The sequence below is a fragment of the Acomys minous genome (assembly GCF_964271855.1).
Source record: "Acomys minous genome assembly, chromosome: 10".
NCBI classification, from domain to species: domain Eukaryota; kingdom Metazoa; phylum Chordata; class Mammalia; order Rodentia; family Muridae; genus Acomys; species Acomys minous.
In genome coordinates this window covers 119,446,447-119,518,535 of record NC_140491.1, presented here as the reverse complement: position 1 = coordinate 119,518,535, position 72,089 = coordinate 119,446,447, and the positions used below count along the sequence as shown (strand labels likewise).

Genomic DNA, 72,089 nt, shown 5'->3' with positions numbered 1-72,089 from the left:
GTAAATGACTCAGAACATCATAGCAAACGTCAGATTCAACATGATATATACATTACATTTTATATAAAAGAAAAAAGTTAAATCAATGGGATGTGTGATAACAGATAACTGTTAGCAGTTAAATGATAACAAATTGAAAGGGGGTATATTGCACTGGGTTATTCGGACAATACATTTTTAAAAGTCATTTGAGAGAATATTAAAACCTGAGACTATCAATTTTTTATATGTAATGACACAAGGAAGGCAAGCATTCCAACAGCACACAGGAACCATTAGGAATGCACTGAGCACATCCTATTCAAAGACGGCAAGAGTGTAATGGCAAGAGTGGAAAGAAGCATCGGGATTCTGAGCAGAGAGGTGAACAAATCAGGGTCAAGCATAAGCATAGGACCACAGAACCTCTGTCAGAATTGCGAGCATTTCTAAGAATAGGCTGAAGAAAAACTCCAGTATTTAGAAAGAAGGAACACCATGTTAAACTGACATTTACACATGACCACTTGGTATGCCACACTGACTCGAGTCCAGTGAAGACAGAGGTAGGAGACAGCAAGTGGACTTCCACAACAATGCAGCTTAAAAACAAAACAAAAGAGTGACTCTTTGTAGATTAGGCAAATTTTGGAGCAGAGGAAAACTAGGTCCTGGGACCATTTTTTATAAATAATCAGAAATAATATTAAACTAAAGCTCAGTAGAGAATGTGTCTCAATGAATTTTTACAGCAAGGAATAATGTCTCTGCCAAAAGTGCAGGATGAAGAGAGGGGTTATTTAATAATGCACAGAATGCATTTTCACTCAGATTCTCAGAGGACCTCCTATTATGGATAATAAGTAGGCATTTGAACCCAAGTACGTAAAGTCAATGGCAGAAACACAGTCAAGAAATATAGCATTAAAAAAGGGCATCCACATGTGTGGAGCACTTAAAGTCATCAGGATGTACTCACCAAGGACATATGGGGCCGTGGAGAAGAACAGGCACAAGGATTCACTCATGAGGCTTTTCAAAGCTGGCGTAATAATACCGAGAGATGCAGGAAAATAAATATGAAAGGAACACAGGCAACTATGAGAACCAGGTGAGCAGGCAAACCGTTCAGCGTCCAGCAGAACCAAGCAAAAACCATGCCAAATACTATGGAGACCAAGGCAGATCAGACCCAAATTTAATTACATATTTAGCCATGTGGGGCCACTGAATTTGTAGGGAAGAAAGAGTTTGACAACCCCCGTGTTGCACCACATGTCTTTGTATATTTTACGCAGAAAATAAGTCTGGTTATTAAGATTGATATTTAATAATATGGACATAATAATTGAAGGAAAACTGTTTCTCTAGTTTTTAAGATAATGAACATACAGATGGAAAGCATTTGCCAGAAATCTTATTTGGCTACTAAATAAAATTTCTAAATGAACCCTTAGAGTGTTGCATCTGAGATTTCCATGATTACCAGGAGGAATAGTCTGATTTACCCATTTGTTATCTTTTTTTTTTTTAGCTCAGTTGTAAGAAACAATTCTCATTTTTTGTCTTCTAAGGTGAGAACCTTTCCAGCAATGGAGAGGGGCAACCACACAGTGTCTGAGTTCATCCTCTTGGGATTCACCTCACACCCTGTCAAGCAGCTGGTCCTGTTTGTGATGTTTTTCATTATGTACACACTGACTGTGTTAGGAAACAGCACACTCATCGTGTTGATCTGCAATGACTCCAGGCTCCACACACCCATGTATTTCTTCATTGGAAATCTATCGTTTCTGGATCTCTGGTTGTCCACTGTCTACACTCCAAAGATCCTAGTGATATGTATCTCTGAAGACAAGAGCATCTCCTTTGCTGGCTGTGTGGCTCAGTTCTTCTTCTCTGCTGGATTAGACTATAGTGAGTGTTACCTGCTGGCGGCCATGGCTTACGACCGCTATGTGGCCATCTCAAAGCCACTGCTTTATTCTCAGGCCATGTCCACAAAACTATGTGCATTTTTTGTAGCAGCCTCTTACATGGGTGGCTTTATTAACTCTTCCATCATAACCAAGAAAACTTTTACCTTTGACTTCTGTAACGACAACATTATTGATGACTTTTTCTGTGACTTGCTTCCCTTGGTGAAGCTGGCTTGTGGTGGGAAGGAAGGATACCAGGCTCTGATGTACTTCCTCCTGACCTCTAATGTCATGGTACCCATTGCCCTAATCCTGGCCTCTTATCTCTTCATCATCGCCACTATCCTGAGAATTCGATCCACCCAGGGCCGCCTCAAGGCTTTCTCCACCTGCTCCTCCCACCTCATCTCTGTGACCTTGTACTATGGCTCCATCCTTTATACCTATTCTCGGCCCCGCACCAGCTATTCCTTAGATACAGACAAAATTGTCTCCACCTTTTACACAGTGGTTTTCCCCATGTTGAATCCCTTGATCTACAGCCTGAGGAATAAGGATGTGAAAGAGGCTCTGAATAAACTCCTCAAGTGAATCAAGATCATTCCCTTATGAGAAGCATAGAGAACATAAAATTTGTTTGCGTGAGTTTTGGTAATGCTGCTGCCGATCTCTCCCATAACATATGTAAAAAGTATTTCCACCATTTCTGTATGACACTTCAGGAGACCTATTAGAGAAAGTAGGCTAATGCATACGATAATAATTATTTAATATAAGGCTTATGTTGGTGTCACATTATCTTAGATTACAAATAAAGCACCAAGTCAAAAATTCATTACGTAGCAGAGCTTTGAAGAGTCACGGGTCACTATTGGAGCATAAAATCTGGTTGCTTAGTACATGGAGAGAAGCATTTACAGACGTATTTACTCTGAATGAGGAGAATGTGTTGAGTTCATCTTTATTTTTTCCTATGACTAGAAGACAAAGTATACCCATCATATTCCTTTACCTTACTATATGAGTGAAGCTGGAAAATATACCATTGTAGAGGTAAACACCTGGTTCCAAAGCTAAAACTGTAAGAGCAAATATAGTCTTAAAACTTATCTATATCAGAAACACATACCTGCCTCCTGGTTTGGAGTCAACGTTTCTTAGTGCACCATGTACAAAGACTTGATTCCAATCTTTTGAAGGAAAATAAGCAAGTTCGCTTCTCTAAATAAGGATAAAAAATAATCCAGGTATTGTAAGTATGGCTGAGTAAAGTATATGTTCAATTTCTTTATGGAAAAGGAGTCTTGGCTTTAGTATCATCTATAAATTATAATAAATCTAAAAATAGAAAAATATAGGTGTAGTCAAAATGTGATGGGAACTGACATTCTAGAACATTTCTAAGAGTGTGGTAAGCTCCTTCATGCTATGTAGGGACTGTAGATAACCTTGAAGTATTCTATATTATTTTGAAATTTTATTGTGGACTCTCCAGAGAATTTTTTCATATGTCAAAGCTTAATTCTTAATATAACTGGATTTAATAGTTGTATCTTCAGACAAACAAGTTTTAATAATGGAGTATTTTAATTTTATAATTTATTGTTTTCTTTACATTGTTATTGGTATACATTCATTGTATATAGTAGTGGATTTCATAGGCAATTTTTCATGAAAGCCTATAAACAGTTGTTATGACATTTTAAAAACTGTTTATTTCTTGATATTATAATATATTTAAATCATGTTACTACTCCCTTTTTTTCCTCCATAACCTCTCATGCACACCTCCTTGCTCTCTTTCAAATTCATGGTCTCTTTTTTCACTGTTCATAATACATACATATAAATAGGTACTCCTAAATACCTAAATACAACCCTATCACACTGTATTACATATATGTTTTCATGGTTGACCATTGAATATTGGATAACCAATTGGTGTGTTCTTGCCTGAGGAAGACCATGTTTCCTGTTTACAGCATTTCCTAGCTGCCTGTACGTCTTTGTATTGGCTTGAGGCCATATAAGCTTCCTCTCTTCCACTCTGACATTCTCCTGTTATTGCTATCTTTCATTTCATGTTTTATTTGTACAACTTTGTGGGGTTTGTTATAATTAAATTCATTCATGAAATCTTTAATATGGTAAATATTTTTGAAAGGACACAGGACTTTAGGTAGACTCACTATGTGTAAGTCTTTTGAACTTAAACGCTCTACTAAAGAATGATTTGGTTTTACTCATTTGTATTCTTCACACAAACAAAACCCAGATGGCATCTGTGTGGTGCACATGCGCATGTAAGTGTTGTCAATCTTTATCTTCCATGGTGTTAAGCAAGTTGGAGACCTAGAGCGTTTGTGCTGCACAGGGAGTTTACAGCAGGGGCTCACACTGTTCTCCCTCATTTGCACTGTTGGGCATTCCATTTACTGAACATCTCAGTTAAACTTGCCTTTCCAAATACTATTCTCTAAATTATTTCTAAAATTAGGATTGGGAAAGATAATTCATTAGTGTGTGGTAAGAGTCAGTCATTATGCATTGTAGGCACTAGGCTTAGTTACATCCTTCTCTCTCTGAGGGAATATTATTCAATCTATGGTGATATTACTACATACGTTTATAAAATGTACACACATACACATGTGGAGGTTGTGGTGTATGTTCTGTTCTATGTCCTTCCTTCTTTTTTTTTTTTTTTTTTTTTTTGGTTTTTTGAGACAGGGTTTCTCTGTGTAGCCTTGGCTGTCCTGGACTCGCTTTGTAGACCAGGCTGGCCTCAAACTCACAGCGATCCGCCTGCCTCTGCCTCCCGAGTGCTGGGATTAAAGGCGTGCGCCACCACGCCCGGCTTCTATGTCCTTCCTTCTTAATAAGGTCATTTTAGAGAGTCTTATGCATTTGCTTTTTAACTAGTTAATTATCAAACCTCCTGCAAACATCTATGACGTAGTATTTTACCACTGTGTTCAGTACAGGGATTATGGTAGGCCTAAGATACATATACAGCATGGTAGGCCTAAGATACATATACAGTATGGTAGGCCTAAGATACATATACAGTATGGTAGGCCTAAGATACATATACAGCATGGTAGGCCTAAGATACATATACAGTATGGTAGGCCTAAGATACATATACAGTATGGTAGGCCTAAGATACATATACAGTATGGTAGGCCTAAGATACATATACAGCATGGTAGGCCTAAGATACATCATATACAGTATGGTAGGCCTAAGATACATCATATACAGTATGGTAGGCCTAAGATACATCATATACAGTATGGTAGGCCTAAGATACATATACATACATATACATATACATATACAGTAAACAAAACCAACACAGAGACAGTCTTCTTATGGTTTATCATTTTGAATATTTAAAGAACATAAAATGTGCAGCATATGAGTTTTTAAAACATAGTAATGTGACAAAACTACTTACTTTTAAATGGGGCCTAATGGGTTTTGACTTACTCAGTCACCACAAAGACAGATTCTCAGAGATCAGTGGGTGCATCCCAATTTAAATATTTGTTAACTTTACTTTCTCTGCCCATTTATTTAAAACCATGGAACTACCTGAAGGTTCATAGTTTCATCATCATCAATATCCATTCTGTTGTAATTGTTTTGTCAGAGACTAACACCAAAACTACATGAAACTCTGAGTATCCAATACAATAAAATAGCTTCCTAACTGTCAAAGTTGCTGATATAAAGCAGAGAAACAGAATGCACAGTGCTTCCTAGTTATTTTTTAGTAATATATTTTTTTAATTTGTGAGAATAAATACAATAAATACAATAAAATTAGAAACTAGATTTTTAACACACATTACCAAGATTTTAATCTTTCCCTCAGTCTTCCAAATTAAGCATTTGTAAATCTGAGTCTCTAAAAAAAAAAAAAAAAAAGCAGTGAGGTAAAGACATTGCGATTGTGCCAAGAACTTTCTGGCCCTTTGCCCCTCCAATCCAGGCAAAGCCATAAAACTTCATCTTGTCAATAAAGCTCCTGTTACTCCTTTTGAAGATGATTTCTTTGATTTTTGAGATTATATCATTTTTACCTTCCCTTTCCTCCCTCCACACCTCCTAATCACCCCTCCTTCCTTTCCTTCAAATTTGTGTTCTCCTTTCCTTTTAATTTATTCTTAAACAAGTTGTGTATTTTATTACTTGAAATTATTTAATTTATTATTTCTTTTGAAATTGTACTATAATTACACTTATCCCATTCCTTTCCTCCCTTAAAGAAATGCCATCTCAAGATCTTTATCCACTCTTCAGTTGAGGAACAGCTAAGGTGTTTCCAGATCTGGCTATGGTAGGCTTCCTTGAAACCATCCTGTTTTGCTCAGCTACAATGGGCATACCTTGGAGAAACACATCCCCAGGGGTTTCGTCTCCAGGTTGCTTCTTGATGCTGATGTGCCTTCTCATGTTTGTCATTGCTATATTCATATATATATATATATATATATATATATATATATATATATATATATATATATATATATATATAAATAATGGTGTGGTTGGCATGGAAGACCTCACTGCCCATAGTCTGGTGTAATTGCCTCTTGGGAGACAGCCCACTTATTTGGGCAGTTTTCCTGCAGATCAATATGAAGATGAAGGAAAATAATATTGCTTAAATTAATTACTGATTTTATAGAAATTCTGGTTTTGTTTAAATAGTTCTAGAAAGTTAGAATAAGATGTTTTTGTCCATGTCTCTGATGTAGAATACCTTAAGGAACAATTTATAGTTCAGAAAGGTACACTCTTAATAGTTGAGCTAGGGATTTTTTTTGAGGTTAGGGAGCAAAGCAAAAGCCCAAATTACCACTGACTGACATGACTCTCTCTCTCTGAAGAAGGGTTGTTGTACCCGTTTTTGCTCTCAGCTTCCTGTTAAGATTTAATAAAAATTGTTAATGAGCACATATGTACCTTGAATATTTGAAGTAAAAATGGCTAATTTTTTCATAAAAGTTTAGAATTGTGGTTCTTTTAAGATTTTTATAAGATTACTTCTTAAGATTATTGATTCTTTCTTTTTAACCTCAAATTCCAGCCTGCCAATAAAAAGAAACAGACTGAAAATTATCTTGTTTGCTTGCTTACACTTTGTTAATATGTAACAAGTTGCTTAGTTACAAATATGTGTGAGTTCTTGGTAATAATTTGTTTTTCACCCATAATACATAAAGCATTTGATCATGAGAGGGTATTGGGAAACATTTTATTCTTCGTATAATCACTGTAATCGTTCACTTGAAGAAAAATAGAATGAAATGACATTGTGATTTTGCTGGAAAATATAAGCTATGGTAGAAAATAAAATTGTTGGAGCTTACTTGTTTGTATTTGCTTCATCCACCAGATGTGTATATGCATACATGTATATGAGAAATATATGTATATGTTCACATATGTGTATTGTACATATGTATGTACATATTATATGCATATATGTAGATACGAAAAGTGCTTGGCACTCACGCTTTGGAATTTGCTCCATCTGTCCAGTATGTATGTGTGTATATGTGTATACATGAAAAGTTGATTATGACTTTGCTCCATCCACCCAATGTATGAATATGTGTGTATGTATGTATGTATGTGTGTGTGTGTATGTATATATGTATGTATGTGTATGAAATTGTTGAAGCTTGTTGAAACCTGCATATTAGAGTTTGTCTTGCTTCATCCATCATGTGTGTGTGTGTGTGTGTGTGTGTGTGTGTGTGTGTGTGTGTAAGTTTTTTTGTCTTTTTTTTTCCTTTTCTCTAGTCACTGGCTACTATCAGTAGCATTCCCTGCCAGTTACAATCAGTTCTGGCCTAGAGAATCAAGCTTTTTACCAAGAGAAAAGTCTGCTGGGTGATCAGTCACTGACTCAACCTCAGTTTACCCTGTGGTGCTAAAGCTGGTCTTCCATGCCATTGACACTTTAACATCTACCAGAGGAAGCAGCAAAGCCAGCGACTATGAACAGAAGATATTTGTTCAAAGCCCATATGCTTGCTCTATATTGTCTCTATTATGTTTAGGTGTGTCCCTTCTCTCTCCAGACTCTGTAAATAGATACACCGTTGAGTACTGCCTACCTCCCAATGGTCACAACTGCTCACTGCTAATGAAAACTCAAGTAATTGTCAAGTATAAGAAAATATTTATTTATTCCCACTAATTGTAATTTTGTGTTATATTTCTCGAATAAAACTGCTATGCCTGTACTCCAACTTGTCTAAATACAAAATGTGTTCAGTTGTGCCTTATACATTATTGATTTTTAATATCTGCCTTCTGGATAACAGTGAATACAAGAAAAAATGGGACCCTGGTCTCTGTACTAGTTAAGATTTTTATAAGAATAGAATCTCTCTACTTTACCCCAAATGTATTAATACACTTTCTTTGCTTTGTTGTGATATATCACAAAATAAATTTTCAGAAATTTACATGGCATCTGACCTTTCAACTTCAATATTTTAATGTCAATAATCAGAGAGAGGAAACTAAGATAATTCTCCTTCAATCATTATATCTATACTCAGCATGGTTGCTGGAACCAAGTAAAAAGAAATATGCTATAATGGATGCATTCTTCCATTAGAATCAGGGAGCTGTGCATTCAGACAAAACAATCCTCCATATCACCACCATTACCCCTTGATGTGATATATGTAAATGGTGATTTTTCACTTCTAGAGATTAAAGTCAGCTTATCACAAGTTGGGTAATTATTAGTTTATATTTGCCTTCTAGGAAATAGAATACATCAATTAACAAGGGAAATATTTGTTTTATTAAGAAAAATTAAACAATTATAATTTAAATCTCCCCATCTCTCTGTCTCTCTCTGTCTCTGTCTCTGTCTCTGTCTCTGTCTCTGTCTCTGTCTCTGTCTGTCTGTCTGTCTGTCTCTCTCTCTCTCTCCCTCCCTCCCTCCCTCCCTCCCTCCCTCCTTCCCTCCCTCCCTCCTTCTACTCTTCGGTGCCCTGGCCTGGGTAACAGATAGCAGGGTCTGTATAGCAGAAGTGAGTTTGCTAATCAAAGCCACAACCCACACTGTCCACCATACCAAGGAGGCCTGAGGGACACCGAAGCATATTTAGGCTTGAAGTTCTCTCAGCCTGCACCTATCCTGTTTGACCAAACTGGGACATAGAAAACCCAGCTAGAGGCCAGCACAAGAATATAAACAACAAAACGGAGATCCACATGATACCACCAGAAACAAGTGGTCCTACCACAGCAACAGCTAGAAATACTAATATTCCAGAAGAGCAAGAAGATTTTAAATCTGAAGTGATGAAAATTATAGAAGCCATGAAAGAGGAAACATCCTGACGGGTAGATCTGGGCCCAGGGGTTCTGCTCAAACTACTTCACAAACCAAGGACAGAGAGAGAGAGAGAGAGAGAGAGAGAGAGAGAGAGAGAGAGAGAGAGAGAGAGAGAATCTGAGCACCAAGCTGCTCGGGTGTTCCAAGGGTCTCCTCTGATCTTTCTCTGGCTGTGGCCTATATGCATCAGGCCGGTGGGGAATGGATACAGAGATTCAATCTCAAAGCTCCTCGTGTGTCCCACAGACCTCTTAGGGATGACAGGCAATTAGGGTTGTGGCCTCTGCCTAACTCACCTCTGCTGTTCACTCTGTGTCCCAGAAGGGCCAGGGTGGTAAGTAGTATATACAGAGAGAGAGATAGAGCCAAGCCCAAAGCAGCTCAGGTGTCCTACTGTCCTTCTTGGGATTGAAGAATCTATTTTCAATATAAAAAGAAAGCCAAAAAACAAAACAAAAACAAAAAGCAAAAAACAAAAACAAAAACAGAAAACCCTATGAGAGCTGAAACTAGAGAAACTAGCTTTCTGTTATTTTCTACTATTCTGAAAAATTCTACTGATTTTCTAAACGCAAGGCTATCTTGCTAGTGTGGTCTAACTATGAAGATGCTGAAAGAATGCTGATTCCTCATTCACAAATAGATTTTAATTTTCCAGTGAAACCATTGCCCTTGGAGCCTTAAGGTATGTAACATGAAGAGTGTGAAAGTTTGGCAGTGGTAGAGCGGGAAACACATAACGGATCACTTATAAATTCCTATGCACGGATCTTTGCAAATTATTGGTGTAACGATTAAAACTATACTAATATTTCTCAGGTAAGACTCAGAATGTACATAAAAATGGCCTTCAAGTCTCATCTCCCCATCTCAAGTACAGCAGTTACAACCATGGAGACCCCATTTTTCAGTCCATACTATCATGGCTACAGTCCACGTCACAACACTGACTCTTTGCCTTTTTGCCCTAAATTCCATTAGTATTTTAGGTTGTGACATCAGTGGCCATGAGGTAGCACACATCCTGGCTTAAGTGTTCAATTTCTAGGTTCCCTCTTGCTGTCAATTATTGTGTCAGTGAGATTACCTCTTGGAGCAAATGTCCCATTGCAATTGACAACTTAAGGAGGGTTTAAAAATGTACAAAAACATGCAGAGAACATGGTAAGTGGAGGATATATTTGGATAGACTAATTTTTTTGCCATGGGATTTAATTATATCTAGCCTTACATGGGGAGAGGAGAAGAGAGAGAAAGGAGGAAAATGATGAGGATGAGGGAGAGGATGAAATGATGGTGAAAGAGGAGGAGGAGGAGAGAGGGAGAGTGGCATGGGGGGAGAGAGAGGAGAGAGAGAGAGAGAGAGAGAGAGAGAGAGAGAGAGAGAGAGAGAGAGAGAATGAGAATGAGAATGTGACTTTCTATTGATACTGTCGGAGGCACTGAGATAAGAAATCCAATACCAATCCATTATTTTCCACATACTTACCTACTTAATATAATTTTTGTAGATTGATCTCTTTAGGTAGTGAGAAGATATTCATCTAGAGAAAATGAAAACACAGAGAAATATATGTACCACTGTATTTAAAAAAATATTTCAATGCCTACTTTGATTTGTATGGAAGTGGATATAACCATGGACATTTTTGAAGCCAGTAATACCATACAATTTATGGAAAAATGTGACTGAATGCATCCATCAGCTGGGAATCAGTCTCTAAATTAAACTTCCATGAGTTTTACTGAGATTGGTCCAACTTCAATGCAAAGCTTTGCTTAATTGCTTTGTCATTTCCCCAAGCTAATAAACCACAAGGAATTTCATATTTGAGTCTCTTGGGACTAAATATCTGATATAAACGATCCTGGAACTAGTAGGTTGAATTTTGGAGTATTAGAAGCAAGTATTTTCCCTAAATTTGGTAAGTAGCATAGTGCGTATCGTTAGAGTCTTGTAAATTTTATTCTGCTTTCACAACGACTCAACAATTTTGCTTTCTGTTGCCAGAGGAACTGTAAAGCCATATTTTCATATGCCTCCATCATTCTGTAGAACTTTCTAAACTTCATGAGGGAAAAAAAGGCATTTAGTTTCTTCCACATGTCTTGCCATAGATTATTTATGTAAAAGGAGTTAGATAGAATAACGTAACTGACTTTAAGATGATAGGATGACATATTAAGAATCATTTAGCACGGATCTCAGCTGTATAGGTTCTCAAGTGCTTCAGTAAGGCGTAGACTACTATCTCTAAACTAAGATTCAGAGGGAATTATGAAAAGTTTACATTTATTTTATTTTACTTTTGTTCCTCAGAAGGCAGGAAGACATGAATGATTTTGAAAGAATGCAAGAGAAGAGATAACTCTGACTGTCAGGCTTGTTACAGCCTTTCAATAAGTTGAGCCAGAAAAGAGTTCCGTCCTTCTATTCTTCCCTGCTTCCCTTCCTCTCTCCCTTCCTCCATCACTTCCTCTTTCCCTCTCTTTCTTCTTATCTCCTCAACCCAGGTGTCAGGGCTACAGGCACCTAGCCATCAGTGTCTCTTTATATAGAGGGAAATTTCAGCTTATGACCTGGTATAATTAATGAACTCTTAGGAAAACACAATTCAATACTTGAGGTGTTTCATTCCCTATGTTTGTGTTGTGATTTTGAACTTTTTATTGCAAGTATCCAGACTGCTGATATTTTCAAAGCCACTGCCACCTACCATTGTTGATAATTTTGTGTATAAACCAATTAAATATATGGCTGAAATAAGCTATAAAACAAGATGAGGTGAATCATAAGTGTGAATAATATCAGGTCATAATGTGTGGTAGGGCCCTACAAATCTCAGACTGAATAGAGAGAATATTAGCAAAGGTAGATTGAAAAAAATCAATATTGACTCTTGAATACTTTTTAAAATATTAGTTCTATATTAAATTATATGACATGAACCAACATGCTTTCTTTTCAACACATATGATGTATTACACATCTCAAAATTTTAAGTACAATGTGTCTATCAAAAATAGCCATAATTTTACAGGAAAAACACTTATACAGAGAAGTGCTTTATATTACAGATAAGGAAGTTGCTTCTCAGGAGGATTAATTAGGTTTCCAGTGATGTGCAAGGTGTTTAGAGTTATGAACTCTACCTAGGTCTATTTGACCCAAGATGCCTGGATGAGGAGAATGTGCTGCTTCCAAAAATGATATAGCCACCAGTAACAGGCTTTTGGGGTCATACATATCAGTCTATTAAGTATTAATAAGCCTATAAAATAAGTCTTCTTCCATCCCTTTGATAATGTGCAATTCTGCCGTGTTCCTTTCAATATTGTGTGGAGTCCATTTTCCTCTGAATGCCTCCAGCTACTAGAGTGAGAGTGAAGTCCGTGAACCACTGCTTAGATTTGTACCCTCCTGAAATGGGACTCAAAGCACTTTGAATCAGTCACGTCAGGTGTTGTCTATGCCTTTGATTTAGCGACTGCTACTGAATATCTTCCATTTGTTGATTCTGTTAGGAACTAGTCCAGGCTTTTTGTTTGCTTTTAACTTGTTTTTTATTTATTTTTGTTATTTTTAATGTTTCATTTATTCTTTGGTAATTTCAGACATGCTGTATACCAAGCATCTTGATCATGTATACTCCAAACTTACTCCCAATTTTCCCTTTCAAACTCCTATCCATATATTCATTTCCCACCTTCATGCCATTTAAAAAATAACTCACTAAATCCATTTAGTATTGCTTACATATGCACAGGTGTGAGTCCATCCGCTGGAGTATGGATAACCTTACAGGGGCACATTCTTTTTTTTTTTTCCTGTTTTTATCTTTTTAAAACATATTCTTATTGTGTTTCTTTTTAACATATACATTTATATCATTACACATGACTCAAATAAACTACATACAACAGGAAGAACCATGAGACAATCAAGAATTATATAAATGTTGCATTCATAGTCATTTGGCCATTTGTATTTGGGAAAGGTGAAGTAAACATCTTTCTTATCTGGCAGGGGCACATTCTTGAAGCCTTCAGCTACCTCTAGTCCCTTTTCTAGGCTCGTTTAAAAATCTATCAATTGCTTTTGACTGTGTCTTTTATGGTTTTAATGTATTCTTTCATACAAAGTATTTGATTATGTTACCCTATCCAACTCCTCCCCTCAGATCCTCTATATCTCCCTGTTTTATATTGATTCCTTCACCTCAAAACAAAAGAAAATAAATGAAAGCCAAAACAAACTAAAGGCATTAAGACAATATAGTTTATGTTATTTGTCAAAATGTACAACATTTATATGTTGTAGTTGAAATGATCATTTTTAATTTTCAAGTGAAACCACTGAACCGTAAGGGGATTGAACGATGTATATGAGGTTGGCTGAGAGCTGGAAAGAGGAAGTGGAGCTCAGTGCCAGGTCTAATTTTCTCAGTCTCACTGTGACTACCTATAAAGTAGAAAACTAATATCTCCTCTGTCTGAGACCTAGATCCTTCATAAACACACTGTACCTGAAGAAAATTTCTGCCCATAAATTCTGTCATCTGAATTCTGTAGCTACTCTTTGGATTTTCTGGTATCTATTTCTGAAGAAAACATTGAAAGAAAAGGGAAAGGTGACTGAGCATGGAGGCAGGTGTGGAGTTAGAGAGCTGATCATGGGAAACCTTACTGAGAAGGTCACATATTCAGGAGCAGCCAAAATGGGGCAAGTTTCTAAGCAGAATGGGCAGCCAGTTTGACTTTTAAAATTCTTTGAGCCACAGAATCAGCAGGCCTATGTAAACAGGTGTGCCTAAAATCATTTAGTGACTGCAGCTTGCAAAATAAGTTCCCTGAAGACTTCGTGTCAGAGCTGTCCTACTCCTACCTGGATTATAAGGAACTCGGGCAAGAGGATGACGGGCCAGGCTGAAAGCTCTGGAATGCAGGGTTCTTTTCTCATCTCTTCAAGAAGTGAGTGGGAGAGTGGTTGTCATGGCGGAACAGCTTTGGGGTAATTTATCATAGCAGAATGCGCAGAGTGCGTATCCAGAGTCTGTAAAGTTTATTATCTTCAGCTCTGCCCCTGCCTTGACTTGTGACCCCAGGAGTCTCTCAGCTTCTCCAGTAGTGTCTATTTTTGGCATTCATAGTATCCTCGTGGGACTGGGATAATACACAGGAAAACACACTTTTCTAATACTTAGATTTTTAGTATTTTCTGTAGTACTAGGAGAAATTTTCTGCAACAGGAAGCCTGTACAGAAATATAATGGTTGAATTAACTTTTAAGTACAAAACATAGCACTTAGCAACAGTCAGAATTCAAAACATATTGGAAATGCTTTTGGAAGGTGGCTGAAGGTGTCCATTGCTATCACCAGAAGAGGCGGTGATGAGCAGTTGAGCTTTGAAGGATAGGCATGGGATTATGGTTTTTATATATCAAAGAAAGTGCTTTCAATTTGTTTTCCCCTCCTCCTTTTACTCTTCCTCCTCCTCCTCCTCCTCCTTCTCCCCCTCCTCCTCCTCCTCCTCCTCCTTCTCCCCCTCCTCCTCCTCCTCCTCCTCCTCCTCCTCCTTCTTCTTCTTCTTCTTCTTCTTCTTCTTCGCTCAATTCTGTAATGGAGGTACCAAGGACTGGATACAAAGGAGACCTTAACATTCCATATTTGCATGATACAATGTAGATCTTTGCACACTCTTAAGTATAAATTCTATTTATTGGTTGATATCAGTTTAATGTGTTTGACATATTTCTCTATAGTTAAAGAGTGAAGACGATGTTTTCTCGGGGTGCTTAGGTTGCCGTAATATGATGCCATGTAGTGTTTTCTTCAACACTGTACAATTATATTTTCAAAGATTTACAGGTTGAATGAAGTCAAAGATCAGGATGGATAGATAGTTATCTTCCAATGATATCTATTTCATAATTATTGATATCCATTTGAGAGAAAGAAGGAGAGATGGAGGACAGGAAGGAGGGGAATAGAGAGGGCAGGATTTTCTTCTCTTCAAGCCAGTTATCTACGCAGACTAAGGCATCACTTTTGCCTTCTGGAAGTTAATCATTTTTTTAAATGTAGTTACATTTGGTTCATCAAATGAAGGCAGGACACAAATATACATTAAGTATCAACATACTAACATTAATGTGTAGAAATAAGGTGTTTCAAATATCAAAACTGACTTGGGATATACATTTTTTCTGCCCCTTCTCAAACTCTAATCGCTTACTTATAATTATTTTATTTTGGTATGTTTTTGAAAATGTGCATATGGGTGAGGTCTCACTGAGAAAAGAGGTGCAAACACATGTAGAGGTCAGAGGTAACTTTTGGTGTTGTTTCTCATGAGCTTTTTGTTTTGTTTTGTTTTTTGTTTGTTTGTTTTTTGACTCTCTCCCCTGCTATAGAATTTGTCAAGATTTTATAGACTATTCTGGGGCCAGTGAACCAGAAGGATTCTTTTGAGTACTAGAATCAAAATGAGTAGCATAGTGTCTGGCTTATTTATTTATTATTTTAATGAATTAATTAATTTGTTAATTCCCTTTACATTCTGATCATAGCCCCCTCTCTCCTTACCTCCTGGTCCCACCCTCCCCCTGTCTTCCTCCTATAATCCCTTGCCTACTCTTCAGAAAAGGGGACCCTCCCACCACCAACCAAAGCCAGCATATCAAGTAGCATAAGGACTGAATTCATCCTTTTCTCCTGTGGCATGATAAGGAAGACCCACCGGGGGAAATAATAAAAAAGAAAGCAACTGAGTCCATGTCATTGACAGCTTCTGCTCCCCTTACTAGGAGACCCATGAAGAGTGGGCTGCCCATTGGCTACATCTGTGTAGAGGGCCTAGGTCCATACACTGTCCTCGGTTGGTTCTTCAGTCCCTACAGGGCCCCAGGGCCCTGCTTAGTTGGCTCTATTGGTCCTTTTCTGGAGCTCCTGTCCCTTCCTGATCCTTTTATTCTTCTCCCTACTCTTTCACAAGACTCCCTGCTCTCAGCCCAATTTTTGACTGAGTCTCTGTATCTGTTTGGATCCAAACCTGAGTGGAGCCTCTCAGAGAACAGCTATGCTAGGCTTCCATGTGCAAGCACAGCATTATGTTCTTACTAGTGTCAGGGGAGAGCTCTCTCCCATGGGATTGGTCTCATGTTGGGCCAGGCATCATTCCCCTCAAGCTCTGCTTTATCTTTATTGCTGCAGCATCTTGTTGGTAGGATACATTTTGGTTCGGAGTTTTTGTGGGTGGGTTGGTGTTCCCCTCCCTCCACCAGAAGGCCTGTCTGGCTATAGCAGGTGGCCTCTCAGTCTCCATGACTGTTATTAGGTGTCTCAGCTAGAGTCACCCCCACATCCTCCCAGGAGCCTATCCTGCTGTGGGTCTCCTGACTGGGACAGAGATGCACCTGCCAAAGGTTTCTCTTCTCCCTGCGAGCCCTCTGCCCTCTGTCTCCACTCTTCCCAGGCCTGATCTCCACCCTCATTTCTGTCTGAGGTCCTCCTCTGACTCTTTTCTTCTTTTCAACTGTTTTCACTGTCTATTCTATTTCCCTTCTTAGAATTAAGCATCCTCCCTTGGGTCCTCCTTATTACTTATCTTCTTTGGGTCTGTGTATTATGGTATGGTTATCCTGTGCTGGTTTTTTCAAAGTGATTTCTTGCTATCAAACTAAGGTCTTCATGCTTATAAGGCAAGCATTTTAGCAAATAAGCTTTCCTCTAGTATTGTATAGTAACTTTATAATCAGTATATAATCCAAGTATATCCAATAAAAATGTTTGTCATTTAATTGAGTGTCTCAAATATGAGTGAATCCATTATATTTTTTTAAATTTTCTTTTATTGAAAATTTATTTTTAAATAAAATATGTTATGATTACTATGTGCCCTCCCTTAACTCCTCTGAGATCCTCCTCCCCTCCTCTTCCACTAGAATACAAGTATTACCGGTTATTTACTATTTTTGAAATTTTATTTATTGAATGTGTTTTTCATTTATTAAGGATACTGGATCAAGCCAAACTCTAATTTTATGTAGTCTTAGGGGAAATTTCCTAGTGACATGCAACAATATAATAACACAGTGACTGAGTTTATCCTTGTGGGATTCACAACAGACCCTGTCATGCAGCTGGTCCTGTTTGCTATCTTCTTCGCTGTGTATATGTTAACTGTGTTAGGAAACAGCACCCTCATTGTGCTGATCTGCAATGACTCCCGCCTACACACACCCATGTATTTCTTCATTGGAAATCTGTCTTTTCTGGATCTTGGATTGTCCACAGTCTATACTCCAAAAATCTTAGTGACCTGCATCTCTGAAGATAAGAGCATCTCCTTTTCTGGCTGTGTGGCTCAGTTCTTCTTCTCTGCTGGACTAGGGTACACTGAGTGTTACCTTCTGGCTGCCATGGCTTACGACCGTTACATGGCTATCTCAAAGCCACTGCTTTATTCACAAGCCATGTCCTTAAAACTATGTGCATTTTTGGTGGGATCCTCATATATGGGTGGTTTAATTAACTCTTTCATCATCACCAAAGACACATTTGCCTTGACTTTCTGCAATGACAATGTTATTGATGACTTTTTCTGTGATATCCCACCACTCGTGAAGCTGGCCTGTGGCAAGAAGGACAGCTTCCAGTCTGTGTTGTTCTTCCTCTTGGCTTCTAACGTTATCACCCCCATTGTGTTCATCCTGGCCACCTATCTCTTCATCATCGCCACTATCCTGAGGATCCGCTCCACTCAGGGCCGCCTCAAGGCTTTCTCCACCTGCTCTTCCCACCTCATCTCTGTGACCTTGTACTATGGCTCCATTCTTTACATCTATGCTCGTCCCCGGTCCAGCTACTCTTTGGATAGGGACAAAATTGTCTCCACCTTTTACACAGTGGTTTTCCCCATGTTGAATCCTTTGATCTACAGCCTGAGGAATAAGGATGTTAAGGAAGCTTTGAATAAATTATTTAAATAGTCATTACCATGTCCTACAGAGAAGCAAAGATGAGTTTGATTCAAAGACTGTATGTGTAGCAGTGCCTACCCCACTGTCCATTAAACTCATGAATTTTTATTATATTATTTATCCTAAATACACCTTTGAAAGATAGGGAGACCTGGTGGCACTCAGAGGAAGGACAGCAGGCTACCAAGAAGAGACTCGATACCCTATGAGCATATACAGGGGGAGGAAGTCCCCCTTAGTCACAGTCATAGGGGAGGGGAATAAGGGGAAATTGGGAGGGAGGGAAGAATGGGAGGATACAAAGGATGGGATGACCATTGAGATGTAATAAGAATAAATTAATAAAATAAAATTTAAAAATTAAAAAAAGAAAGAAAAAAGATAAAATGATCCAATATTAAAAAGTAGCATAATTCATGAGATAATATTTGAACAAAATGTGTATATTTGAGTTCATTTCTATGTTAGTTTTGACTGAAAAGAAATAACCAAAGACTTATTGTTCCAAAGACTTTTCTACCTTCTTTCCTTGAAGTAAACTTAAGTTGGCTGATCCTAGAATAGAATCACTACATTTTTAGTCTAATCCGCTATAGGTGTTTTCTCCACATGTAGATCCTATGTGTTTGCTGCCATATTGTGCTGTGCTTCAGTTCTCGGCATTTATTCTCTACCATTCATAATCTCTGGAACAGAATCCGGCTAGAGTGATATTTATGTTCCATATTGGGTGTCGTTTTGACATGGAACACATATTATATAGAATAAACAAATTAAACATGTTGAAGATGCATAGAGGACATTCTTAGGTAGTAAAAATATTTTGTAAAATAAAAAGTCTGAGTTAGATATTTTCTTTCAAAAACTGGTTAATTCTGTGTATCTGTTTTTACCTTGTACTCCAAGATAAGAATAAAATATATAAATGAAAAAGTACTTATTACAGCATGTGATATTTTATTAGATTTTAAATTTTGACATTATTATATTTTAATATGTTATTAAATAAATGATGCATGGAAATTTGAAAAGTCTCTGTACTTTTACTAAAATTTGTTGAAATATATATGATATCTACAATTGTATAAACTTTAAGTAAGCAAACAAAATGTTTTGATATAAAATGTGAGTGTATTAGCATGAAGTTGATTTTTTTTCTTCTTAATGCATTTGAAACTGCAAGAGTTACCAGTCTGAGAATAAGTTGTTATTCTTTGGAAAATATGTCATTGACACTTCAATATTGTTAAAGTTGGGCTGTGGGGTTGATGAGGGAAAATTAATGTGAAAGACAGTTTCATTCTCATCCAGCTAGCCTGCTTCATCTTGCTCTGTATGCCACCTGGTCTCCCAATCAAGGGATAGTGATGAAATTGGGGGTTCCAGGGCTCATGTCAGAGGCAGTCCCAGCTCTCCCCATAGCTATGGAGAATGAGCTGTGGTCGTATGGAGAAGGAGGAGGTCCCCTTCTGTCAGAGGCCTAGGGGAAGGGAATAGGGTGAAAGAGGGAGGAAGGGGGGAATGGGAAGATACAAGAGAGAGGATAACAATAGGGATGTAATCTGAATAAAGTATAATAAAAATAAATTTAAAAGAATAGTTTTGTTCTGTCATGATTTATTAATGAGGACTAACCTTACGATTAAGTGGAAGTTAAAACAGGTGTACAGGGACAAAATGGTATGAGCTATGTTTTTGGAACAAGATGCATCTATTCCTGCCTATTGAGTTTTGTATAAATAAGAAAGCATTCTGACTGCCAGTCAGTCAGGCTGCAAAATTCCTTTGATCCTGTGCCTGACTCATTCCTCCCTTACTGCTCTGCATCCACCCTTTCAGGCCCTGCCCCAAGGCTAGACTCCAGGTATCTGGTATTTATTTGCTAAATGCATTTCAAAAAATTTTATCCTGCAAACTTAAAGTATTATTCTATTTTCTCAAGTAATGCCTAGTTCTAGAAACTACCAATACAATCTAGCATTTGTTTTTATGAATTTGGCCCCATACACAGCTGAATTCTGCAGGATGTGCCCTTTTGAACACAAGCAAATTCATATCACCAGTACTATACATATTGTTGAAAATGGCAAATTTTACTGCTTTTTCAAAGCTAGAGAGAGAAAGAGACAGAGAGACAGAGAGAGACAGAGACAGAGAAACAGAGAGAGACAGGGACAGAGTCTTTGTTCTGCCATAAATAAAAGCCTCAGCAGACACAATGATTTTTTTTCTACCTGAGTTCTTCTGATGACTGTGCAATAAATACTGAAATCCAGGAATCTTTTGAGATATAGATTTTGTTTACTCTGAACATATACCCCAAAGTGAGATTGTGAACCATATTGTAGTTTTATTTTAGTGTTTTGAGGAATCGTTACACCTTTTGTCATAATGAGTACAATTTATATTCCCATAATCAGTTTACAGAGGTTCCCTCCAGTTCCTACTCTCATCAACAATTCTTTTCTTTCCTTTAAATTTCAGATATCATAACCTGTATGAAAAATATCTCCCTGAAGTCTTTAAATTTGTGTTAGTTATCATTTTTTTTCATTCTGCACTATGCTAGGGTAGTAACATCTGCTCAGACATTTCCCCCCATTTTTGGCTTCCTCTTTTTCTTTCTTTGACTACAGATGCACTATTTTAAAATGGGACTATAAGAAAGTGAGGAACACATACACGTGTTTTACATTTTCTCTATAGCCTACATCTATAATATTTAAATCCATAAATGAGATTAATATACATGGTTATAGAATCATCATTAGTACCGGATTAAATGACTACAAATTAATGTGTAGGCATGGAATCATGGCCGTGAATCTGGATCATTTAACTCTAAAGACTTTGGCCCAATTAATCTTTGGGAGGGTTAATAAAATATACAATGTAACTTCAGTTCAGTTTTCAGGATGACCTTGCCCTGTCACAGTTCATCACCACAACTCCCTTAACTGTAGATCTCTAGAATAATTATAACCCATGCAGGACATGCAGAGCTCTGAAGAAGGGAGGGGTATCCCACCCTCTTCTAATTGATTTTGAAACTTGCTTGGAATAAACAGTAGAATGTACTTCAGAACTCTAGCCCACTTGGTAATATTAATAGCCCAAGCTACTGGCTCTCAGTGTGACATCTCTGCACATGAGTATGTTGTGCCTTAACTATGTCTAACCCTTCTGGCTCCACTCTCACCTTTTTCTCGGCTTTCTCATCCTTTGTCAGGACAAAACACCATACATTAAGCCTTCATATGGGGGCTGGACAAGGCAACCCAATAGGAGGGAAGGGTCACAAGCACAGACAGAAGAGTCACCGATACATCAGCTCCCACAGTTAGGAGTCCCACAAAACACCAAGCTAAGAGCCATAACATCTATGCAGAGGACCTGGTTTAGACCCACGCAGGCCCATGCTTGTTGGTTCAGGCTCTGTAAGCCCTTGTGAACCCGTCTTATAGATTCCATAGGCCATGTTCCACAGGTGTCTTCCATCCCCTCTGACTCCTACAGTGCTCCTCCCTCCTCTCCTGCCTGGTTCCTAATACCTGGGGAGAGGAACGCATGTGACCTCTACTTTAAAGTCTCCTTCCCCAAACACAATTCTGAGGTTTGATCCTAGCCCTGCAACAAACACGAGCACCTTATTCTCTTTCTCGAGGGATTCATTCTCCATTTTCAGGTTTTTCTTTGCTCTTCCCCTCACTTCCATGCCTCTTTTCTGTTCATTTCCTCGACCTCTCCTCTCTTCCCATTTTCGTTTTTCTCCTTTTCATCAATGGATTGAGTTTTCTTGAAGGAAAAGACAATATATTGTAGCCTGAAGATTGAGAAGAGCATGGGTCAAATAAAATAGTAGATTATAAAATAAATGCAAGACAAGCTTATTACTAATATTTAAGTCTGCTTTCAAACATACTTAATGATTATATTGTGATTTACAGCCAGCATTAACTTTTAAAGTGTGTTGCTGAATTAATCATAATCCAATTAACCCAGTATCCTCAAATTGCAGGTGGACTCTAATTAAGTCTTTGGAGACAGCCGCACATTTCCTAGACTACTATATGGGCAAAGTCTCAAAGGGCTGTTGAGGAAATGTGTATATTGAGTCCAGGGGACACAGGTCAGGAGTCAGAGATCAGGGAAAAGGTTTCATTTCTAGAAATTGGCATTTCTCAGCAAAGGTGAGCATGGATAACCACGCCTAGCAAAGCAGGGAGGCAACTCTGTGGCCTTGGCTGCAGTTAGAATGAGCACAGGTCTGTGTTGGCTTTAAGTGTGTTGTTTCTCTAGACACACAGGCACACCTTCATCACGAGTCTTATTTCATGAGATGTGGTTCCCTGTTTCCAATTTTAAAATCTGTCTGAGTTTATATTATGAATAGTTTCATCTACTCAGGTGAAATTAAAAGGAGAGAATCTAAATATTATTGTAAATTTAGTTATTGTTTTGAAGTTTGCTTCCCAGACATCCAAGGTATGAATTTTATTTCTCAGTAACTATTTTACATTTCTAGGAGGTCACATTATATCAAATGAACTTGAGGGAATCCTATAAAAGGAGTAGGAAGGGATGTTATGGGCTTAGAGATGTCTTAATAAAACTTATGTTTTAAGTATTTCCATATGGGTAACATCTTCATAAGCCAATCTATGTAGAGAAAAAGATATATTTATAAATTTTTTTAGAATTTGAGGTTTTATTGGAATAAGTTTTTGACATTTTTGCCTATTGTTTTGCAAGTAAAATCTTACTGACAATTGACTGAAATTTTCTCTTGGCCTAGAAACCTTGAAAATGAGTCTTCAGTTGCATTTTTATTCTTTTCTCTAGCTATGGAACAGTGCAGTATACTTGGGAGAGTCTATCAGTCCATAGATTTTTTTTTTACCTTGAATAGTGTGAGCTGGAGTAGGAATAAATAAGAACTTTAGGGGATATCTGTAATATAGAATAACAATTGCCCACTTGCTCATTGTAGACATACTTATGATATGCCACATGTTTTTATAAACTATCCTATATATAATACACTAATGCAGCAAATACCATGGCAAAGACTAAAACAGTGCAGAATTGCCCTTTTCATTCAGTTCAAAAGCTGTAGGGAATTGCTCCATTAGTGCTTTTAAAGATTTTGCAGATCCAAGATGGCGGCGAGCAGTGTGGACTGTGTTTGAAAGCTCCAGTGAACAATTCAGGGAATTGCACAGATATCTGAGCCAGGAACACCAAGGTCCCCACACCACGGCAGCAGAAGTGCTCCATGGTTCGCAGGGACCAAGGTGCGGAAGACCTGCTTGCCCCGGCACACGGGAGGAGCGAAGACTTTCTCGGATCAGAGCAGCAGCGGCAGAGACAGCAGTGCCACCAGCAGCACCAGCGGCGGTGGCTGAGGTTTGCAGCTCAGAGCCTTCTAGTGGAGGCAATTGGTGTGGTGGACGGTGGGAGTTGCTGCGGGAGAAGGGATTCTGGACAGGAGTTGGGTCGCGTGGTGCCTTGAGACCCAAACTGTACTCAGCAGACAGTTCAGCCCCAGAGTCCTGGGTTTGCTCAGTGAGCTGTGCCATGGAGAAGCTGGCTCAGCTAAGCAAGCAATTCTGCCCAAGGCACAGTTCCCCTGCTGTGACACAGGCTGGGCGGAGTGCTCACTTCTAAACCTAGGCTCCAGCTCAGCGCAGCCGCAGTTTTCCTGCTGTAACGCAAGCTGGGCAGAGCGCTCACTTCTATACTAGGTGCTTGCTCAGTGCAGTCGCAGTTTCCCTGCTGTGACGCAACCTGGGCAGAGCGCTCACTTCCACCAGGTGCTTGCTCAGTGCAGTTGCAGTTTCCCTGCTGTGATGCAAGCTCGGCAGAGTGCTCACTTCCACCAGGTGCTTGCTCAGCGTGAAGTTTCCCTGCTGTGACACAAGCGGGGCGGAGCGCTCAGTTCCACCCTAGGTGCTTGCTCAGCACAGTCACAGTTTTCCTGCTGTGACACAAGCTGGGCGCAGCGCTCAGTTCCACCTTAGGTGCTTGCTCAGCACAGTCGCAGTTTCCGTGCTGTGACGCAGGCTGGGTGGAGCGCTCACTTCCACCCTAGGCGCTTGCTCAGTGCAGTCGCAGTTCTCCTGCTGTGGCAGATGGTTCAGGCCCTGAGAAACTAGCTGAGCTCGACGCGTGGTTCAGGCCCAGTACCCCTGGCTGGACTTGGCAGGGGACCCAAAAGGTTGTGGATACCTTGGCCTGATCCAACGCTCATTCAGAGACCCAGAATGATTGCAGGACCCACAGCAAAGGGGAGCTGAGGATCACTGGCTGTGAGAGCCCAAAACTACAGGGCTAACCTCCTGCCATCCACACCAGTAAAGTATCAGGGCTTCCAGCCTACAGAAATCGTGAGAAAACAAGTGAATCTATCATCAGACTCCCTCCACCCAACTCTAAAAGTTACCCAACAAAAACAAAGACGGCAAGATGTCTAAAGGACAGCATAAAAGCATACGCAAAACCCCCAAAACAACATGGTGTCTCCAGTTCCCAGCTATCCCAAAGAAAACAACCCAGAGAACTCAAATACAACAGAAACACAAGAAAATGACCTCAAATCCTTGGTAATGAGGATGATAACAGAGGAAACAAATAAAATTCAAAATCAGATGCAGGAAGACGCAGCCAAGCAGGTGTGCGACATAAAAGAAGCACATAGAGTGGAACTGGAAATTTTTCAGGAAAATGTAAACAACCAGATGAAAGAAATAAAAAAATCCGTTCAAGATATGAAGAGGAAAAAGGATGCAATGATAAGCACACAGACAGAAGAAAAACGAGAACATGAGGCCTCAGAGAAGAAGGCAAATGACACAGTTCTGAGCTTTTCTAACAGAATCCAAGAGATGGAAGAATGGATCTCAAGTCTAGAAGATACAATCACAGATCTTGAAGCAACCATTAAAGAAAATGCCAAATCTGGAAAACTCCTGACACAAAACATCCAAGAAATTAAGGACACCATGAAAAGAAGATATCTGAGGATAATAGGCATTGAAGAAAGAGAAAATATCAGACTCCAAGGCCCAGAAACTATTCTCAACAATATCATAGAAGAAAATTTCCCCAATCTAAAGAAAGAGATGCCTATAAACATACAAGAGGCATACAGAACACCAAATAGAATTGACCAGAAAAGAAAAACTGCCCGTCACATAATAATTAAAACACAAAACATACAGAACAAAGAAAAAATATTAAAAGCTGCAAGGAAAAAGGGTCAAATAACATTTAATGGCAAACCTATCAGAATTATACCCGACTTCTCAGCAGAGACCATCAAAGCCAGAAGGGCCTGGACAGAGATCCTGCAAAACCTAAGAGACCACAGATGCCAGGCCAGACTACTTTACCCAGCAAAACTATCAATAACCATTGATGGAGAAAACAAAATATTCCATGACAAAACCAAATTCAAACAGTACCTATCCACAAATCCAGCTTTACAGAAGGTACTAGAAGGAAAACTCCATCCCAAGGGGTCAAGCTACAACCAAAACTACTGAGGAAATAGATAACTATACCATGGCAAAAACACAACTACACAAACGCTTGACAGGAACCAACATCAAAATTAAGACTCTTAATAGTAACTGGTCATTAATATCTCTCAACATCAATGGTCTCAATTCTCCAATAAAAAGACACAGACTAACTGAATGGGTGCATAAACAGGATCCAACATTCTTCTGCATTCAAGAAACACATCTCACCCATAATGATAGGCATTACCTCAGGATAAAAGGTTGGAAAAAATATTCCAAGCAAATGGTCACAAGAAGCAAGCAGGCATAGCCATTTTAATATCGAGCAAAATAAGACTTTCAACCAAGATTAATCAAAAGGGATGAGGATGGACATGTCATACTCATCAAAGGTAAAGTCAACCAAGATGACATCACAATTCTGAACATCTATGCTCCAATACAAGGGCACCCACATTTGTAAAAGATCTGCTAAAAAGGCTTAAACCACACATCGATCCCCACACAATAATAGTGGGAGACTTCAACACCCCACTCTCACTGAAGGACAAGACATTGAAACAGAAACTAAGCCGAGAAATAACATCATTAACCAATGCCATGGGTCAAATGGATCTAACAGATATCTATAGACGCTTTCACCCAAACAAGAAAGAATATACCTTCTTCTCCGCACCCCATGGAACCTTCTCCAAAATTGATCACATCGTAGTTCACAAAGAAAGCCTCAACAGATACAAGAGGATTGAAATAATACCTTGTATCCTATCAGATCATCATGGGCTTAGGCTGCAATTCAACAACAACAGAAATAACAAAAAGCCTACACATATGTGGAAACTAAACAACTCTCTGCTAAATGACACCTGGGTCAGGGAAGAAATAAAGAAAGAAATCAAGGAGTTTCTGAAATTCAATGAAAATGAAGGAACAACATACCCAAATTTGTGGGATACATTGAAAGCAGTGCTAAGAGGAAAATTCATAGCACTAAGTGCCTTTAAAAAGAAATTGGAAGCATCGCACATAAATACCTTAACGACACAACTGGAAGCCCTAGAAAAAAAAGAAGTAGAAACACCCAAAGGAGTAGATGTCTGGAAATAATCAAACTCAGGGGTGAAATTAACAAATTAGAAACTAAGAAAACAGTCCAAAGAATCAACAAAACCAAGAGCTGGTTCTTTGAGAACGTCAACAAGATAGACAGACCATTAGCCAAAGTAACTAAAAGGCAGAGAGACAGTATTGAAATCAACAAAATCAGAAATGAAAAGGGAGACATAACAACAGACACTGAAGAAATACAAAGAATCATAAGATCCTACTTTGAAGGCATATATGCCACAAAATTTGAAAATCTAAGGGAAATGGACGATTTTCTTGATCAAATTCACTTGCCAAAGTTGAGTGAAGAACAGATAAACAAGCTAAATAGTCCCATTTCCCCTACAGAAATTGAAGTAATCATTGATAGTCTCCCAACCAAAAAAAGCCCAGGGCCAGATGGCTTCAGTGCAGAATTCTACCAGACCTTCAAGGGCGAGCTAATACCGATACTCTTCAAGCTACTCCAAAAGATAGAAAGGGATGGAACATTACCAAATTCATTCTATGAGGCCATAGTCTCATTGATATCTAAACCTCACAAAGACTCAACAAAGGAAGAGAATTTCAGACCAATTTCTCTGATGAACATCGATGCAATCATTGATAGTCTCCCAACCAAAAAAAGCCCAGGGCCAGATGGCTTCAGTGCAGAATTCTACCAGACCTTCAAGGGCGAGCTAATACCGATACTCTTCAAGCTACTCCAAAAGATAGAAAGGGATGGAACATTACCAAATTCATTCTATGAGGCCATAGTCTCATTGATACCTAAACCTCACAAAGACTCAACAAAGAAAGAGAATTTCACACCAATTTCTCTGATGAACATCGATGCAAAAATACTAAATAAAATACTTGCAAAACGAATACAAGAGCACATCAAAGATATCATTCATCATGACCAAGTAGGCTTCATTCCAGGCATGCAGGGATGGTTTAATATATGGAAATCCATCAATGTAATCCACCACATAAACAAACTGAAAATAAAAAACCACATGATCATCTCTTTGGATGCAGAGAAAGCATTTGATAAAATCCAACACCCATTCATGTTTAAAGTTTTAGAGAGATCAGGAATACAAGGCACTTTCCTCAACATAATAAAGACTATATATAGGAAGCCAATAGCCAAAATCAAAGTAAATGGTGAGATACTCAAGGAAATTCCTCTAAAATCAGGAACAAGGCAAGGCTGCACACTCTCTCCATATCTCTTCAATATAGTACTCGAAGTTCTAGCCAGAGCAATAAGACAACAAAAGGAGATCAAAGGTATTCAAATGGGAAAGGAGGAAGTCAAATTATCCCTATTTGCAGATGATATGATAGTCTACATAAGTGACCCTCAAAATTCCACCAGAGAACTCCGACAGCTGATAAACACCTTCAGCAAATTGGCTGGATACAAAATTAACTCAAAAAAGTCTGTAGCCTTCCTATACACAAATGACAAGCTTGCAGAGGAAGAAATTAGGAAAACTATACCCTTCACATTAGCCACAAGCAATATAAAGTACTTAGGAGTTACTCTAACTAAGCAAGTGAAGGACTTGTTTGAAAAAAATTTCAAAACTCTAAAGAAAGAGATTGAAGATGACATGAGAAGATGGAATGATCTTCCTTGCTCATGGATTGGGAGAATTAACATAATAAAAATGGCCATCCTACCAAAAGCAATCTACAGATTCAATGCAATCCGTATCAAAATACCTACACAATTTTTTAAAGACATTGAAAGTTCAATTCTGAACTTCATATGGAAAAACAAAAAACTCAGAGTAGCTAAAACAATCTTGTACAATAAAAGGTGCTCCGGAGGAGTCTCCATACCTGATCTCAAACTGTACTATAAAACAATAGTAATTAAAACAGCATGGTACTGGCACAGCAACAGGCTGGTTGATCAGTGGAATCGAATCGAAGACCCAGATATGAATCCACACACATATGGTCATTTGATTTTTGACAACGAAGCCAAATCCATTTGATGGAAAAGGGATAGCATCTTCAACAAATGGTGCTGGTCTAACTGGATGTCTATGTGGAAAAAAATGCAACTGGACCCATATTTGTCACCTTGTCTTAAAACATGGTTAGTAATTAAAGAAATTAATGTTAGTTACAGCGTAGTCTCAGTGAAGAAGACATAGTGATTCTCTTCTGCCAGTGATAATGGCAGTGATAAAACTGGAGCAACATGCATTCCTTCTCATGAAAATAATGTTTTCAAATAATATATTCTGAAAGCTGATCCTCATTCCCTCTTCTCTTCCCAGATCCTCTCCACTTCCTCACCTATAGGATTCCATGCCTTTTTAAAAAGAAAACAACAGGTCCAAAACATATGAGAGAATAGCTAATTAAAATAAAACAAAATTTGATAATTTTACCAAATTAATTTAAAAATCAGAATAGAATAAAGCAAACAGATGAAATAGAAAGAACTACAAATTGCAAGAAACACATACGCATACAGACAAATTCACACACACACACACACACACACACACACACACACACACAACACACCATAAAAACAGAGAATCAGAAACAATAATAGATAAACAAAAGACAATTAATCAGAGCATGTGCAAAGAAAGTCCTAAGAAAAAAATCCCTGGCAGTGTTTTGTGCTGGCCATGTACTGCTGGTCATGGGCCTCCTTTAAGTGTGGTTGTCTTTCCAGTGAGATGCTATTGGAGAAAAACAATTTTCAATTTGCTAGAAGATTAAAAACACACTTTCAAGAAAGGAGATTGTGAGTTACAGTGTGAACTAGGCTGCTCACTAGGTCACAATGACCACTGTGGATTCCACTCCATTTGTGCTCCCCTTGTTCTTAACTGAAGCAGCTGGCTTGTCATATCCCTTATAAAACCAAAGCAAGGGAGGAAGTGATGCAAGATGGGACTCAGAATCAAAACTGGAACATAGTAGTGTATTTTGATCTCTTTGTACGTACAGTTTGGGAGAGTACAGTACAGTGCTGCTCATAACAATGTCACCACAGCTGATCATATAAGATGCTTTCAGCATCTTGTGGGAGGATTATTGAAGTTTTAGTTTTAATAGAAACTGGCTGGTCTTTTAGGCTACAGCGGTATACAAGGCGGAGAAATTAGAGTAATACTCTAAAGAATTTATCAGTTACCTCTCTTTTTTTAATAAATTCAAAAGGTACAATTTGCTTTTTATGTATTTACTTTTTTACTTCAAAATAAATACATTTTATTGAATACTTTCTTTAAACATGCTCACTACCACATAGTTATGTAGCATTATCTTGTATATCCTCTTTACTAAGTCTGACAGGTCGTCAGAAACTCACAAATAACGTTCATGAGCTCCCTGTAATTTTATCTTTTCGATAACGAGTTGACTCTGAATGACACAGTTCAGAAATAAAATTTTGAAAATCTCTAATTTGAACCTTGGGTTATTGCTCTAATTACAGTAGTCTTCCACAGCCATAGCCTGAAAGCCCACGGTTCCTTGATAATCATGTAATTATTTAAGAATAAAGGTCAGCAACCCTTACAGACTTATTGGGGTAGCAGGTTTGATGGATATATTGCTTACTTATTTAGTAGAATGTACTAATCTATATTTTCATCACATCATATTATTCAGGTCCAATAATTGTTGATTGCTTATTTCTCTTAATCTCTCATTGAGATTTTCTCTAAACTGTGTTTCCTGCCTCCTCCTACCCTGGATTTCCCCTCTGTGGACATGGAGGTAGACAATCGCACCATCCTGACTGAATTCATCCTCGTGGGCTTCTCCGCAGACCCCCGCTGGCAGCTGACTCTATTTGGAATATTTCTAACCATCTACTTGATGACCTTGTCAGGAAACATGACCTTGCTTATTTTAATCCGTGTTGATTCCAGGCTACACCCATGTATTTTTTTTATTGGCGCTCTATCGTTTTTGGACTTCTGGTATAATTCTGTGTACATACCTAAAATCTTGGTCAACTGTGTCTCAGAAGATAAGCGTATCTCTTTGGCTGGCTGTGGGGCTCAGTTTTTCTTTTCCTGTGTAGCAGCCTACACTGAGTGCTATCTGCTGGCAGCCATGGCTTATGACCGACATGCTGCAATTTGTAGCCCATTGCTTTATTCGAGCATCATGTCCACTTCTCTCTGGACAATTTTTTTCTTCCTGTTGCAAATTTTTAATGTGTCAAAGCTTAAATGTTATCACTGTAAAGTACTCCATGTATGTGAGAAACTCTAGGTGGCAAGTAAATATTGTGTTATGTAGACATGTATGGCAAAAACCAAGAACTATATTGAAGAGATACGGAGAGAGTGGACACCCTTGCCTCTTACCTGATTATATAGGAATTTTTTTGAGTATCTATTTAATTTGATTTTGGCTATTGGATTGCTGTATATAGCCTTTATTATGTTGACGTATGTCCCTTGTTTCCCTTCTCTCTCCAGACTCTGTAAATAGATAGATCATTGAGTACTGCCTACCTCCCAATGGTCACAACTGCTCACTGCTAATGAAAACTCAAGTAATTGTCAAGTATAAGAAAATTCTTTTTGGCTAGATCTGGGTAGGGGTTTAAAGTTTACTGCTTGTATTGTCCTTGGCTGAGAGTGGGGTATGACTTTCACACGTACTCTGGTGCCTCATATTTGACCATGTCCCCTGGAGGGGGAGACCTGGTGGCACTCAGAGGAAGGATAGCAGGTTACCAAGGAGAGACTTGATACCCTATGAGCATATACAGGGGGAAGTAATCCCCCTCAGGAACAGTCATAGGGGAGGGGAATAAGGGGAAAATGGGAGGGAGGGATGAATGGGAGGATACAAGAGATGGGATAACCATTGAGATGTAACAAGAATAAATTAATAAAAAAATTTTTAAAAAGAATGAAATAAACAATTTACAGAAAAAAAGAAAATTGTAATTTTGTGTTATAATTCCCATGAATAAAATTGCTACCCCTGTACTCCAACTTGTCTAAACACAAAATGTGTTCACCTGTGCCTTATACATTTATTGATTTTTTAAAAATCTGCCTTCTGGATAGCAGTGAATACAAGCTGTAGATGGGAACCTGGTCTCTGCAATAGTTAAATTTTTCATAAGAATAGAATCTCTCTGCTTTACCCCAAAGGTGGTAATACATTTTCTTTACTTTGTTAGTGGTATATCACAAAATAAATTTTCGGAAATTTACATTGCATGTGACCTTTCAACTTCAATAATTTTCATGACAATAATCAGGGAGAGGAAACTAACATAATTATCCTTCAATCATTATTTCTATTCTCAGCATGGTTGCTGGAGCCAAGTAAAAAGAAATATGCTATAATGGATGCATTCTTCCATTAGAATCAGGGAGCTGTGCATTCAGACAAAACAAGCCTCCATGTCACCGCCATTACCCCATTGATGTGATGTATTTAAATAGCGATTTATCACTTCCAGAGATTAATGTCAGCTAACACAAGTTGGATCATTATTAGTTCATATTTGCTTTCTGGGAAATAGAATACATCAATTAACAAGGGAAATATTTATTTTAGTGAGAATATTTAATAAAATAATTATTATTTAGACCTCCCCATCTATTGCATTTAATTAGAGGGCACCATATCCAGGATTTTTGCCACACATATCTGCACAACAAAATATTTACTTGCCACCTAGAGTTTCTAACATACATGAGTGGTAATAACATCTTCTCTCTGACATTTATGCATTGAAATCAGATTGTCACAGCTCTGGAAACCAGTCCCACTGTGATTATCCTATGGCAATGTTTCACAGTGTCTCTCACTTATCCCATGGAGCACTTTACAGTGATAACATTTAAGCCTTGACACTTTCAAAATTTGCAATAGGAAGATATAATTTGTGCAAGAAACTTTAAAAACTCTGTTTTTGAGAATTTCATGAATGTGTACAATCGATATTACCATATCGATCCTGATCTCTCCACTCCGCCCTCCTCACATCCCACTAAGCATGCCCCTCCCCATTCTTGTCAATGTTTTTTAATAATCCATTAAGTCCCATTTGTGTAACTCATATATACAAGGAGGTGAGGCTATTAGCTGAAGCATGGAAAACCTACTAGCAGCCACATCTTTATTTTTAAGGTAATTGTGCATCCCCAACAACTATGCACTGTCAAAAACTCCTCATCGAGGCAAAAGGCCTCGTGATCACCTATCCCATCTATGCCAAGATTATGTATGGCTTGATCTCATGTGCTCTAGTCACTGTGACAGCCACGTAATGCACAGAAGGCTCCTGCCTTCTTCCTGTCTCCTCTTCTGCAATGTTTCCTGAGACTTGGTAGCAGTTTTCAGGGGTAAGGGCAATATAGATAAGCCACAAAGGGATGAACATTTGTCTACTATTCTCCATATTTTAATAAGTTATGCATCTCTCTATAAACATGTACCTATTCCCCCTACCCATAAAAAGCTTCTCTGACCAAGGATGAGAGTATTCAATTTCATCGGTGTAGAAGGAAATTTGGCAGTGTATAATTTGGATTTCTTATATATTTCTGTAAAGTGGCCGTTTGGTTCACATCGAAGAAAAATATAATTTCAATATCTCTGTGACATGAAAAAGTTTACCAAGAGATTTAATATTTCCAACTACAAGAGGAAAAGAGTGCTTAATATTATAGAAAATAATGTGATGAGAAAATATAACAGTCCACATCAAGCAACCATCAGTAATGTTAATTAAAAAACAACAACAACAACAACAACAGATAAACCTTGTTATCTCATATGAGACAGCAGAACCCAGTAGGACAATGAAGTAATGCCTAAATGCTAGGTCTGTGAGGGAAAAACACACATAGGAATATTTACACTTCTTTCAGTTTCATATTTTTAAGTGCCAAAAATGTGTCTTTGATCTTGGATTTACAATATTTTAATTTTTAATATCTATTTTAATTTTTTGAACTTTTATTTATGTATTGTCTGTGTTTGTGTATGTGTATTTGCACTTTTTTAAAAAAGATGCTTACAGAGGCCATAGGAAGCAAACGCCGCGGGAGCTTATGTTATAGGTAGTCATGAGCTACCCAGTGTGGATACTGGGAATGGAACTGTGGTCATCTGCAAGAGAAATATACGTCCTGATCTTTGAGCCATGTCTCCAGCCTTTATTTTCATTTAGCAAAAAATATCCTTTTAAGAACATTTTCATAATATCCTACTGCAGGAAATGAAAGACTTACACAAATATATTTTATATGTATGTTTACTTACACATATCAGAATAGATTTGAGAGACAACTTAACTAAATATTCTAATTTATAAAACCTTTAAATATTTTTAGCAATCTAACCATTTTTTATTATTTCCATATTTGGTACAGTTCATGCACAAATATTGAAATTCAAACTAAGTTGGAGAAAACTGTTCAGTTCTTCTTACTTCATTCTTTTCCCACTAGCATTCCAATCAAAAACAGGGTTTTATATTTTTTAAAAGCTAGTGTTGCAAATAGAGAGGGATATTACATTGTAAAACCCACTATTATGGACTTGGCAATTTTTAAGTAGCAAGAATATATTAATCATACCTAAGGGAAAGGTTGTTAAAGGTTTCATGGTTATCAGTACAGTTTCAACTTTAACTAAAGAGATCAATGCATACAAACATGTCCACAGGTCAGTTTTTAAACAACCATAGTGCATAAAAGGAAACCTTCATGTTTGTTGTCGTATATTCTCTATCAACTTCTTAAGGGCTTCTTTGACATCTTTGTTTCTAAGACTATAGATGAAAGGGTTGAGTAATGGATTGATGATGGTATAGAACATGGCAGCCACTTTGTCTCTCTCCAGGGAGTAGTTGGAACTAGGCCTTGAATACATGAAGAGCAAGGAGCCAAAGAAGAGAGTGACAGAGAGGAGGTGAGAGGCACATGTGGAGAATGCTTTACGTCTCCCTGAGGCTGAACGGATCCTCAAGATAGCCAGAAGGATGTTGAAGTAGGAAACAAGGATGGCAAGGATGCTAGAGAGCACAGTGAAGCCCACCATACTGGAAAGGATTTTCACGTAGACACGGGTGTCTGTACAGGACATTTTTACCAATGGAAGCACATCACAAAAAAAGTGATCTATAATATTTTTACCACAGAATCTTAACCTGAAAGTGTTGGCAGTATGGGCTATGGCATTCAAAAGCCCACCTACGTAAGAGCCAGCCACAAGCCCAGTACAGAGAGAAGTGGACATGATGCTCGAATAAAGCAATGGGCTACAAATTGCAGCATGTCGGTCATAAGCCATGGCTGCCAGCAGATAGCACTCAGTGTAGGCTGCTACACAGGAAAAGAAAAACTGAGCCCCACAGCCAGCCAAAGAGATACGCTTATCTTCTGAGACACAGTTGACCAAGATTTTAGGTATGTACACAGAATTATACCAGAAGTCCAAAAACGATAGAGCGCCAATAAAAAAATACATGGGTGTATGCAGCCTGGAATCAACACGGATTAAAATAAGCAAGGTCATGTTTCCTGACAAGGTCATCAAGTAGATGGTTAGAAATATTCCAAATAGAGTCAGCTGCCAGCGGGGGTCTGCGGAGAAGCCCACGAGGATGAATTCAGTCAGGATGGTGCGATTGTCTACCTCCATGTCCACAGAGGGGAAATCCAGGGTAGGAGGAGGCAGGAAACACAGTTTAGAGAAAATCTCAATGAGAGATTAAGAGAAATAAGCAATCAACAATTATTGGACCTGAATAATATGATGTGATGAAAATATAGATTAGTACATTCTACTAAATAAGTAAGCGACATATCCATCAAACCTGCTACCCCAATAAGTCTGTAAGGGTTGTTGACCTTTATTCTTAAATAATTACATGATTATCAAGGAACCGTGGGCTTTCAGGCTATGGCTGTGGAAGACTACTGTAATTAGAGCAATAACCCAAGGTTCCAATTAAAGATTTCAAAATTTTATTTCTGAACTGTGTCATTCAGAGTCAGCTCACTATCAAAAAGATAAAATTACAGGGAGCTCATGAACGTTATTTATGATCTTCTGACGAGTTGGCAGACTTGGTAAAGAGGATATACAAGATAATGCTACATAACTATGTGGTAGTGAGCATGTTTAAAGAAGGTATTCAATAAAGTGTATTCATTTTGAAGTAAAAAAGTAAATACATAAAAAGCAAATTGTACCTTTTGAATTTATTAAAAAAGAGAGGTAACTGATAAATTCTTTAGAGTATTACTCTAATTTCTCCGCCCTGTATACTGCTGTAGCCTAAAAGACCAGCCAGTTTCTATTAAAACTAAAACTTCAATAATCCTCCCACAAGATGCTGAAAACATCTTATATGATCGGCTGTGGTGACATTGTTATGAGCAGCACTGTACTGTACTCTCCCAAACTGTACGTACAAAGAGATCAAAATACACTACTATGTTCCAGTTTTGATTCTGAGTCCCATCTTGCACCACTTCCTCCCTTGCTTTGGTTTTATAAGGGATATGACAAGCCAGCTGCTTCAGTTAAGAACAAGGGGAGCACAAATGGAGTGGAATCCACAGTGGTCATTGTGACCTAGTGAGCAGCCTAGTTCACACTGTAACTCACAATCTCCTTTCTTGAAAGTTTGTTTCTAATCTCCTAGCAAATGGAAAATTAGTTTTCTCCAATAGCATCTCACTGGAAAGACAACCACACTTAAAGGAGGCCCATGGCCAGCAGTACATTGCCAGCACAAAACACAGACAAAGGGTATTTTCAGAGATGTTTTTTTCTTAGTGCTTTTTTGCAGATGTTCTAATTAATTGTCTTTTGTTTATCTATTATTGTTTCTGATTCTCTGTTTTTCTGGTGTGTGTGTGTGTGTGTGTGTGTGTGTGTGTGTGTGTGTGTGTGTGTGTGAATTTGTCTGTATGCATATGTGTTTCTTGCAATTTGTATTTCCTTCTATTTCATCTGTTTGCTTTATTCTATTCTGATTTTTAACTTTTTAATTTGGTAAAATTATCTAATTTTGTTTCATTTTAATTACCTATTCTCCCATATGTTTTGGACCTGTTGTTTTCTCTTTTAAAAGGCATGGAGTCGTATAGGTGAGGAAGTGGAAGGAATCTGGGAAGAGAAGCGGAATGAGGAGCAGGTTTCAGAATATATTATTTGAAAAAATTATTTTCATGAGAAGGAATGCATGTTGCTCCAATGTCAAGCCATTATCACTAGCAGAGATAATCACTATGTCCTCCTCACTGAGACCACACTGTAACTAACATTAATTTCTTTAATTACTAAGCATGTTTTAAGACTATTTTAAAACCACACTATTGACTATCCTGTAGGTGGTGTGGGAAGAAAACATGACTGGGGCAATTTGAATATGAAGGATGCCCTAGATGACGAAGAGTCTGATTTTTAATGTGAGGACATCAGGAGAATTAGAATCCATGTGTTTCCTATCTTCACACCCCACAGATCTCTAAGGAAAATTAAAATGGCATTCAATATAATATTTTATCTAGTCATTTGAAAACAAGCAAAATCTTTAAAAGCACTAATGGAGCAATTTCCTACAGCTTTTGAACTGAATAAAAAGGGCAATTCTGCACTGTTTTAGTCTTTGCCATGGTGTTTGCTGCATTAGTGTACTATATATAGGATAGTTTATAAAAACGTGTGGCATATCATAAATATGTCTACATGAGCAAGTGGGCAATTGTTATTCTATATTACAGATATCCCCTAAAGTTCTTATTTATTCCTACTCCAGCTCACACTATTCAAGGTAAAAAAAAAAATCTATGGACTGATAGACTCTCCCAAGAATACTGCACTGTCCGATAGCCAGAAAGAAAGAATAAATATGCAACTGAAGACTCATTTTCAAGGCTTCTAGGCCAAAAGAAAATTTCGGTCAATTGTCAGTAAGATTTTGCTTGCAAAACAATAGGCAAAAATGTCAAAAACTTATCACAATAAAACCTCAAATTCTAAAAAATCTATAAATATATCTTTTTCTCCACATAGATTGGCTTATGAAGATGTTACACATATGGAATGGCTTAAAACATAAGTTTTATTAAGACATCTCTAATCCCATAACGTCCCTCCCTACTCTCTTTATAGGACTCCCTCAAGTTCATTTGATACAATGTGGCCTTCTAGAAATGTAAAATAATTACTGAGAGATAAAATTCATACCTTGGATGTCTGGGAAGCAAACTTCTAACAATAACTAAATTTACAAGCATATTTAGATTGTCTCCTTTTAATTTTGCCTGAGTGAATGAGACTCTTCATAATATAACCTCAGCCAGATTTTAAAGTTGTAAACAGGGAACACATCTCATGAAATAAGACTCGTGATGAAGGTGTGCCTGTGTGTCTAGAGAAACAACACACTTAAAGCCAACACAGACCTGTGCTCATTCTAACTGCAGCCAAGGCCACAGAGTTGCCTCCCTGCTTTGCTAGGCGTGATTATCCATGCTTACCTTTGCTGAGAAATGCCAATTTCTAGAAGTGAAACCTTTTCCCTGATCTCTGACTCCTGACCTGTGTCCCCTGGACTCAATATACACATTTCCTCAACAGCCCTTTGAGACTTTGCCCATATAGTAGTCTAGGAAATGTGCTGCTGTCTCTAAAGACTTAATTAGAGTCCACCTGCAATTTGAGGATACTGGGTTAATTGGATTATGATTAATTCAGCAACACACTTTAAAAGTTAATGCTGGCTGTAAATCACAATATAATCATTAAGTATGTTTGAAAGCAGACTTAAATATTAGTAATAAGCTTGTCTTGCATTTATTTTATAATCTACTATTTTATTTGACCCACGCTCTTCTCAATCTTCAGGCTACAATATATTGTCTTTTCCTTCAAGAAAACTCAATCCATTGATGAAAAGGAGAAAAACGAAAATGGGAAGAGAGGAGAGGTCGAGGAAATGAACAGAAAAGAGGCATGGAAGTGAGGGGAAGAGCAAAGAAAAACCTGAAAATGGAGAATGAATCCCTCGGGGAAGAGAATAAGGTGCTCGTGTTTGTTGCAGGGCTAGGATCAAACCTCAGAATTGTGTTTGGGGAAGGAGACTTTAAAGTAGAGGTCACATGCGTTCCTCTCCCCAGGTATTAGGAACCAGGCAGGAGAGGTGGGAGGAGCACTGTAGGAGTCAGAGGGGATGGAAGACACCTGTGGATCATGGCCTATGGAATCTATAAGACGGGCTCACAAGGGCTTACAGAGCCTGAACCAACAAGCATGGGCCTGCGTGGGTCTAAACCAGGTCCTCTGCATAGATGTTATGGCTGTTAGCTTGGTGTTTTGTGGGACTCCTAACCGTGGGAGCTGATGTATCGGTGACTCTTCTGTCTGTGCTTGTGACCCTTCCCTCCTATTGGGTTGCCTTGTCCAGCCCCCATATGAAGGTTTAATGTATGGTGTTTTGTCCTGACAAAGGATGAGAAAGCAGAGAAAAAGGTGAGAGTCGAGCCAGAAAGGTTAGACCATAATTAAAGCACAACATACTCATGCGCAGAGATTTCACAGTGACCCATTAGCTTGTGCTATTAATATTATTAAAGACAGATAATGTAATCAGCAACCAGTTGACAACTTGGAGTTAAATGCCTAATAAGGACAGGGAGTTGAGAAAAAATGCAGAGTCAGGAACTGTAGCAAAAACCATGAAGGAGAGCTCCTTATGTATTCGCCCCCTCTGGCTTTCTGAGCCTGCTTTCTTATACAACCTAGGACTCTCTACCAACAATGAAGTAACAGGCCAATCAGATGGAGGCATTTTCACAACAGAGGTCATATCTACTGAATGGCTCCAGCTGTGTCAAGTCGACATAAAACTAAACATAACACCAATATCCCAAACTATAAGAAGATGAACTTTCGTTGCTAAAGACAGACAGTGTGCTCGTATTACACTTGGTGACCAACGGTAGGATTTTATGTCAGTACAATCTCAGTTTCACAGGCAAAAAAAAAAAATACTACCCATTGAATTATCATTTATCAAAATGTAACATCTAACTTTTAAATTAATTCATATATAATTCTCAGATAGAAAGAGATACATTCGAAAATACTATTTTATGAATGATTATTTCAACTAAAAAATTTTAACATCTTTAGGCTACAGAAATTTTGAATTTTCAGCCTCTGACATCATTCTCAATTCTTTTTTATTATTAATTTTTTAATTTTTGGCATAGACATTTACATTAATACACATATATACAACAAACTACCTAGAGAAAGAAGAGCCATGAAACAATCAGGAATTATATAAATGTTACATTCATAGTGTTTTGGCTATTTGTATCTGGCAGCTGTGAAGAAAACATCTTTCCTATCTTGTTGCATCTAAAATTCTGAATGTAAATCAGTATCTATCATATCTCATCATTATCAACTTAAAACATCTCTCCAGACCTAAAAACATCTTAACCCCTAAACAACTAAGCTTAATTGTAAAACTAAACTATCTGGTCTTCAACCCCATCAGAGACTTGAGAAGGAATTCAATTTAACTACCTGATTACACAGGGAGTGCAGATTAGCAGCTTCCCAAATGAGAAGAACACAGAGACAGTTTGCTGCCTGAGCAGTCGCCCAAACCTCTCCATCCTGTTGGAGATCATCTTCAGCCTTCTGCCCCACTGTGTCTTGCTGTTCCTCATCAGAACAGAATGACTGCCAGGACCAGCTAATATAATGGTTATAGTAATGAGCTTCGTGCTAATACATCCACATTGCATATCAAAACATTTTGTTTGTTTACTTAAAGCAGATACAATTGTAGACATCATATATATTACAACAAATTTTAGTAAAAATACAGAGGCTTTTCAAAATTTCCATGCATCATTTATTTAATAACATATTAAAACATAATAATGCCAATTTAAAACTCTAATAAAATTTCCCATGCTGTAATAAGTACTTTTTGGGTTATATATTTTATTCTTATCTGGGTGTACAGGGCAAAAACAGATACACAGAAATAACCAGGGTTTCTTGTTTGTTTTTGTTTTGTTTTGTTTTTAATAACCAGTTTTTGAAAGAGAATATATCACTCAAATTTTTTGTTTTACAAATTATTTTTACTAAGAAAGTCCTCTATGCATCTTCAACATGTTTAATTTGTTTATTCTATATAATATGTGGTTCCAGATTCTCCTTCTTTGGACAATATAAGTGAACTAAACAACAGAATGTGGTTTACCTGGCTTTACAGTAAAGAATCTAATCAGGTAGTCTGTGACAAGGCCGTGTGTGTGTGTGTGTGTGTGTGTGTGTGTGTGTGTGTGTGTGTGTGTGTCTGTCTGTCTGTCTGTCTGTCTGTCTGTCTGTCTGTGTGTGTGTCTGTGTGTGAGTGTTTTATTAAGCAAAAAGTCTTTAAAACTTTTGTTGCTGTGCAAATAAACTCATCTGGTCAGAGAACTAAATCAAAGATCCCATTCTCAAGACTAAACTAGATACTCTGTGAGTGGGGAGAAAACTCAAAGTTGGTTGTGCAGTAAGGGGAGTGAGAAAGGTAGATATGGAATGCATATATGTATTTTTCATCAGCTGCCCACCTTTTTTTCAAGTTACTGATACAATCTTGTCTCTCTTCCTAGGATATTGGTGAACTGTGACCCAAAAGAAAAATGTATTTCCTCTACTAGCCATGGAGCTCAGCAGCTATTTTCAAGGCGGTAGCCTACATCAAATCCTGCCTGTTTGCAGTCATGGTATATGAATTTTGATTTATTTATATATTATGGCTACTTCTCTATAAACACAAAATCAAAATAAAGGACAATGTAGCAGAAATGCTTTTCATGGTAAATTTATATTTAAAAATCTTATGTATTATAATAAAAGTTGATATAGACAGAAAATAAATGAAAAAATTGTAAGGTTCAACAGGAACTCCCTTTTTCTTTTATTCTTCTTTAGTTTATCCTTTTTTACAGCATGCATTATGTGAGGTGTATATGTATACTGTACATATGCATGATTGTATGGGTGGGTTTTTCCATGCCTTCACATTCAGGGCAGAAGATGTGCTTCACTGCCAATATCGGCGTAATCACCTAGAGGCAGGTCTCCTAATGCTGGAAGCTTGGCATTCGTGCAAAACTGGCTATTCCAGAAGATGCCGGGATCGACCTGCCTCGTGTCCTTATGCATGCAAAGGCTATGCCCTTACCCACAAAGCAATTACAACATCTTTATTCTTTAATTCCAAGTTTATTTTCTACTTTAATTAACATAAAATAAATGTACAAAGTGGTTTAATCAAAGCATTACCACAGACATTTAAAATGTGGCTTAACAATACATATATCTTTTATTAATATTTATCTGTGCATTTTCCCTGCTGTCTCTGTTCCTCTCCTAATGGTCCTACTTTAGCCTCCATAATCTTTTCTTTTTTTCTTTCACTTTTAAAAAAAATTTTTAAGTACTTTATTCAGATTACATCTCATTTGTTATCCCCTCACTTGTATCTTCCCATTGCCCCTCCCTCCCTCTTTCATCCTATTCCCCTCCCCTAGGTCTGTGACAGAAGGGGACCTTGTCCCCCACTCTAAGATCACAGCCTATCAGGTCTCTTTCTGGTATCCTGCTTACTCTTCCTCTAAGTGTCATCAGGTCTCCCCTCCAATGGGAAGTGGTCAAATTGGGGGCATCATAGTTCATGTCTGAGTCAGTCCCTGCTCTCCACACAATTGTGGAGAACGTAGTGTCCATTGGCTAGATCTGGATAGGGGTTCTAGGTTTACTGCATGCATTGTCCTTGGTTGGTACAGTAGTTTAAGCTTACACACCTGGGTCCAGGGCCGCCAGCTTTAATGGTCTTCTTGTAGGTTTCTAGGACCCTCTGGATCCTTCTATTTCCTCATTCTTCCTTACCTCTCCTCACCTAGAGTCCCAATAGGAAGTCCCAGTATCTATCCCAATCTCCGGCTAAGTGAGGACTCTCAGAGGACATCTCTGTATAGCTAGGGTTCAATTATAAGTGAGCATATAGTCACTTATAAGTGGATATTAGCCATATAATACAGGATAATCATACTATGATCCACAGACCTAAAGCAGGTAAGTAACAAGGAGGATCCTAGGGAGAATGCTTAATTCTCATTCAGAAGGTCAAATAGAATAGACACTGGAAGGAGTTAAAGAGAAGGAATAGGATGGGAGCCTACCATAGATGTTCTCTGAAAGACTCCACCCAACAGGGGATTGAAGCAGATGCTGAGTCTCACAGCCAAACTTTGGGGTGGAGCACAGGGACTGATGCATCTACCAAGGACCATGAATAGACTGTACGTAGGCTTCCCACACATATGTACCTGATGAGCAGCTCAAGCTCCATGTGGGTCCAGTAGTAAGGGGAGCAGGGGATGCCTCTGACATGGACTTTGTTGCCTGCTTTTTTATTGATTTATTCATATTACATCTCAATTGTTATCCCATCCATTTTATCCTCCCACTCCTTCCCTCATACTCTTATTTTTATTTTCTAGCTTCCACAAGTGTGATAAAGATGACTATTTTTGCTTCTGGTGGAACTGTCCTATTTCTCTTAACACAATGGTATATAGTTCCATCATATTACCTGCAAAAGATGTTAATTCCATTTTTATTGTATCTGAGTAGAAACCTATCTTGTATACATTCCAACTGTTTCCATATACCTGTTGATAGAGACCTGTAATTATAATATAACACAGCTATTGTAAATATTGCTGCAATAAACATGAGTGTACAGGTATCTAACTGGCTTGGACTGTTTGTATATAAACCCAGAAGTCTTCTAGCTGGACTACATGAACATTTATATTGCTTTATATCACTATGATAAGCAGCATCCTTTCCTGGAACTTAAGTTACCTGATTAAATATTTTCTGGAAGTCTTATAAGGAAATTATTTTTATTTACTTGAGGAGTTTATTCAGAGCCTCCTTAACATCCTTATTCCTCAGGCTGTAGATCAAGGGATTCAACATGGGGAAAACCACTGTGTAAAAGGTGGAAACAATTTTGTCCCTATCCAAAGAGTAGCTGGACCGGGGACGAGCATAGATGTAAAGAATGGAGCCATAGTACAAGGTCACAGAGATGAGGTGGGAGGAGCAGGTGGAGAAGGCCTTGAGGCGGCCCTGAGTGGAGCGGATCCTCAGGATAGTGGCGATGATGAAGAGATAGGTGGCCAGGATGAACACAATGGGGGTGATGATGTTAGAAGCCAAGAGGAAGAACAACACAGACTGGAAGCTGTCTTTCTTGCCACAGGCCAGCTTCACGAGAGGTGGGATATCACAGAAAAAGTCATCAATAACATTGTCATTGCAGAAAGTCAAGGCAAATGTGTCTTTGGTGATGATGACAGAGTTAATGAAACCACCAACGTATGAGGCTGCCACAAAAAATATACAAAGCTTTAAGGACATGGCTTGTGAATAAAGCAGTGGCTTTGAGATAGCCATGTAACGGTCGTAAGCCATGGCAGCCAGAAGGTAACACTCAGTATAGTCCAGTGCAGCGGAGAAGAAGAACTGAGCCACACAGCCAGCAAAGGAAATGCTCTTATCTTCAGAGATGCAGGTTGCTAGGATCTTTGGAGTGTAGACAGAAGACAACCCAAGATCCAGGAATGACAGGTTTCCAATGAAGAAATACATGGGTGTGTGTAGGCGGGAGTCATTGCAGATCAACACAATGAGGAAGCTATTTCCCAACAAAGTCAATGTGTACACAACAAGAAACAGTGCAAATAGCACCTTCTGCATCACAGGGTCTGTTGTGAATCCCAACATGATGAACTCACTAACTGTATTATTATTATTATTATGCTCCATAGCTTTAAGGAATGTAACTTAAGAGGAGAAAAAAATGAAATGTCTAAGTAAATCGTTGTACTGAATAAATAAAAAATGTTGAATTAATAAATGTCATGAAAAATGTAATTAATGATTTTTTGTTAATTTAAAAGTATGGAACATGGGGGAAAGGGAGTGAGGGAGGGTGGGACTAGGATGGGAGAAGGGATGAGGCTGTGACCGGGATGTAAAGTGAATAAACATGTAAAGGGAGGAAAACAAAAAAATTAGGATACAGCATGTGTTTTTACAACACAAATATAAACAAATAAGGTCAAACTTGCATGTCCAAAGAAAGCATGTAGTTTAATTAACGATAGGAATAAAAAAGAGATGTTAACATGAGTAAAATGATTATGTTAAATAACTCTATATTATTATATGTGGGAATAAGTTCATAGTATTGAACTTGTCATTTGTGAAACACTATTCATTGAATTTATCTTATAACTATAAAGTATTTGCTGTTTTTCTCCTAATCATATAGAAAATATATCCTTGGTGCTTAATTCATTTGACCAAATAACCTTCTAACTTTGTACAACTAGAAGATCAGCCTAAAGTATTCTGATTACAACATACCTAAATTTTCCACACACCAAGTGAATTCGGACAAGGATATACTTTGTATAACCTTCAGCTGTTATTATAGTACATTAAATATAGATTTTACTTACAACATTAATTTGTAAATTTTTAACAAGAGTCTCTACTGTCACCTTAGAGAGATAGATGCCTTACTCAGTAACATGTTTATTATGCAAGAATAAAGACTCATGTTCAAATTTTAACTTGCATATAATATTCTGTGCACAGTGACACATGACTGTAATACAAGTGTTAGGCAGGTGAAGACCAATGAACCCTTTTGGTTTACTGCAGGTTAGTCTTGTTGAGTTACTGAGCTCCAATAACAGTGAAAAATCCCTGTCTCAAAAAATACCTCTGGTAGCCACACTCCACTGCATTTCCATTCATGAACACAAGAACACAAACATATCACACACACACAGAGAGAGAGAGAGAGAGAGAGAGAGAGAGAGAGAGAGAGAGAGAGAGAGAGAATCCATTTTCTTGTTTTCACAACTCATTACATGATTTTAAAGTCATAACAATGAAATCAAATGTACTAATGAAACATTTTGTTCAACAATTTTGCTGACACATCTTGCAAGTTAAAAGCAAATTTTATCATGTCACATCTCTGTCAACTTAAAATATCTAACTAGACCTAAAAACATCTTAACCTCTAAACAAATAAGCCTAATTGTAAACTAAACTATCTGATCTTCAACTCCATCAGAAACTTGAGAAGAAATAAAATTAATTACCTAAGTAAACAGCAAGTTCATGTTAGCAACTTTGATTTACATTCAGGATTTTAGACTAATCAAGGTAGGAAAGATATTTTCTTCAAGGTTGCCAAATACAAATAGCCAAAACACCATGAATGTAACATTAATATAATTCCTGATTTTGTAGTTCTTCTACTGTATGTAGTTTATTTTAAATATGCATAGTAATATACATGTATATAAAAATAAAATTACACATTTTTAAAAGCAAAATTTAACTATGCAGCATTTAGCAAAGGACATTTATGAAACCTTGAATGTGACAGACATTCAATATTCTAAAAACTTTTCCATAAAATCATCAAAATAATGTTATAAACTAAATGTGTTTATTCCCATTATCCATATTGATTAGGATTCAAAGTAGACAGAGCCATGGTCAAAACTAGTTCTCCAAGAACATATAATCTTTACCAAAAGCTGCTCATCTAAGAGAATTGTTAGATTCAATATATTTAGGCACCAAGGAATCGGCCTTTATTATAAAATGAGTATGTGGTGCTGAGATAAATGAAACCTTTGTAAATAAGGGTAATAGAATGTGTGGGAGTCGCTGCCATATTGTATCATGGGAGATCAAGTTATAGACTCTGGCAAAAGCAAAGCAGATAATATTTTTTGTGTGGTCACATGGTTTACACAAAGGAGGAAGCACATTTTCATGTGTGGATAGTGAGCCCACAGCTGCCTGTGGGAGAGGGTACTTTAGGCAGTAAACACCATTACCCTGGAACAGAAGGGAAAACCAAAAGGAAGGTAAAGGGATGGTTAGAACTGTAGCCGATCTGACCGGCATAGAATATATTTGAGGAAGAGTAAAAATAGAGTTATCTCTAATGACAATAGATATTTTTAATAACATTCTTAAAATTTGAACTAATAACTATCTTTTATTCTGAATAAATGTGGTAGTAAATGCTATACTCCCCACTTCCTGAATACTGGCACAGGATAGTCATGTGTTGATAGTCTTGTCTTTGTAGAAAGACACTTTTCTCAAATTTAAAAAAAAAAAGAAAATAAAATTATCTAGATTTCTGTTTGTCCTCTAAAGAGGATGTAGCTTCAGGAAAAATATGGCCCTTGGGAGGCGCTTAAGAGGAAGGGGCTGCAGAACCAGGAGTCCCCAGGAGGAGACCATCCTCAGGTACAAGTTTAAGGTCACACTCAAAACCTTGTGCTATATACACATTAACGAAATCCACACTCTGGTGAAACCAATTGTGAAATTTAACCCAAAGGAACTAATTTTTCATCTCACACTTCTTGACCTAAGAATGTCTGTCATCCTGTGTTCTTCACAGACAGAAGCAATAAAACCAAAGGGATAACCAATTATTCACATTGTGGCTATTGAAATGTGAGTAAGTTATATTGAAAATATTTCTGACAGAAGCATTTCCTACTAGGATAGCAAATTGCCTTTTACCATAAAGACATATTGGGAACCATGTCTTCAACATGGCATGTGGTCACAGTCAGAGAGTGAGCAAACCAAACAAAGATCTGAGATTGAAGCTGGTAATAGGTTGGATCTGACGCCATTGCTGTGCTCATCAACTTTTATCAGGTTTGATACATGTTGCTCAAGTGCCACACATCACTACATCACTTCTAAAGCAAGTATAACCATTGCAACTGTTAGAAAGGATATTGTAAATTTTAGAGTGAACTATTTACTCTAGCAGTCAACACATAGAAAATGTTCAATAAATAAATCAGTGTTCTTTCAAATTAGACATCTGACATACTGCTAAAGTCATAGCTTCCTAAGTCTTAGTTGTGTCTAAGTGATACTGTGAAAAAAATATTGCAATATTGAAAACTGATAGGAGAACAGCAGCAAAGTATGTCAGGGTGATACAAATGTTAAAGAAACGAATGCATGTTCACACAAAGGTGTTTTGCTGCTGTTTATACAATAATTATAAGAGGCAAAATAGACTCCAGTATGAGGTTTAGGCACAGAGAAATGTGGTGTACTGATAAACTTTTGAAAAAATTGAATTTTTTAGATAATAATGTCCCAACTGTGATAATACAAAATTTACAGACAAGACTTTAACTAGAATTAACATATATTATTTAAAAGAACATCAAATGACCTAATGACTTCTAAGAATACTAGTTACATGGTGGTCATTTAATTTTTTGTTGTTGTTGTTGTTGTTTTCGGGTTTTTTTTGTTTTGTTTTGTTTTGTTTTTACTTTTTTTTTATCCTTTATTAATTTATTCTTGTTACATCTGAATGGTTATCCCATCCCTTGTATCCTCCCATTCTTCCCTCCCTCCCATTTTCCCCTTATTCCCCTCCCCTATGACTGTTCCTGAGGGGGATTACCTCCCCCTGTATATGTTCATAGGGTATCAAGTCTCTTCTTGGTAACCTGCTGTCCTTCCTCTGAGTGCCACCAGGTCTCCCCCTCCAGGGGACATGGTCAATGTTGGGTGTTCCTAGCACATAATTATAAGGATATACAATAGTTTATAGTTAATGCAAATTGTTGAAAAACTCTAAATTTGACATTTTAATTTCACTATTCTCTTCTGTTCTCCAAACCTTCTTGCATATAAATTGCCTATAGTCACACCACATTAGTCTTTTCTTGATCCCATTATTTTACGCTTTCTTGTTTCAAAATAATTTTGATTTTTTGAGGCCCAAATTTCTTGGTTCACAAGTTAGTTGGACCTCCAAAACAGAACATATTCAGATTCACAACACAAGCACACACACACACACACAAAAAAAACCAATAAAACAAAACAAGTATTTATAGTGTTGTCTCCCAGTAATAAAGACCAGTGAGGCCTAGCAGTAACTTTCTGTTAAGGGTTAAAGTTTCTTTAAATGTTATTCTAGACAACCTCTCCTAGGAAGCATGTCAACCTCACATCCATGGCCAGCTGCTGTCTGACATTCCTGTAAAAAGCATGTAATCTCCTGACATTCCAGGAAAATATGACCTGACATAATAGAGACTTCTCAATGTTTTGGCAGGAACACAGAAACACAGGACTTGGGAGATAGTCACAACATCTCACATCCTTGGAAAGTTCTCTGCAGGGGACACTCTTTAGTTAGGAGTGGCTTAAGTACCTCAGGTTTCTCTCCCTTCCTTTAACATGCATTAGCCTCTCTCGTAACATATGGAAGTTAAACCTTTTATTTTGCTCTCAGACGTTTCATAAGTTGATATACAGTAACGTATGGATAGGAAAAATAAAGTTTCATAGACACTTGCCTGAAACATAATGCAAATAACTCTCGAGGAATTATTCAAATAAAATAAAATTTATTTGCCATTGATACCTGTTGTATACAACTTACCAAATTTTTAGCAGACATCTCATTCTAACATTCAGATTGGCTGATTCCAGCTCTATATAGCAGCCCTTTGATCCCAGAGGTTTTATAGGATTCCTCATGGTTTTGCAGCTCAGGGAAATTACAAGCAAAATAATTAATCAACAGTCCATTGATGATGCTAGTTTAATTGTATTTAATGAGATAAAGAAAAATATAATGTATAGTGTAGGTTCCATTTGTATTTCATTGTAATATCTGCACATTCTGTGTAATTTTAGTAACTCAAATAAATGCATATAATTATTTACATATTTGAACATACATTTATGTAGATACCTACATTTATCCATGTAGATATTTCAGTATTTATAAACACATGTGCCTAAGAATACATACACCATGACATAGATCATTAAATTCTTCCAGATCAATGGCCAGTTTTTTCCATCTTATTCTATATTCCAAGAGATTCGCCAGTGAGAATGCTAACCACCAGGTTTTGTCTCACTCGGCTTTATTACTTATCCCTCTCCTTCACTCTCTTCCTCTGCCTGTCCCTAGAAACAGAATTCTCTTTTAATTAAATAGTTGAAGGGCCATAGAACTTGCATATCTTACTCAAACCTTCACATTTTTTTGAAGCTTATACTATTTTAATATTAATGGTATATTTAGCTGTACATGTTTTATTTCAATATTGTAAAACTACAATTTATATTTCTTTTTTTGTTATTGAAATCTTTTTTTAATAATAACACATTTTTATTGAAAATTAAAAATAATTCCTATTACATCTCATTTCCTATCCCATCCCATGCATCCTCCCAACCCTCCCTCCCTCCCACTTTCACCCCAATCCCCCTTCCCTATGACGGTGGCTGTGGGGGACCTCCTCCCCCTGAATATGGTGCTAAGGTATCAAGTCTTTTCTTGGTAGACCGCTATCCTTCCTCCGAGTGCCATTGGGCCTCCCCAACAAAGGGACATGGCCAAATATGGGGCACCAGAGATCCTGTGAAAGTCAGTCCCCAGTCTCCACTTAGCTGTGGAGAATGTTCTGTCCCTTGGCTAGATCTGGGTAGGGGTTTGATGATGACTGCCCGTTTTGTCCATGGATGGTGCCTTAGATCAAGCAGAATCCCTAGGCTCAGATCTAGCCATCATAATGTTCTTCTTGTAGGTTTCTAGGACCCTCTGGGTCCCCCTACTTGCCTATCCTCTATATTTTCCTCATCTAGAGTCTCAATAGGATGTCCTCACCTCTATCCCCATTTCCTGGTAGGTGCAGACTTTCATGGGACCTGTCCCTTGGGCTAGTGCCGGTAATAAGTGAGTATATACCATTTGACTCTTTCTGCTTCTGGGTTAGCTCACTCATTATGATCATTTCTAGTTCAATCCATTTGTCCACAAATTTTGGGAAATCCTTGTTTTTAATAGCTGAGTAGTATTCCATAGTGTATATGTACCACAGATTCCATCTTACACCCATCAGAATGGCTAAAATCAAACATTCAAGTGACAACACATGCTGGCGAGGATGTGGAGAGAGAGGAACACTCCTTCATTGCTGGTGGGAATGCAAACTAGTACAGCCACTTTGGAAATATATCTGGTGCTATCTCAGAAAAATGGGAATAGGGCTTCCTCAAGACCCAGCTATTCCACTCCTAGGAGTATACCCAGAAGATGCTCCAGCACACAACAAGAAAATTTGCTCAACCATGTTCATAGCAGCCTTATTCATAATCGCCAGAACATGGAAACAGCCTAAGTGCCCCTCAGTAGAAGAATGGATAAACCTTCACATTTTTAAAAAAAGTTCTCTAGCTTAATTTTTTCCACTGTGGAAACATTCACCTTAATATTTCTGGAAATAACAATCTATCCATCTTAATTTTCTTACATAAACTTGACTAAAAACAATTTCTACATTTTTATCTGTATAACATTTTTATACCCTATGTGCATATATAGGGGGAGGAAGTCCCCCTCAGTCACAGTCATAGGGGAGAGGAGTAGGGGGAAGGCGGGAGGGAGGGAGGAATGGGAGGATACAGGCGATGGATGGGATAACAATTGAGATGTAATATGAATAAATTAATAAAATGTATATATGTGAAATATTGAATAATTGGATTTTTCTGCACTGTTTAAGAGGCTAGTCAAAAATAAATATTAGATGTTGAAATGCTTTGATCATATAAAAATATATATTCAAAGCCAAAATTATTTATATGTCTTGTCTATATAATTATAGCTAACACATAGATTATCAGTGTAATTTACAATTTTATGTGTCTGTGAATGAATGTTTATGTATTTCTCTTTTTCTCATATTTATTAGTTCTTTGGTAATTTCAAAACGGAGTCCAGAACAGCCAAACCTATGCAAAGAAACCCTGTCTCAAAAACAAAACAAAACAAAAACCTATGAAGCCTAATTTATGAAGCCTATGTACTCTTAGATGTTATATATGCTTTTATATATGTACTTCATGTTACATATGTTCACATAAGTACAAACATACTTACATTTTTCATAGTTATATATGTCTTTTCTAGTTAAAATAGTAAAGATTGGTTGCTTCCATTAAAAAAAACCTTCTTAATACCATGAGACACAATAGTATTAACAAACTAACTTACTATCTGTTATGAGAATTTTCTCCCTTGGGGAGGGGGGGACTAAGGAATGTTTATTCCCATTTCATGTTATTCCAGTGATAAAACAAAGTTCAATTTCAAAGTTCACCCTGGAGAACCAATGAGTCTGTTTGGATTACTTGGAGACAATTGGTAAAAGGTAACCGATGGGCATGTGGATGGTCCAGAAGCAGCCACAGTGGAAAGATTTTATTCAGCAGGCATGAGGACAATTTTATAATCACACAGGTAGATCTCATTTTCAAAAACATAGGCCTGGCTAAAATAAAAGTCTTGAAAAGCCAATTTGTTCAGTTGGTGTGTTCTTCGTGTGGCTGACCTACCTTCCCATTCCCAGTTTTCCTTGGTTTCCCAGAGTTGTTGTATAGGGTTGAGGCCATGTGGGCTTTTCCTTATCCACATTAGTATGTCCATTGGTGTCATCCTTGTTCAGGTCATATTTTGCTAGTCATGTTGGTAAGGCCTTATGGGTGAAGCTTCTGATGTTTCCAAAAGATACACACCAAACTATGTGATAGGTCACTGGCTCTTAAAATCTTTCATCCCCCTCTTTCACAATGTACCCTGAGCCTTCGGCGTGGAAGTGTGTTGTAGATATAACCAATGGGACTGGGCTGCAGAACTGTATTTTCCTCAGCATGGCATGGAGCCATTGCACTCACACCTTGGCAGTAACCAATGACTGTTCATCCAGACACAGACCTGCTCAACAAGTGGGAGAACAAGCCTGGTGCTGGAAATATAACTAATAAGTGCTGGTGGCGTTATGGTTACTGGAGGAGAATCTACATTCATGACTTTTCTAAATTAGCATAATCCCTACAGACAATCTAAGAAATTCGTTATTATACACACAGATAAGTGTAGCTTTCTCCTCTCATCAAAAGGGCATTTCTTTGCAACTAATGGAGAACTTTTAAGTATAATAAAGGAACGTTGTCACTTATAAATCAGACAGTACTGTATGACCAACTAAATAAATTCATTTATATAAGGCTTTGTTAGAAAGTTGTTACAGGACACAGAATCTGTTTAAGTGCTAGGAATGGCAGACAAAGTGCTCAACTGTAAATGGGACATTTCTTTAATAACACCATTACCCTACAAAGGCTCAGGGAATGTCATAGCAAAGGAGCCTGAAGGAACATCAGAGCTACAGGGTAAGGGTGGCAGTGGCAAACGGTGGCCCCAGTATATGACAGAGATGTCATACTCATGAACTCTAAGTCACTCTGATTCTTAGCATAAGTCCTTTTCAAGACTAACCCAAGCAACCTTTCATCTTGATGGAGGAGGATGCGTTCCAGATTCTAGCTCTTAATGAGAAGCTATTAGCAACAGATACCAGCTGGGTAGAGGAAAGGCACTCTTTCTGAGGGTGTTCCCACCAGTGAATTTCTTGTGTTACAGGTCATGATCACACACACACATCCACATTTTTCAGAATTAGTTGATTTGGGTTATTAAATGACAAAAAGTTGAGACAGGGTTAAGTAGCATGCTGGGGAGGTGTAGAAAGAACTGGAAGGGTGGATATGATCATATGTTGTTATAATATTTTCAAAAAATATGATAAAAGCAAAATGTCTCAGAACAAACAAATAAATAATCCTACAGAGGAATATCTTGTAGTAAGTTTTGAAAGAATTCTATAATAATTATGGGACTTGTCCACAGAGAGTTCCTATGACCTACCTCTTTAAAGATACAGGGGATAAAAAGGTGTTATGGGCATAGAAGACAGAACCATGTAAGAAGCTGAGCTGTCAGGACCCTGAGCTGTCAACATCCAGGACAGCAGCCAGATGCACCATGTATTCACGTAAGAAGTCCATCATTCTGACTCCTCCATGACATTGACTCATCAGGGTAAAGTCATTAAGTAGACAGACAGTTAAGGATCCCTGTGATCTGACCATACAGCTCAAATAATGATAGCATTTCTAAAAATACTTTAGAAAACTGTAGAATGTACTTGGAGAAGCAATAAACAGAAATATCGTCATGGAGTGAAGTGCGTAACTAAACACATATTTACATACACAAAAAGGAAAAATATGAACATATGTGATTTATTAGATTATCTAGACGAATAAAGAAAGAATGAGAAATAATTTAAGAATGATTCATTTTTTTAACCAGGGCGACGTAGTCAGCAATCACTTTTCTCCATTAGTTTAAGAATAACCAATTTATCAACATGCACTTTTAATTGTCCTGTGAGTTTCTTCCCTGCAGACTGAGAAATCCTGAGGGCTTTCTGAAATCCATAACCCTGGGAATCCAGAAGCTGGCATAATAGATTTAGGATAAAATATATACAGCTTTAAATTCAGGGCAAGATGAAGTTGTTGGTGAAAACTAGGTAAGTTTTATAAATGCCTACTTTTGTAAATTTGTATTTGTTCGTAAAATTGGCACTGTTGCCTTTTGATGAGCTATGTGATAAGTGGTAGACAAAAAGCCAGTTTGATATGTCTTCAACTTTTCTTTTCCATTTTGGAAACTGCTGATAGCTGATTTGAGAAGTAGAATTTCATACTATTGGAGACAAATAGAAAAAAGCAATTGATCATGCAAAAAAAATTTTTCAGGAAAATATACTAACTGCACAAACAGTGAGTTCAGGGGCCATAAACAGAGAGTCTCTGGCTATCTCAAGAGCAGCTGAAAAGGAAGAAGAAAGACAAAGTACATCAATAGATTTTTGCTTCAGATGGTCATTCCTTATGGAAGTCTCAACCACACACTTATTTTAGAAGAATTCTAACAGTAGAAACAACCTTTAAAGACAAAAGGTTGTATTTTAGTCATTTTAATGGAAAGTTCTTTCATTTCTAGATCATAATACAAACACAGACCTTTGTTAGGAAGGCTATCTCATGGGCTGGTTAATGTTACTGTCAATCACTATGGTTCTCTTGTTCCTACTGATGCAAGCTTCAGGTTTAAAGCCAGGGTCACCAAGTGTCAGAGGAAACCTCAACCTCAAGAAACTACATGCTGAATTTCTCAACGTACAGCCCAGGGTGAGTTGTACACATTGTATTTCAGGTGTTAAGAAGTGTATGTTGCTTGTTTTTACCTCAACAGAGCATAGTTCTGTGCACCTTAACGACTCATTCTGCAATAGTAGTCCAAAGAAGAAATTGAGGCACGACAGGAACAATAGTGAGAGGCATTACTCTCATTAGGCCACTTTAAAGATGACAATGCAGAAGAAATAGCAATAGGAAGGAAAAAGAATGCCAGTGAAGAATTGAAGCATGGCAAGATGTCAGAAGGATGGTAGCAGGTGTAAATACACCCACTGCAAAATTTTAAATTAAATGCCAATAAATATCACCATATTCCAAGAGTGTAACATCATGCAACTTGTATTTTGAAAAACAATGTATTAAGAACTGTATCTGCAATGTTTCATTTAAATGTTTCTGTAACCACAGGAAGAGATTGTTATCACTTGTATTTTACAGGAAATCAGTCTATGGCTATATAAATAAGCCATCCGAGATCATAGCTATAGAAATTTTAGCATCACAATTAAAACATAGCACTGATCACAGTTCTTGTTTGACAAATAGTTATAATATTATGAAACACATTATACATTTAGTTTTTTAAAATATGTTAATATTATACTCAAATTCACAATCTCTTTTCTTATTAACTGTTATTGCATTCGCAACCTTACAGCAAAATCCCTGATATTAGAATATTTCTTTCCCTTGTCCACAATGCTCCCTAAACCTTAGGTGTGAGGAATAATTTTTAGAAGTATCCACTGGGACTGGGCTCCACAAATCTGCATTTTGGTTGGTTGTTATTTCTCATAGTGGTCTCCTGCTGCTGCCAAGAGAAGTTCCCTTGTTGAAGGGTGAGGACTACGCACATCTGTAAGTATAAGGACAGATGTTTAGGTTGTTGGTAGAGAGCATGCTCACTTAGTAAAACAGTAGTTGTAGATTTTCCTCCAAATCTGTGACTTCCCTAGCACTTAGTGACTGGCTAGGTTCCAGTTTCAGGCATGATTCCCTTCTTTTTATACAATTCAATTTAGAGAGTTGTGAGTTACCACCAAGTTGTGTGTCACCAGTGAACTCTAAGGTTATTATGTCATGCTGGTTGTTAATATAAATTTATATATCAATGTTTTGCATGCACATGTATCTGTTAACCACACACAGGCCAGAAGAGGGTGTTGAATCCCCAGGAATTGGAGTTAAAAGGTCATCAGTGACCATGTGAGTGGCCGATGATCTAACCTGTGACATTTGAAAGGTTAGAAAGTGTTTGAACGGCTGAGCCAACTTTCCATCTTTTTTAAATTGTGAGTTCCTTTTTGGTGTGTGCATGTTCATAAAGGGCAGGTGCACATGGTGCAAGCTTGTCCGTAGGGCTCAGAGGACAGACTTATGTTGTACGTTTCCTCCCTTTAACCCCTACATGGGTTTGGAATAGAACGTGAATCACCAACCTTGCTGAACTTTCTCACCTCCACAGAAAAGATATGTGATCTCTGTTCCTATACACACAGCTCAGTGGAAATTTGAAGAAATGGTGTACTTTTCCATTTGGAGGCTTGACAAAAATTTTTCACCTCTCAGTAAAATTTGTAAGCAGTTTCTTCCTCTTCCTCTATATAATTATTTGTATGTTTTATAAGCTATTTCTCAAACTTGGCATCCACCTATACTTGACCTACTAAGTAACTTAGGTGAAGCTCAAATTTGTTCCAATCATGCTGCTTCTATTTTTCTGCTATTGGGATTACATGTGGCTCCATTCTTTTTACATTCACTGTCATTAATATGTTTAGACTGGGGATTCCTATTACCTACAAAAAGAAATGCAATCTTCACACTGGTGCTGATTATCTTATAGGAACTTACCAGAAACAATATAAACATTCCATACTAGTATAAACAACTAAACTCCTCTGTACGCCTAGGGTCAAGATCCTTGAGAAATGGAGAGGGGCAATCACACAGTGACTGAATTCATCTTGCTGGGCTTCTCAACAGACCCTGTGATGCAGACGATCCTGTTTGTCCTGTTCCTAGGAGTGTACTCTCTGACATTGCTAGGAAACACCACCCTCATTGTATTGATCTGCAACGACTCCAGGCTCCACACACCCATGTATTTCTTCATTGGAAATCTATCCTTTCTGGATCTCTGGTATTCCTCCGTCTATACTCCAAAGATCCTAGTGACCTGCATCTCTGAAGACAAGAGCATCTCCTTTGCTGGATGTCTGTCTCAATTCTTCTTCTCTGCTGGCTTGGCCTATAGTGAATGCTACCTACTGGCTGCCATGGCTTATGACCGCTATGCTGCCATCTCTAATCCCCTGCTTTATGCTCAAGCTATGTCAAGGAGGTTGTGCATCTGCTTGGTTGTATATTCTTATATAGGAGGATTTGTCAATGCCATCATATTAACCAGCAACACATTCACGTTGGATTTCTGTGGTGACAATGTCATTGATGACTTTTTCTGTGACGTCCCACCACTGGTGAAGTTGGCATGTGAAGTCAGGGACAGTTACCAGTCAGTGCTGTACTTCCTCCTGGCATCCAATGTCATTACTCCCACCCTGCTCATCTTGGCCTCCTACCTTTTCATCATTGCTGCTATCCTGAGGATCAAATCCACCCAGGGTCGCCTCAAGGCCTTCTCCACTTGCTCCTCACACCTCATCTCTGTGACCTTGTACTATGGCTCCATCCTCTACATCTACTCTCGTCCGAGTTCCAGCTACTCCCTGGAGAGGGACAAATTGGTGTCTACCTTTTATACTGTGTTATTCCCTATGTTGAACCCCATGATCTACAGTCTGAGGAATAAAGATGTAAAGGAAGCTCTGAGAAAACTCTTCAAGTTAGCGCAATCTGAAGTCTAAATGACAAACTCTTAGCAAGACAAGACTAACTGATAGCAAAGAAGTTGAAGGCAAGGTTGAGAAACTGAGTATCAAAAATAAAATTTCCATTTCTTGAAATTCCATCAACATTTTTTCACCAGTGTACATTTTTTTATTTAAAAGTATAATTAGTTTTTATATGAGTGTAATTAATGAGTTACATTATATTATATTATATAATGTATATACATACATTCACGTATGTATATAATGAACTTAGCTCATATTCACTTCATATTTACTTCTGTCTAATTAATGAACTATAGTCTAGAGTATTGCCTGGAGCTTCCTATTAATATTAACACTGTTTTTAAAGGGTAGAACTTGAATCGATTGTCAAATAGGAAAGTATATAATACTTCCTCGGAGAACTGGAATTTATTTTATTCTCCCTTCTAATAATGACCCATATAATACCCCTTCATAATGCCTCTTATGGAGATATGCAGGAGACATCCAGTAGAAAGATGAAAGATAGAAAATGCACCTTAGCTTTCTCTGTCCGAATACTAGCAAAGATTCTTTAATAACAATGAATATGTAGTGTCAAATTTAATTTTAAGAAGAGAGGGGCAACATGTCCTTATTAGACAGCAAATATCATGGAAAGAAGGAAGGATGAGAGACTTGGAGCTAACACAAACAGTGTGGTGTCTGTACACATTTATTATATCTTTGAATATTTAGTGAACTCAACATATGTTTATTTTACCAATTATAGCACAAGACCTGCACAAGATCGGGCCAGCAAAAAGTTCAGCATAGACAGGGGATATGATCACGAAGTCTCACCATCAGCTGGGAAGCTTGCTGGCAACTGATAGCTTCTTGTAGAGAACAAATAATCTTCAGGAATACAGCTACTAAAAAACTGCCATGCTTTTCTAGAAGGCCCTACACTCAAGCACATGGAGGGAACACTAGGTGACGTTAGTAACTTCATTTTTCAAATGTTCATTTCTCCATGTATTCATTTATTTAAATGCTTACTATTTATTTTCTTGTCAGCCTGGCCCCAGCCTCCTCCCTCCTCTCCTTCCTGTCCACGCACCCTCCTCCTTCCATTCTCTTCCTTACACCCCAATTGGAGCTGGTCCACCCAGGCATCTCAAGTCAGTGAAGAAGTAAGCACATCCTCTCCTACAGGGAGTGACCAGGCAGCCCAGCTGGGAGAAAGTGACCCAGCAGTATGTAGCAGACACCCCCCCTATTTTTAAGGGACCACATGATGACCAAGCTGCATGTTTGCTACATATCATAGTGGTATCAAGGTTCTGTCCAGGGAAGCTCTGTGGTTGGTGGTTCTGACTCTGTAAGACCCTGTGGGTCCAAATTAGATTATTTGAATTTAGTAACTTTAAAACAAAAAAACAGAGAAGACACGCACAGGGTAGGGAAAAGTGATTTAGAGGGTGGTATGTAGGGAAAGAGTTAAAGATGAGAAAGGAGAGGTAGATTTGATTTTAAAATGCAGTGAATGCAAGTATAAAGCTCTCAAACAATATACAAAATTTAATCTCTGAGTATGAAACTTCTAATTTGTATCTCTTCACTTCCATTCATGAAAGTGGTATTGAATATGCTTATGCTTAATGCATTCATGTACTAAATATTGAGTTATTTCTTTTTTAATTAAAACTTTGTGTCCAAATATTCTAGTTTTTAGTTAGTAGTATTATTTCATTGATCTTAGTGTGTATTTACAGTTTGTTTAAAGGTGTTGCCGAGAAGCTGTCCCAAGAGAGTTCCCAACAACACCCTAAGACAATATCTTCAGGGATTGCAAAAAAAAATCACTAAATAACATGATGATTAACAGACTCCATTTAAGAATAAAATTTAAATACAGAAAAGACTTCAGCAGGTCCTTGAAAAACACAGGGCAGAGGTGTTCTGTCTGGTTTTAGCCACTACCAAGTTGAGGTATTGAGTTCATGAGGTTATAAGGAATTTGGCTCAGAGCCAGAGATAATTTTTACATGTTTTGTAATATATGTGATCTACCAAGATTTCTAGGAGCATCACAAACAATTTTTTATGGTTTAATAATGTTGAAGAAACTAGTTTTTGGCAAAGATTACAGAAAAAGGGATAACTAAATGGGTTAGAATAATCCAAATGGAAGGAACGTGAGAATCTACCAGTAAATTTTGCTGTTGTTGATTTATGTTTCATTCTGCCTAAAGTCAATATTTTTCTCTGATGTATGTTGTATTAATGTGTAATCTGTTGGAAGATTCTGTGAAGTTTCTGTTATCTCTATGATATAGCACATTTGTTAGGGTAACATATAATCAAAATGATTCATAGCTCCCCAAAAATATAGAAAAGCTCTCAAATGTTTTACCAAGTATTACAATTATGAAAAGAAAATAGTATAGTTTATAAAATTGTTTATACATACTCTGTTAGTGATTTATCAAGTGATTAGAGGAACACATTACTAAAATGTAATTATAAAATCTTGCTCACAAGTCCAAGAATTGCTCCACTCTAGATCTTCCTCAGCAAGTTGCAATGGATTGACCGATTTAAAATCAAACAAAATCACTGAAACTATCTTATTTCTCCACAATCAAAGTCATTGAAACTATGTTATTTCCCCGCAATCAATTCAGAAATAGGCAACAAAATGATTTTTAAGATGATACAAAATATACTATAGAAGAGCAGCAAATACTCAAGTGCTACAACATGTACACACTAAATTGTTCATAGCACAGAACACAGGAATAATAATGATTAAGGCATTGCTCAACATTTCATTGTTAAGGAGAATATTTCTTGAATTTAAGTTAAATTTAAGTTAAATTCATAAATGTGCAAGCATATTTATAACTGAACGATTTAGAAAATATAGTCAAAACTCTAGCAAAAGGGATAACCTTTCTGCCTATGGTTGTGTTGTTTTTGGTTCATTCCTAAAGGGATCTTTGACAGCTTTGTTCCTCAGGCTTTAGATGAGAGTGCTGAGCACTGTGCCATCCTAAGTGAAGAATAGAAGGCTACTTTATCCTCCTCTAGAGGTCAGGTTGAACCTCTATGCCTTTGTTGTGGGACAATTTCCTCTGAAATTAAAACCTTCCTTCCAATAGGACTCATTAAGAGCTCATTAAGACACCGAACAAGTACAAGAAGAAAACACAATAGGATTCCTAAAGTAAGGTGAAAATACTCCATGCAATCATAAGCTGTCCTGAAGCTCAGTAATTAAATAGCTCAAAAAATTTCAAGAAATCTCTGAAACTAGTCAGAATCACTAGGCTTCTCCTCCTCAAGTAATTATATTGGCAGTAAGGAGTGCTGAAAGACACCCTTACACAAGAGAGTGAGAACAACTGGGCACGAAGTTCCACCCCGGACAGACTTGATAGCTGCTGGGAAAGGGAGAGACAGTGTTCTGCAAGGGTTTGGCCCATGACAGGTTAACCATTCTCCAGGGCACAGCTTCAAACCTACGAGTATTCACACAGTATAAATTGGACTGGATGGGGCTTGAGAAACCAAGGATAGGAAGTTGGGTATACAGGGAGGTGGAGATTATATCTGGGAAGAGTTGTGGCAGAGAGTATGAATATAAGAAAGATACTTTGTATATTTTTATCAACAAAGTGAAAAATATCATTTAATAAACTGGCTCATTAGAATGCATGATCTCTTCAGCAGCTCCATTCTATGATGCCTGCACTGGAGGATGAAGTCTCTGTCGAGAGACTGTATTGATATGGTCCCAAGCATGAGCTCCAGGCAATAAACGTAACTCATGCCAGTAGTCTAAACATCACAGAGTAGCAAAAACAACACAGTCCAAAACAAATCCCTGATTCTGTCTTATTGAGGTTTTGCTGAAATTAAAAAACACAATGCACCAATACAAAGATCAGAATGAATTTTAAATTGTTATCAGTGACAGATAAAATTATTGTCTGTTATCTGCTGTTCTATATCCATTTGCTGGTGTAAGTGGGATATCCCAGCTACCTGTAGCAGGGAGAGAAGATTGATTATCTATCCCTCATTAAGAGTTCCTATCAATTCTTAGAAGTAACACTGCAGGGAACCATGGAGTTGTCTGGGCCTAGCTCCCTTGAGATTTTGCATCATAGGATTTTCAGCATAGAATCCATGGCTTCTGGGATGCATTGTACCTTCCAGTACCTGAGAACAAATGCACTCTCTCAGGCAGTGAGGCATGCAGGCCACTTTATGTTTCTTTGAACATTCCCTCAGTAGTCAAGGAAGCATGAAAGCTTGACAGGACAACCAGTCTCAGATATTAGTGTCTTCCATACCCTGTATATCTTTCAAATGTCACTGTATCCTGGCAACTACAACTGTATTGATCCTGACAATCAATATTACATTCCATTTCTGGAAAGGTTATAAAATGTCTGATTGTTTTCTCTGTTGTTGTTGTTGTTGTTGTTTTTCTTCATTTGTTTTTAACATCATTTTTACATTTATTTATTATTAGGTTTTTGTAAATGTGTTCACTTTACATCCCAATTGTAGCCCCCCTCCTTCATCGCCTCCTGGTCCCATCCTCATTCCTTCAAACCCCTCTCTCCCTCCCTTAGTCCTCAGAAAAGGGAGCCCACCACACTAACATCTGACCTCAGCCTATCAAGTCTCATCAGGACTGTATCCTCTTCCTCTGTGGCCTGGCAACGTTGCCCTGTCAGGGGGAAGTGATCTACATGTGAAGACCAGAGTCCATGTCAGAAGTAGTCCTGACTCCCCATATTATGGGACCCAAAAGGTGATTTTCTGCCTATCTACTGCATCTGAGCAGAGGGTCTAGGTCCTCACCATGCATGGTCCTTCGTTGGTGCATCAGACTCTGCAGTACCCATTCCTCCACCCAGAACTGTTGCCTCCATCAGTCTCCTTGTGGAGCTCCTGAGCCCTCTTGGTCCTTCTATTCTTCAGCTCTTCCAAAAGACTCCCTGTACTCCATTACAGAGTTTGGCTATGTGTCTCAGCATCTCCTTGGATGCCCTGCTGGGTGGAGTCTTTCAGAGAGCCTCTATAGTAGGCTCCCTTGCTGTTCCTTCTCAACTGCTTCCAGTGTCTATTCTATTTGTGCTTCTGAAGGAGAATTAAGGATTCTCACTGAAGTCCTCCTTGATATTTAGTTTCTTTAGGTCTGTGTATTATAGTGTGGTTAGCCTGAATTATATAGCTAATATTCCTTATAAGTGAATATATACCATGTGTCTTTCTGGGTCTGTGTTACCTCACTCAGAATTATCTTTTCTAGTTCCATCCATTTGCCTGCAAATTTCCAGATTTCCTTATTTTTAGTAGTTGAGTAGTATTCTTTATCCATCCATTATTTGGTAGAGGGACATCTAGGTTGTTTCCAGATTCTGGCTATTAAGAGTAAAGCTGTTGGCTGCGATCCAAGATGGTGGTGCCTAACACACACTTTGTTTGAGCAGCAGATCAGCAGTGAACATTCAGCAACCCAAGGACTGATCTGAGATCCATAAAACAACAACAACACTAGCAACCCACAGATGAGAGTGTTCCAAGTAATGTGGAACACGTTAACGACCCAGGTCCTCACTGGTCCGAAGGCTAGAGCCACACATCTGGGGGGCAAGCAATCACCAAGATCCTGGGCCTGTACGTATGCACAGGTATTGGTTGGCAGTGTCTGATTTCCCAGTGTACAGAAACAGCCTTTGCTTCCCAAAATGCCAGGGTCTGTGTGTCCTAGTCCCAAGCAGACACCACAGACTAGAACACAAGTGGATCTGACCACAGGCTACCTAGAAAGCCGACCAATAACTCTGACAGGCCCCAACAAGAGTTCCTGGGTGTCTGCACATTCCCCAGACTGACAGACAGTGTCTGATTGTGCAGTGAGCAGAAAAAGCCTTTGCTTCCAAAAAAAGCCAGAGACTGTGGGTCATAGCCCTAAGTAAATGCCACAAATTAGAACACAAGTCGATCTGACCACAGCCCATCCAGAAACCCCTGAGTGCCCAAGCATCCAACAACTACAGGCTCTTCCCAGAGACATCACAATGGGAAGAGGTCAGCATAAGAACACAAGGAACAACTCCCAGGTTCACTGGGTACCACTAGAAATCAGCAGTCCCTCAACCACAACAAGCCCTGGAGATTCTACCACAGCCAAGGCACAAGAGAAGAATTTCAAATCTGAGGTTCTGAAAACGACAGGGCCCTTAAAGGAAGAAAATAAATTCCTCAAACTAGAAACTGGAATACACAAAGAAAGAAATGAGCAAATCATTTGAGGAAACTACTATCAAGCAGAGAGAGAGAGAGAGAGAGAGAGAGAGAGAGAGAGAGAGAGAGAGAGAGAGAGAGAGAAATGAATTAAAAGTTTCATGTCCCAGAACAGGAGATCGAAGCTATGAAGAAAATACAATCTGAGATAGTCCAGGAAATGAAAACTTGAGAGAAGAGGACAGGATCTACAGACACAAGTATGACCAACAGAATTCAAGAGATGGAAGAAAGAATATCAGAGATAGAAGGTATGACTGAAGAAATGGATACAGCAGACAAAGAAAATGTTAAATCTATAAAAAGCTCCTGACACAGAATATCCAAGAACTCTTGGACACTATGAAAAGACCAAACCCACGAATCATTTGGATAGAAGAAAAAGAAGACCCCCAACTTCAAGGACCAGAAAATATTTTCAACAAAATCATAGAAGAAAACTTCCCTAACCTAAAGAAAGAAATGTCCATAAATATACCAGAAACCTACAGAACTGCAAATAGATTGGACCAGAAAAGAAAATCCTCCCACCACATAATAGTCAAAACACTAAATATACAGAACAAAGAAAGAATATTAAAAGCTGCAAGAGAAAAAGGCCAAGTCACATATAAAGGCAAACCTATCAGAATTTCACCTGACTTCTGAACAGAGACTATGAAAACCAAAAGACCCTGGATGGAAGTCATGCAGACAATAAGAAACCACAGATGTAACCCAGACTACTGTACCCAGCAGAGTTCCAATCACCATAGAGGGAGAAAACAAGATATTCCATGACAAAACAAGTTCAAACTTGACCTAACCACAAACCCAGATCTACAGAAGATACTAGAGAGAAAACTTCAACCCAGTGAGGGTAATTTTACTCAGGGAAGCAAAGGAAATTAATAACCCCACACCCACAAAAACAAAAGAAAAGTAGCTCACTCTCTCTCTCTCTCTCTCTCTCTCTCTCTCTCTCTCTCTCTCTCTCTCTCTCTCTCTCTCTCTCACACACACACACACACACACACACACACACACTCAAATCTTTGATAGGATTGAAGACCAGATAGTTTAGTCTTTCAATTAAGCTTAGTTGGTTAGAGGTTATGATGTTTTTAGATCAAGCTAAATGTTTTAAGTTAGTAGAGATGAAATATGATACATATTGATCTTCATTCAGAAACGTAGACTCAATGAGATAGAAAAGATAATTACTTAATATCTGCCAAATATAAATAGCCAAATCACTATGAATGTAGCATTTATATAATTCCTGATTGTCTCATGGTTCTTTCTGTTATATGTAGTTTATTTTATTTGTGTGTAATATTATAAATGTATACATTAAAAAAGAAACAATAAAAAGTTTCATTTACCAGAAGAAGAAGGAGGAGGAGGAGGAGGAGGAAGAGGAGGAGGAGGAGGAGAAGAAAGCTGCTATGAACATAGTTAAGCAAATGTCCTTCTTTGGTGGAGCATCTTTCAGGTATATGCCCAGGGGTGATATGGCTGGATCTTGAAGTAGAACTATTCCCAATTTTCTAAAGAATTTTTCATAATTGGCCGTTTAAGATGTCTCAGAGGTTACTATCACCAGCTATATGATTGTTTTCAATAAAATTATTACTGTCACAATTATGCTGTGCTCCACCAACCAGACTGATTTACTTCCTCATGGCCATATCAGGTGACATTGGCTCAGTACATAAATTACAAGTCCTTATATAATACTTCTTTCTTTTGTGTGATAATTTCAAATATATTTATTATTATTATTATTAATTAGTGATTCACTTTACATATAAATCATAGCCCCCTCCCTCTTTTCCACCTGGTCCCTCACATCCATTCCTCCCTCATTCCCCTTCAGAAATGGGAAGACCCCACTCACAAACCTGCGCCAGCACTTCAAGAATTATTAATCTTCATTAGATATCCTAGAGGTTGATGAAAGAACAGTGTGTGTGTGTGTGTGTGTGTGTGTGTGTGTGTGTGTGTGTAATGAAATTCTATTCTGTTGTAAGGAAAAATGGAATCTGCAGAAAATGGACTGGTGTGGAAAGCATTTTAAATTAGGTGGTTTAACCTCAGAATAAAAATAATATTAAATTTTCTCCCATACATTAATTCCAGCTTTCCATGCACCATAGGCACACCTACACACACACACACACACACACACACACACACACACACACACACACATGCAAACATATGAGAATAACCATTGAAATCACAAGGGAAGAACCAGTTGAGAGGTGTTAAGGAAGGAAAAGAAACAGTAAGGATAAAAGTGGACAGGAGTCTTCGGGAAAGAACACCAGGGGTGGCAGAGGCATAGGGAGAAAAGGGGGGAAAAGAATCAACAAAAACAAATTTTGTTTAAAAATGCCATAATGATACCTTATATGTAGTATGATGATTAAATAAGATATAGAGTTGGAGGGAAAGACCATGATGGGATGTGGACCTGAATTTGAATTCATGAATCTCACACTGACCTAAGTATATGAATATGTATGTTCCTAAGATGAGGCGGGAAGAAAAGACAGGAAACAGAATACCTGTATACTTACATTCTGGCATATGTGACAGTGAACAACAAAGAAAGCCTATTTCAAAATAGTGGAAACAGAGGTTGAACACTGAACTCCACCTGCTCACCATGGCACTTACATGCCACTGGCACTAACATATAGCAACATATGCATACACATGAATGATAAGAGGCAAATATTTTGCGATTACAATGTTAAATATGAACACAATTCATTACATAAGTTTGTATACTTATTAAACTAAATAAAATTAAAATAAAAAACGATACGATAATGTAAAGAGATGGAAATTTTTTTTCATTTTACCAACAAGCTAATAATATATTATAGTTTCAAGGAATACAATTTAACATAAAAAACACAGACATCTATTTGCATGTTATTAGATTAGTTTTAAAACCCTAGTGTACTTGTTTCTGATACTATCAGCTAAGAAGGGTTGTGTGAAGATAAATATTTTCAAATAACTTAGCCATTTTTTCCTTCATGAAAACTTGACTGTATTTAACATTTTCCTAAAGGCATCCTTGACATCTTTGTTTCTTAAACTGTAGATCAAAGGGTTTAGCATTGGAATCACTACAGTATAGAACACTGACACCACTTTGTCCCTCTCCAGGGTATAACTAGTGCTTGGCCGGGAGTAAATGAAGAGAATGGAACCATAGTACAAGGTGACGGCCGTCAGGTGAGAACCACATGTGGAGAAGGCTTTGAGGCGGCCCTGCGCCGAGCGGATCTTCAAGATGGCTGCAATGATGAAGAGGTAGGAGGCCAAAATAAGCGCCGTGGGTGTGATGACGTTAGAGGCCAGTATGAAATACAGCACTGCCTGGTAGCTCTCCTTCACATCACATGCCAACTTTACAAGAGGAGGCAGGTCACAGAAGAAGTCATCAATGGTGTTGTCTCCGCAGAAGCTTAGGGTAAATGTCTCACTAGTGATAATGGTGGAGTTTACAAAGCCACCAAGGTAGGAAGCTGCAACAAGACTGGCACATAATCTAGGGGACATAGTCTGAGAGTAAAGTAAGGGGTTGGAGATGGCCACGTAGCGGTCATAAGCCATGGCAGCCAGTAGGTAACACTCGCTGTAGGCCAGCCCAGCAGAGAAGAAGAACTGAGCCAGGCATCCAGCGAAGGAGATGCTTTTGTCTTCAGAGATGCATGTTATCAGGATTTTGGGGGCATAGACAGAAGAATACCAGAGATCCAGGAATGACAGGTTCCCAATGAAGTGATACATGGGTGTGTGGAGTCGGGAATCAGCACAGATGAGAGAAATCAGGGTGATATTTCCTAGAAGACTGATGACATAAATAACGAGGAAGATGAAAAAAAGTACCTGCTGTAACACCATGTCTCCTGTGAACCCTAAAAGAATGAACTCTGTCACTTCAGTAACATTTTCTTCACCCATGATTTTGAGTATTTATGACACTTTCTGTGAAAAAAAATTAAAGTTAAAAAAGTCACTAAATATTTTCTCTATTATTTGTCATTCTATAAACTGGAAAGTAAAAGCATTGGCCTATAAGCTTTACTTATTATGAGATGTATGTATATTGAATTGGGTATCATTTTTATAAATGACAAATTAGCCACAAGTTTCTCAAAGAGGTCAGTTACTAAATACATGATAGTGCAATCATTAACATTTCATCCTAATGTCACTAATTTTAAGAATTTGTGCATCTTCTTTTTGCTTAAAATCTTATATTCTTTACTCTAGATATCACAAGATGTTGATAGTTATGTTTCAAAAACAAATGAAAGTACTCCATAAATGACTTAGGAAATATAAATAATTGATGGTGATATCTGGAAAGGGTGCTACTGTATTTACCTTTAATTCTTCAAGGGTAATAATAAAACATTTTGAATGATTTTATTCACATTTCTACATGATGATGATTAGCTTTTATGGCTGTTATAAGCCACACCCAAGTACGGGCAGATATACTGTAATACGATCTAACTCTCACCTCTAAAATGCATAATTATATAAGCTTGGCTATCTCAAGGATGTGAAGTTGATTCTGAAAGAATAGGAGGACAGATTACCCACGAAAGCCTTCACTTACCAGGAAACTGAGACAGAGGGGAGGACATTCTAGTGGGACTTTAGATGAGAGAAGCATGGGAGAATGGCAAAGTAGAAGGATCCAGAGGGTCCTAGAAGCCTACAAGTAGAACATTATGATAGGCAGATTTGGGCACAGGGGTCCCGCTCAAACTAAGGCACCAGCCAAGGACAATACAGGCGGCAAACCTCAAACCCCTACCCAGATCTAGCCAATGGACAGAATACTCTCCATAGTAGAGTGGAGAGTGGGATATTACTTTCTCACATACTCTGGTGCCTCACCTTTGACCACGTCCCCTGGAGGGGGAGACCTGGTGGCACTCAGAGGAAGGACAGCAGGTTACCAAGAAGAGACTTGATACCCTATGAGCATATACAGGGGGAGGTAATCCCCCTCAGGAACAGTCATAGGGGAGGGGAAAAAGGGGAAAATGGGAGGGAGGGAAGAATGGGAGGATACAAGGGATGGGATAACCATTGAGATGTAACAAGAATAAATTAATAAAGGAGAAAAAAAGAAAAAAGTATGATGACAGATTTTTTTTAAAAAATCTCATTGTATTTTATAAAGAATTCTAGCCTGGTTTGCTTATATTAACTTCCATTGTATCTTTTGTCTGTATCTTAATTTATGACCTATTTCCTCTGGCTAATTAAATGGTATACTTACTTGCATGGACATAAACTATCATCTCATCGTATTCAAACTGGAACTCAGAATCTCCTGTAATACCTCACAATAAAACAATCTTCTCACAGACGCTCTCTGCCAGTGACAGCACTTCTGGGGCAACACGTAAGCCTGTGTATCCCTTTGGGAACTGTTGCTGAAGACAAGATCTCCATGAGCTACTCTGGTGCCAAATAACCAATTACAGTGCTCAGTTATGTTGCCAGAATGAGGTGAAGAAATGGAGATCAATCAAGTAATCAAAAGGGCCAATTATTGTAAAAGAAAGCTTTTTAGGGTGAGTTAATTGATGAGTTCAAAGTGAACAGAAACTACCTAGAGTCACTATCTTCAGTGGAGCAGCTACGGGCGAGTTCTCCATTCTCCAATGGAGAGATGTTCTCAACTGCTCAAGTTGGAAGCTGTGGTCAAAGTCAGTTGGTCAAAGCAAAAATCAAAGAAATAATAGTAGGAAAAGGACCTGTTGGAAATAAGTGTTGACATGGTTAGGAGGGGGAACAAAAAAGTAGGGTGGGGGTGACATAGGTGACTAAAATAAGTTATATATGTACAAAAATGTCAGTGAATAAAAATATCAAAATTGACGTGATAATTAGAGTTTTCCAAGAGGAGGGCCAGTCTTTTCCAGAAATAGAGGAAACATCAGCATCTCTGTCTATATTATCCTCAATAGCTTTATTTTGAATGTTTAATTCCCTGTATCCAGAACGCCATGTCATTAGTAATAAGCCCTTGATTTTTGAGAAAAGGGCTGTGTCATCTCCATTATTTGAGGGGCCTGGGGTTTGCTCTGTACCATGTTTCCTGGCTGGCAGACCAGGAACATACTACTCTCATTAGCATGGCTAGCTATTTTAGGGAGGAGCAGTGTTTCTTCCTTATATTTGAAAGGACTCTCTTTTTGCCAATGAAAGTCCTTTTTTTACATTTTTATTATTTTCATTAATTAAACTTTTTTCTACACATACATTTATATTATTATACATATATACAATAAACTACCTATAGCAAGAAGAACCATGACACAACCAGAAATTATATAAATGTTACATTCTTAGTGTTTTGGCTATTTGTATTTGACAACCTTGAAGAAAACATCTTTCCTATCTTGGTGCATCTAAATTTCTGAATGTAAATCAATCACTTCTTGTCATTATCAACTTAAAACATCTGTCTATATTGAAAAACATCTTAACCTCTAAACAATTAGGCTTCATTGTATAAACAACCTACCTGGTCTTCAACTCCATGAGAGACTGGAGAAGGAACAAACTTGATAACCTGTGTATGCCCGGAGTGTACATTAGTAGCTTTCCAAATGAGATGACAGAAATAGTTTGCTACCTGAATAGTCACCAAAAACTCTCTATGACGTTGGAACATCTTCTTTGGCCCTCTGGCCCAATATATCTGACAGACATAGATATAAGTCTGTAGAAAGATAAAGTAGGATAGGTAGATCTTCAAAAACTTCAGTATGTTGTATTTTTTGTGGCATTCTGCTAGACCTTATAAGGCTTTCCTTATAGTGTAAACCCTCCCTTTTCTGCCCTGGCTTTCCTTAAAGAGTCCCTAAAATGTCCTAGTTGGCCACAATAGAAACATATTTTGTTCCTCTTTGGATGTAGTTTTTCTGACCTTCTAAAAATTGAGTGATGGTCTGTCCCCAAAAAGCTGCTGTAATAGCTACTCCTTGTAAAAAGGAAAGGGTGATCTCAGTTTGTTTTTTGTTCTTTTTGTTTTGGTTTTGGTTTTATGATTCGGAGAGTGTCTTGTCACACTGTTCTCTTTTTTAATTATTATTTATTCAGATTACATTCCAATTGTTATCCCTTCACTTGTATCTTCCCAAACTCCCCCTTTTACACTATTCCCCTCCCTTAGACCTCTGACAAGAGGGGCCTCCTCTCCCACCATCTGACCTCAGCCTATTAAGAGCCTTTCTAAACCCCAATGAAGAGACAATAATTTTACCCATTTTAGACATGTTAGGCTGGGACTTGGTTTTAGGTATCAAAGAAGGCCAAACTGGAATATGGTATTTTGTGTCCTCTTCCTCTAAACCTGTTTCCTCCTTAGAAGGGAGTGGATCATGCTTATCTTTATTCTCCTTGTTATTATTTGCAATCTTAAAAGCCTTATGAGAAACAGGGAATAAAGCTGAGGGGTTTATTTTTAGTCTGATAAACTAATGATGGAGTATCTTCTTCGTAGTCCTTTAGAAGAGCAGGGGAACATGGCCTCTTTAGGCTTAGCATTATCTAAAGCTTGTCTCAAATTGCTCCAATAAAAGAGAGCCTCAACCAGCATATTCTTTTTACACACACACACACACACACACACACACACACACACACACACACACAATGTTGCAAGAAATAGGAAGGCTTTGGCTGTTACAAATAAAGCTGCTATGAACATAGTTGAGCAAATGTCCTTGTAGGATAGAGCATCTTTCAGGC

At 37.9% G+C, this 72,089-nt stretch overlaps 6 protein-coding genes across 6 annotated transcripts; 3 read left to right on the top strand and 3 right to left on the bottom strand.

Moving 5' to 3' along the window:
- Positions 1-1,571: 1,571 nt before the first annotated feature.
- Positions 1,572-2,489, top strand: LOC311606870 (olfactory receptor 9G19-like; the record flags this gene model as incomplete). Its single annotated transcript, XM_084798274.1, has 1 exon — positions 1,572-2,489. One exon carries the CDS (start codon positions 1,572-1,574, stop codon positions 2,487-2,489), a length of 918 nt encoding a protein of 305 aa, XP_084654400.1.
- Positions 2,490-17,347: 14,858 nt separating this feature from the next.
- LOC311606871 (olfactory receptor 9G19-like) lies at positions 17,348-18,265 on the top strand (the record flags this gene model as incomplete). The annotated part of the gene is made up of 1 exon (XM_084798275.1): positions 17,348-18,265. The coding sequence occupies one exon, from the start codon at positions 17,348-17,350 to the stop codon at positions 18,263-18,265; it is 918 nt and encodes a 305-aa protein (XP_084654401.1).
- Positions 18,266-34,599: 16,334 nt separating this feature from the next.
- On the bottom strand, positions 34,600-35,538 carry LOC311606829 (olfactory receptor 9G4-like; the record flags this gene model as incomplete). Its single annotated transcript, XM_084798238.1, has 1 exon — positions 34,600-35,538. One exon carries the CDS (start codon positions 35,536-35,538, stop codon positions 34,600-34,602), a length of 939 nt encoding a protein of 312 aa, XP_084654364.1.
- An 8,304-nt stretch (positions 35,539-43,842) lies between these two features.
- Positions 43,843-44,766, bottom strand: LOC311607342 (olfactory receptor 9G19; the record flags this gene model as incomplete). The annotated part of the gene is made up of 1 exon (XM_084798994.1): positions 43,843-44,766. The coding sequence occupies one exon, from the start codon at positions 44,764-44,766 to the stop codon at positions 43,843-43,845; it is 924 nt and encodes a 307-aa protein (XP_084655120.1).
- Positions 44,767-57,089: 12,323 nt separating this feature from the next.
- LOC311606837 (olfactory receptor 9G19-like) lies at positions 57,090-58,025 on the top strand (the record flags this gene model as incomplete). The annotated part of the gene is made up of 1 exon (XM_084798246.1): positions 57,090-58,025. One exon carries the CDS (start codon positions 57,090-57,092, stop codon positions 58,023-58,025), a length of 936 nt encoding a protein of 311 aa, XP_084654372.1.
- A 9,309-nt stretch (positions 58,026-67,334) lies between these two features.
- Positions 67,335-68,270, bottom strand: LOC311606839 (olfactory receptor 9G19-like; the record flags this gene model as incomplete). Its single annotated transcript, XM_084798248.1, has 1 exon — positions 67,335-68,270. The coding sequence occupies one exon, from the start codon at positions 68,268-68,270 to the stop codon at positions 67,335-67,337; it is 936 nt and encodes a 311-aa protein (XP_084654374.1).
- Positions 68,271-72,089: the final 3,819 nt, after the last annotated feature.